The sequence below is a fragment of the Tauraco erythrolophus genome, chromosome 6, assembly GCF_009769465.1.
Source record: "Tauraco erythrolophus isolate bTauEry1 chromosome 6, bTauEry1.pri, whole genome shotgun sequence".
In the NCBI taxonomy this organism is placed as follows: domain Eukaryota; kingdom Metazoa; phylum Chordata; class Aves; order Musophagiformes; family Musophagidae; genus Tauraco; species Tauraco erythrolophus.
Genome location: NC_141470.1, coordinates 34,286,085 through 34,356,447, shown reverse-complemented (window position 1 = coordinate 34,356,447; position 70,363 = coordinate 34,286,085). Strand labels below are relative to the sequence as shown.

General features: G+C 43.9%; 3 protein-coding genes across 5 annotated transcripts in view; 2 read left to right on the top strand and 1 right to left on the bottom strand.

Moving 5' to 3' along the window:
- ERH (ERH mRNA splicing and mitosis factor) overlaps window positions 1–527 on the bottom strand; it is an 8,228-nt gene extending 7,701 nt beyond the window's left edge. Inside the window, exon 1 of the mRNA XM_086613378.1 lies at window positions 472–527. Coding sequence (XP_086469504.1) covers window positions 472–474 — 3 coding nt within the window. The 5' untranslated portion in view covers window positions 475–527. The remainder of the gene's footprint in view (window positions 1–471) is intronic.
- Window positions 528–1,249: 722 nt separating this feature from the next.
- Window positions 1,250–22,029, top strand: SLC39A9 (solute carrier family 39 member 9). 3 transcript variants are annotated; one of them, XM_009992589.2, is made up of 7 exons: window positions 1,250–1,470; window positions 6,488–6,596; window positions 12,598–12,789; window positions 15,248–15,316; window positions 16,470–16,555; window positions 19,319–19,453; window positions 21,217–22,029. In XM_009992589.2, the coding sequence occupies exons 1-7, from the start codon at window positions 1,375–1,377 to the stop codon at window positions 21,445–21,447; spliced, it is 918 nt and encodes a 305-aa protein (XP_009990891.1). In that variant the 5' UTR covers window positions 1,250–1,374; the 3' UTR covers window positions 21,448–22,029. The 3 variants fall into 3 exon arrangements, with proteins under 3 accessions (XP_009990891.1, XP_086469648.1, XP_009990892.1); XM_086613522.1 differs by lacking the exon at window positions 12,598–12,789; XM_009992590.2 differs by lacking the exon at window positions 15,248–15,316.
- Window positions 22,030–39,055: 17,026 nt separating this feature from the next.
- On the top strand, window positions 39,056–70,045 carry PLEKHD1 (pleckstrin homology and coiled-coil domain containing D1). Its single transcript, XM_086613732.1, has 13 exons — window positions 39,056–39,204; window positions 48,455–48,548; window positions 49,495–49,584; window positions 50,110–50,186; window positions 54,498–54,589; window positions 58,802–58,854; window positions 61,325–61,419; window positions 62,361–62,454; window positions 64,232–64,410; window positions 65,187–65,319; window positions 66,518–66,662; window positions 69,130–69,279; window positions 69,885–70,045. Exons 1-13 carry the CDS (start codon window positions 39,056–39,058, stop codon window positions 70,043–70,045), a joined length of 1,512 nt encoding a protein of 503 aa, XP_086469858.1.
- Window positions 70,046–70,363: the final 318 nt, after the last annotated feature.

Below are 70,363 nucleotides of genomic sequence, written 5' to 3'. Positions count from 1 at the left end.
CTTCAAGTACTGGGGAGAAGCAGGGAAAGCAGCATGGGCAGAAACAGCTTAAATTAACGCACATCAGGTGTTTAAGGTAGGCGCACTCGATGGATCCGCCAAACCAGCGCTCGCGAGGCAGAGCTGCACTTCCAGAAGCGCCCTGAAAAGGGGCTGAAGCTCCCGGGCCAGAAACCGCCCCCTTCTCTCCCTCCCCAGGAGGGACCACCCTTTGTGCCGGAGAGGCTTCGGCAGCACCAGGGCAGCACTCCGTGAGGCCGCTGCCCCGCCAGCACGTGCTGCCGCCCGCCCGGGCCCGGAGCAGCTGCCGCGGCCTTCCCCACTGCCAGCCGCACCTTCCCGCCCGCGGCGCCGACGACTACCCCCTGCCCTAGAGGGAAGGGGAAGCTCCCCGCCCCGCACACAGCCCCCACCGGGCAGGCGCAGGGTGCGAGGAGCCGCCAGGCCCAGCTCGCCGCCCGCCCCGCTCACCATCACGGCTCCCGCTCCTCAGCACCGCCGCGGAAAAGAGGCGCGCGACGATCCCCCACAACCCCCCGCGCCCGCCGGAAACGCCGCGCTAACGGCCAACCGCAGCGGCCGCGGCGCCAGGCTGCCGCTCGCGCACGCGCACGCAGGCCCGGGCGAGCGCGCGGCGCCACACGGCCGGGCGCCGAGGATGCCGGGAGCGGCCGCCGGCGCCAGGCTGGAGGGGGCGGGGCGCGGGGCCATCTTTGATGAGGGAGCCGCGCTTCCCCGCCGAGGCCCGCGCGGGGCGTTGGGCGGCAGCGGTCTCGCCGCCATCTTGAAGTCGGGAAGCGCGTGGATCAAGGCGGGGTGGGACGTGTTCCGGAAGGGGAAGCGCCGGGTCGCGGAGGTGCCACTTGGCCTCCGAGATCAGCGGTGGGGCGGGCGGGTGAGGGGAGGCGCGTACCGGCCTCGCAGGTTCCCCGCGCCTTCTCTCCACGGACGCGGCCTCCTCCGCGAGGAGCCGCCTCGGCGCCCGCCGCTTTTCTCCCCTCTCCCCCTGGGGGCAGCGGGGTGTAGGGGAAGGTCCCGCTGCCTCGGGTGAGGGCCGGGCCTGCCCCGCGGCCGGGCCGCTGCCCCCTCCAGCAGCTGCGCAGGTGTCTCCCCGGCCGTCCCCCCCAGGGGCGAGGGGCTCCCCGCTCGTCCCCCGCGGCTGTGTCGGGCGGCCCCGGCGGGATAGCGGGTGCCGCACATCGGGCCCGGAGGGGCCTCCGCTGGGGGCCGAGCCGGCCGAAGCCGCCGGGCAGGACAGACATGGCTGAAAGCCTTTCCTGGGAGCTCGGTGTCTGCACGGGTTAAGGCGCGCGGGGCGAGGTGGAAAAGTTGCTGTTGAAATTCACTTTAAGGGACCGGACAGAAAGCAGCGAAATGGATGACTTCCGCTCCATCTGCCTGCTGTCTCTGGCCATGCTGGTCGCCTGCTATGTGGCAGGAATTATCCCCTTGGCAGTTAATTTTTCCGAGGTAAGACAGCTTTGCCAAACTGCTCGTTGGTTGCTAAGGAAGAATAACAGAAGCTAGATGGAGAGGTCTGGCAGGAGGAGTTAGTGCCGTTCCCTTTCAAGTACGCAGTGCTATTGGGGGTGATGGAGCTATAGAAGATTTTTAAGGAAATTATGAATGCAATATTAACTTTCATTCAAAATTGCAGTGTAAAATTATGCTTATGCTACAATGTATATAAAAGCCATTTAAGCCTGCCAAACTTGATCCAAGCATCTCAGCTACAGATGAAGCAAAGTCTCAGCATGTAGTAGAAGGATATGATAACAACTGGACAGGGTTCTTCTTAGAAGCTTGTGTCAGAAACTACTGAACTCAGAGGTTAACTTACTGAGCATTTATGGGCTTTTAAAAACAGTTCCGAGAACGTTCTCAGAAAACTTTGTTTTGGTTCACGGTTTTGTTCACAGCTTGTGCTGCTGAAAATGAAACCTTTGCTCTTTGATTACAACACAAACTTCTAGTATGCTACTGTCCCATGGAACTCAAGGCATTCTTTTGGAAAAGTATCTTGGAGATATAAGGTGGTGTTATAGGAGAGGGAGACTTTCGTAGATTGAATGAGTTTGCAAGCAGTACAGGAGTTCAGAAGTGAATGTATTTGGGTGCTTATAAGAGATGATTATTAAGGTGATGATGATTGTTGCAGCCTCTGGAAGTCTCCTAATATCCTGTGATGCCTGAGGATTCTTTCTGTTTCTAAATGACTGTTGTATACAGGTGTGGTGTAGTGAGAGTTTAGTTGTTCTAAGGTAGTAAGAGCTCTCTTATGAGAGGTTTCCCATGTCTACTACTTTTGGAAAGCAAAGTGCTGGAAGAGAGATGTGACTCGTTCCTCCATCCAGTCACAGGGCTGGTTGCACCTGTCCTTTGGTCCCATTATTACTGGGAAGCTTTGAGAGCAGCAGACTCTGAACAGAAAGGCTGTTTGTTTTGGTAACAGTACAATTCAGCTACATGGATTGAAACAACCGCATGTTCTGAAGTCTTTACGTAAAGCATAGTTCTGTTTTGCTGGTGCTTCGTTTGATGCTTTGGTGGACCTTCCCTTGGATGTCTTCAATGCTGTTGCTTCCATTATCTCGTTTTTCAAAACTAGCTTTTGCCCTGAAGCCTACAAAGGATTTTCTTGCCAATTTGCTGAGGATGCTGCCTAGCATGCCTGTGTTGTCTCTTTTTTCATTTAATTTTACGTTTCCTCATGTATGTGCTTGACAGTTGCCTGTTGTCTCCGGCTTTATATTTAGTGTTGTTTGCAGGTAGAGTTTTTGATCTGTGTTTACACAGTTTATTTATATAGTAGAATCAGAGGGCTCCTAAACAGCTGCAGAAATACAGATCTGTTTTGGATCCAAAAGCATAGCACTCTGCATAAGCGATAATCACATATTTACTAGCCTTTTGTGTGTGCAGTATTTTACCAAAGGTACGCACATGTGCAATCAAGTTTATTGTGGTATCTTAAACTCTTAGCTTGATTCAGTTTTATACTTAAATTAGATGTTTTAAGGATCCATATGCTATGCTGGTTTAAAAGAGGAACTGAATCTTCCTGCAAATTATGTGCAAATACTAGCTAATCCTGGAAGTGTGCAATTGTAATTGTTTTGTTTAAAAATGATTGCTTAGACCTGTGCAACATGACATTGTCAAACTGAAATGACTGGGCTGTGCATTCTATCATTTGCGAAAAGTTTTGTAGATGGCCTTGGTGAGGAAAAATACCTCTTCCCACAGGCTGCTAATGGTTAGAAAACAATAATGAATGCTTTACATAATATACCCCAGATGCTGGAGAAGAATGAAATTGTTTGTTAGCATTAACACATTTCTTCAGATGAGTTTTTTTTGCTATGAAACCTATTGGTCGTGTTCTGATTTTATACTGGTTTCTGTTCTTTTGATTAGATTTGTATATTCTTGGAAGTATAAAACTCCAGCAAAGCCAAGTGTGACTAAACATTGATGGTAAAAAGGTACAAACTGAACAGAACTTCATTTCTGTATGCATGTGTACCCTTTCAGCTTAATCCTGGTTTACAGTACTCTGTTTGGCTAACTTTGGTCTGGAAATAACACTACACCAGTTCTTGAGGTTGTCTCCCAAGTTGTAGCCTAAATGCAAAAAAAAAAAAAAAAAAAAAAAAAAAAAAAAAAAGATATCGAGTTGGAGCAGTTTGTGTCTTTTGCTGGTGTGACAGAGGCAGGCAGTGTGGACTGGAGTGGGACTGCTTGCTGCTGAAAGTAGGTTGGAGTTCTTGCTAGGTCCAAATCAGAGTTTCAGTACCATGCAGAATTAAAACGAATACTGAGCTGTGGAAAAACTTGCTACTTTGAGAAGTGTAACATTTTTCTCATGTGTTTTTTTAGCACTGTTTGCTGTGTTGTTCTGTTTTTTGACAAGAGAAACACAAGTTGTTTTTTGTAACTGAAATGGTTTGATTTCTTAGATCAAACTAGATGACTTTGGCCTGTCTGAGTAGGCTGCAATTATTAGACTGCTGTATTCACTGGGTTTAAGTATTTTATACTGAAAAGGAGAAAGGAGATGGAGACTTCTCTTGAAATAGTTACTTGTTAGTGTGTGTTATTTTCATGGATCTTTAAAATTCACAGATGCCCAAATGAAAGCAATCAGTACTCTATATTTGCATATTTTGTAATAAAATGGTGTTACTGTTGACACTTTTCCCTCGTGTTTATATATGTATTTATGTAAAAGATTATAGTGCTGCAGTATAAAAATAATCTTGCTTTTCCTTGTATGATACTATATTTTTGCAAAATGACTTGATTATCAACAGTGAGTGTTAAAGATTGTCTTTTCATATAGGTTGCTACTGTATAACAATTTACCAAGTATAATTGTTACATATGCCAGTGTATGGTGCATGTTTGTGGAAACTTTACAGGTGTTTTCATCTCTTGCGTGTTACTACTTCAATTGTACTGAATACAAATGTTACGAGGATCTAAACTCCCACGGTTGCTACATGTGATAAGATAAGGACTGTTACAGAAATGATGAAAAACAACCTCTGCAAGTTGTCATCTCAGAATCTATTAGATGTTCATATAACTAGATTTTCAGTATGTGACTTTGACTTTAGCCTATCAATATTGTAGTCACAAGGGAGCAAAAAGTAATAGTAAACTGTTCTTCTTATATTAGTGAAACAGAGTTTAGTCAGTTTGAGGGAAGTGAGGGAGAAGTGATAATTTTCTAAGCTTTTTCCCCAAAATTAGAATGTAGCTAGGAAGGTGACTTCTACTTGTAGTTGCAAGTACTTTTATAAACTCTTTATGTATATGTTTTTTAATGTTGTTGTTGAAATTCTTCCTGGAATATGAACTAAACTATATTTTCTTTACTATACTATAAAAACATTAAGTCTATATATTTTTTTTAAGTTTGTAATTGCAAATTTACAGCACTTATGTAACAAATCTATTTTTAAAACTATCTTTGTAGAGGCAAAAGGGGATTACCATGGTCTATAATTACCTGGAGAGAGGAATATCATTTCTATTGCCCTAAATGCCTTTACAGTCTTTAATTCCTTTTAAAATGCCATTGGAAGGCTTAGAAATGGTTGTAAAAACAAAAAAAAAACCACCAGTCTGCATTTATGTGTCTCCTAATAAGATGAAAAAGAAAAGACAACTGACATGAAATGCATATTATCAGTTTGACTGATGCAAGTTCCTCATTTAAACTCTCATTTAAGTAAGCCTCTTTAAATTATTTTTTGTAACTCTGGTTTTGGACCTGTTTTAGGGATTCAGTCTCTTCTGCCATGTTTTGTAGCTACCTGACATTCTGCAAGTGCTATGGTACTGCAGTTCTAAAGCTTTACCTGGCACCTTATTTTGGGTGGGTTTTTTTAATACAGGAAACACATATTCAGACCTTTCAAGTACCAAATAGTATCTTTCTCTTAAATTACTTTTATATCCACAATTTTATGTTTTTAAAGAAAATCTGTTCATCAAAGCTACCCTATTAAATAGAAGGCCATTAAAGTATGGCATTTTCAAGGACAAGCTTCTGCACAAGAGTGTCTGTTTGGTTTAGAGACTGAAATATAGTTCATCTGTCATGTAACAGTCTTATAACAGATTAACTTAATTTCTCTGTCTCCCTAAACCTGTAAATGAAAGTGGAGTTCCTGCTTCTTTTATTCTCTAAAACATTCCTTTTCTCTTTCTGTAGTCCTAAAACTTTTCTTAGCCCTTTTCTGTGTTATATAAATATAGCTGACTTAGCAGTTCACTCTCTTACTAGACCACTGCATTTGTATCTGTAGATACATTAACATTATTGATTATCTTGTCTTTCTGGTTTTGCTTTGATAATTTAGTTTTCTTCTGTTTCCTTATATTATTTAGATTTTTTTTTTTTTTTTTTTTTGGAACAGGCAATTTATCTTGTGCTGTGCCATACCTAGCAGAGATTTTAGAGAACTTGCATGTTTAAGTATGATTTCTAGTAGGGAGGATATATTTGAAAACAAACTCAGAATGGAGATAAAACATAGACTTGCAAACTTGCTTCAAAATTCAGGCACTTTAAACCTTTCTTTGCCTCTGCAGGCCTCACGGTTTGAGGCCCCAGAGGGTGAATAATCATTAGTGCCAATAATAATTGGCCCCAATAATCATTAGTGCCAAATTCTTGCTATTTTCAAATATGCTGTGTTTCATTTCTTGTCTGATGTTAACAGCCAAATGAGTCATCTTTAACTTTAATTTCCTACTTCAGTTGATTGCATCAGACACTGGATATGTTCACTTTTCAGAAAGTTAATCTTTAGAAATATAGAACTATGTAACTGGAGCTCTTGAATAAAAATCAGCAGGAGGTTTTGCGGATCATTCACTCTCCTCCCTTCCCCCTGCTCGAACCTCTGTTAATGAAGGAGAGTAAAGAAAACATTTTCATTCTTAAAGGTGATCATTGTTTTGTACTTTCTTGCAGGAGAGATTGAAGTTGGTGACTGTTCTGGGTGCTGGGCTGCTGTGTGGAACTGCCTTGGCTGTCATTGTGCCAGAAGGAGTACATGCACTTTATGAAGACATTTTGGAGGGTAAGAACCAAACCTGGATGGCCTCGTTCAAGATAACTCAGATCATGGTGTTATGATGTACTGGGGCTAGTTTCTAGGGCTTTTAACTTGAGATTGACGGGAGGATTTCATAGCAGCATGACACCAAGCCAGCATAGAATCACAAAACTTCCATAGGCATGATATTGCATGTTTATGGTGATTTGACAGAGGGTTGTGATCACACTGTGGATCAGATGATGCTTCCTGAGTGATCCAGTCATTTGTGGGTTCAGGTACTGTACTGTTAATGGAACCGCAGCCTTTTATGCCAGGTCATGTGTAGCATTCCATATTTTGGGGAGAGTTAAAGTTTGACTTTAACTGGAACTTCAAAAGAGGTGTAAGGATGCCTTTGACAGAGAATGAAATTGTGGACTATTTGCTGTTGCTTTTTGTAGTTTAAATTGCTTCTCATTAAAGCAATTGCAGGAAATTTTGTAAATCTATATATACTTGCCCTCATAAGAATTTCCTCCTTTGAAGCTGAAGAATATCTTGAAATTAAGTTACTTTAATATACTTGGCTGAAAATTATGATTATATAGGGCTAATTGACAGTGTAGGAGACATTTCTTTCTTGAATGGTGGTGTCTGTTTCATGTAGATATCTTTGCGTGGTTCCAAGTTCAAGCACCCAGTTCTAGTCTGCTGTTGCCAGTCTTCAGAACCTCATAGCCTCTAATGAATAGCTCAAAGCTAACTGATTATGTGTCTTGTAGGGACATGAGTGTGGAGCACGTTTTATACCCAAAAGTCTTAGTAAACCTCAGTTTGAGGTGATGACATTATTTTAAATAGTCGGGGCTCAGTACCCCTGTTGGGAGCACATTTTAAATCTTGCTTTAGCTTGGAGTCTTGTGTTAGTACATTACCTTTGCCTGTGTGAGGTGCAGTATGCTCAGAATCAAGAATTTATCTGAAGGTAAACAGCAGCAACTTAGTGGTCACAGGAGAAAGTTCTATAAAGTTGAGGCTGTAGAGAACTTTGCAAGCATCTGATGTACTGTTGTTGCTAATCTGGGGTTGAGAGATAATTGTAATACTCTGCTTTTCTTGTACTACTATGTTTTCTTGTTTCTACACTGTTTAAAATTTCTTTTTAGTAATATACTTTGATTTATCCTGGTTTAGTTTCCACTAAGTTTACATTGTTCTACTTGAGTTTAAAGTAAACAGAAGATAATATATAAAATCATCCTTTATCAAGAAGTGAAAGAACCTCTGATTATGCTTTTGTACTGTACTGTAATTTGTACACTCTAATGTTGGATGTCTCTGAGCTGTAGTTGTGGGTTTGCTCTCCATTCAGTTTTAATTCTAAGTAGACTAATTTTTTCTTGCGATGATATGGCTTGCAGTAAATACAATTGCTGTGAATGTTTACATTTTTGTTTTTCCCCCAACTAAGTGGGTCATACTGTTCATGTACGAAATCTACAGCCTGCTGTTTAGAGCTATATGCTATATAACTTAGTTTAGTATGTGGAGAAAAAAGACATTTCCCATTACTGTGGTAGTAATGTCAGAAGTATTTGCCTAGGAAAAAATAATTTGTTCTGTGAATGGATTCAATCTCAATTCCTAACTCACAGTATCATGTCTAAAGCAGTCTGCCTGTAAAGATTTTTTTTTTTGTATTGCAGAGAAACAAAATTCATGGGTATTGCTGATTTAACTACGAAAAAAATGTTTCTAGTATTTAGGTTATTCAAGTTAAGCTTAAGATTTTTTTTTTTTCAACTTCACCTGTTTATGTCATTAAACCTAGAAAGGTGCCTAAGGGAACATTGAGATATATTCATATAACTGGTGAAAAAAAGAGAGGGAGAGAAAGATGTCTGTTTGTCCAGTTCCAAGTGTAATTTAACTTAAAGACTGGTTGCTTGTTACTAAAACAGGTGTTTATCATTGATACAAAGGAAATTTACTATTCTGTGTTTTCCCACAGGTCACAGAATAAATAGCTTCTAATTTTTTTACCTTGTAGGCCGAGAGCAATTAGCGTATCATGATTTAGATTGTTATTTGATCACAAACCTATGTATGTGTGTAGTGAAACTTGATTATTACCAGCAAATAAAATTCCTTTAGTGACTTCAGTCCTTTGTTTTAACTAGTGAAACTGTATAACCACTGTCAGAAAGATTGCTCTGAGTTTACCCACTGTTTTAGGACTTGAAATGATCTGAAGCAAAGTTAACTTTTTAATATCGATGGCAGCAATCTTGTGAGGTTTAAAATTATTTTATTGATCAATCTTGTTCAGCAAAGACATGTTTGAAATCTTTCGAGGGCTGCTACCAAGCCTATTCTGATGTGCTTTGTCTGTAGTAATGGCATTGTGCCAATGTTTTATACAGTGGGATGGACGTACAACTGTGTCTTATCCAAGAAGATGTATAAATACTCCAGCAAGAAGATGACTTGCTAGAGTAAATAAAGTTTTTGCTGTTAATGTCTAAAACTTCTGAAGAGTAGTTGCCAACCAAAAGGCCTCCCCAAAAATGACAAAAGCTTTACTTTTGTCACTTCAGCCACAGATGTTGGGAAAGCCCTAATGTATGCTGTACTCCATTTTGTTTGTTGCCATTCTTGGTTGTTTATTTTTTTTAAATAAAGTTATGTACATGAAAGTTGCACTGTCACTCACTTTAAAAAAAAAATATCTAGAGTGAACTTTAAAAATGCAAGGTTGAAATGGGAGACAGATTCTGTGTGGAATTGTAATTATTATAAGCACTTCAGACATGAATATCCTTACTTTGATTCAAGCAGAACAAATTAGCTGTTTCGAAGTCAAAAAGCTTTCCAGTGCTGAGTGCTGAGTGATGGCTCCTCCAAAAGCCTTGTTTATCCTCATACTGAGAAACTTGCTGTTAGATCAATGAAACAATCTAGTTAACATCCTAGTTTAAGCGCTGTACACTAGTCCTGCTAGTCCTCTTACCATTAAATGTGATAAAAAATAAACTAAAATCAGTAACATTGTTTCTAGGAAAGATTTTTTTAGAAGTTCTGATGGAAACTGCTTGCTTATATCAGTGTTGTTCCATATAGTATTGTCATCAAAGCATTGCCCTCCTGTGAAATAGCAAGAAATGCACAGTAAAACCAAAAAAGGGTTTGAGTGTGTTATTGTTTCAAGTCACTTTGGAAGAGGTGTTTTTCAGAAAAGAGAGAAAGTTCAGCTAAGGGACAAGGTCAAGTAGATCATTCCAAACTTCAGGAAGAATTAAAAGGCATAGATAGGAACAAGTGATTAATACGTAAGGCTCTGCTGTCTTTACAGCCTCTCATCAGTTATTTATATACTTTGATAAGATCCCTCTGAGTCTACTCTTCTTCAGGCTGAACAGTCTCAGCTCTCTCAGCCTTTTCTTACAGGAGAGATGCTCCAGTCCCATAGTCATCTTCGTGCCTCTTCAGTATGTCCAGATGTGTCTTATACTGGGAAGTCCAGAACTGCACCCGGCACTCCAGGATGTGGTCTCACTGGTGCTGAGTAGAGTGCAAGGATCACCTCCCTTGATCTGCTAGCAGCACTCTTCCTAGCACAGCCCAGGACTTGTTTAGCCTTTTTTTTTTTTTACCACAATACACACTGCTGGCTCATCGTAAACTTTATATCCACAAGGACCCCAAGGTCCTTTTCTGCAAAGCTGGTTTTCTGATTGTTGGTCCCCAGGAGGTACTGGTACCTGCAGTTATTCCTCCCTAGGTGCAGATCTTAAGAGAAAATACAATTCCCGATAAAGCATTTGAACATGACGGAGTCCTCTTCATGTTCTTAGTTTATATTATAGTGCTGACTGTTGCTTTGTGAGGGAGTGGAAATTAGTGTGCCACCTGCTTCCTTATACTGGACTGTGATGCGTATGTTCTCTAGGGCACTGGAGCTTTGCAAATGAGTTCTCTGTGGTTTATGTCTTATTCAAAAAACAAATTTCTCTTGAGTTCCCATGTAAATACAGGAAGGTTGCTTATGTGAGTAACTGTTCTCTAAGCGTAGAGGAGGGACAGGAGAGTTTATGAAAATAATTACCATTAGAGATTGTGATACCATCATGGAGTCTAGCAGAGAAATGTAGAAGAAGAAACATTTTCTTAGTAGAACATTAAAGAGATTTACAAATATTAATTGAACCTACCAAATGTGGTTGTAAGCATTGACCATGTTCTGGAACGGAGGCAACCTGTACTGAATAGTAGGTAGTTCAGGACTTTGGAGTATAGCATGCAACTCAAACACCTGACTTAGGTTGAGGTATCAAATGTGGAAAGTAGATTTATGGTGTCTGTTCTCCCATTGGAAACATTTGAGTAATACTTATTGTGTGTAAAGCACCTTACCTGCTGTGGAAGTACAACTGTTTATAATAACAAGAATGCCAAGGAGTGTTAAATGCCTCTTCTGCATCACCAAAGAGCTTTCTAGCCTGATGTTGTGTCTCTGCTAGGGCCATAGGGAAAAATAAAAAAAAAAAAAAAAGAAAAAGATTCAAGTGAGCACAGAGTCTGAAACCAAAGGTCAAATGTTTACTGTGCTCTATATGGTAGTTGCAAGCTTAATTAAAATTTCCCTATTTCTGATCTTTGCTTGTACCTTTTTAACAGTGTATTTCTGTATGCTGTTGGCAGAAGGCGGCTTAGACCTCTTTGTTTGCTTGTATCAGCTGGAAATAATACCTAGAATTTTGCTAAAAAAAAATAGTTTTATTAAATCTCTTTCACATAAACATACTAAGGCAGCTCTTGCCAATCCTTGGTGGTCAATACTGAAAAAGCTGTGTACTTCTGGAGGTTGTTTGTCCTCTGTGTCAGGTGGGATTGCAGAAGCAGTAATTTCCTGTCATCATGAGCAAGACTGGAGGATCTCTTGGATCTGTCTTGGGATCTGCTAGGCCAAAGACTACTGGAAATGTCAAATGCGTGTTCTGGAAAAACCTTCTCCTTTCTTTTTAAGCCTGTGTAAAATCAGAGTGAAACTGATGTAATTTCTGTTGAAATTGGTGGGAATTTTGTGTGTGATAAGTATTTTCTTGTGATAAAGATCATATATGCTGGGAAAATGGCAACCTGTAAAAGTTGGCAAAGTTATGTTACATCTCTGGTTTCTAAAAGTCATTGCAAGCAGAGATATTTTTCACTTACTAGCCTATGAAATATTCAAAAATATCTTTAAATTATGTACTGTGTACCAAATAGCATTTTATACCATGGAAACTTAGCTAAAAACCTGTCCAGCTGACTGCTTTCCCTTCTTAGATTTGAGAGTCATTCAGAGGTCACCTCATTTCAGGGTAGCTCAGTGAGACAAAGTAGATGTCTTGGGTGAGGGGGCATGGGGTTAAAGCTTGTATAGGGAAAGGAAACAACCTCACAACGTTCAACCCCAGGGCATGGATTTTAGGTTTCTGGGGTGGTACTGGCATTTGTAGAACAGTGTGCTGACTTAACTGTTGTTCTGCTCCGTACCAATGGAGTGTATTAATGCTAACTTGTTTACCTAGAGACTGATGCTTTGGGTTATAAAGTTCATCTTCTCAAAGATTGCATTAGATCTCTTAGAGGACGGAACCAGTTTTATCTCCTCATCTTATATTTTCTCACTTAAATGAAGATTATGACTTAACTGGTTGACAGTAACTCTGAATACTGACAAAACTGGCAACTTCAATTTAAAAAGCAATTATTCAGCAATTTTTATCAATCGATTTGTATGTAAAATGCAACATTTAAACAAAGTAGCCTAGTTTATCAAGTGTTAATGATTTCTGTGCTTGTCCATGCTGAAGATGTATGGGGAGGGTCCATCTACCCAGAAGTGTGCTTCCCTAAGTACATGGTCTAAGACTGACCTTAAATGAGGACTTTTGTGTACTATCCAAGAAAGCTTGAAGAACGCTTTCAGCAAGGGAGGAGAAAAGTGGCCATGCCTTGTGTAGTCCCGTCTCCTAATCTGTTTGCTTGTCTGCCACAGGGAAGCATCACCCAGCGAGTGAGGTGCAGCGTGTGATGGAGTCTGAGAAGGCAGCAGAAATCCCGGTTGTACATGAGTATGGCCATGACCATTCCAGGTTGCATGCCTACATTGGTGTATCCCTTGTCCTCGGCTTCGTCTTCATGCTCTTGGTGGACCAGATAGGCAGCTCTCATGTGCACTCTACAGATGGTAAGTAAAGATTCACTTTGATTAGACTTGCTAATTAGTCTGAATTAGCAAGTTGCAGGTTTTTTTGAATGCTACTGGGATTTAATTTAACCAGTCACATCCAGAGTTTCAGTAGGTGCTTCACAAATATAAAGCAAGGTCTGTGTGAAATGTTTGTGCTGGAAATCTATCCTGGAATTCAGCATAATTTGAAAGCTTGCTTCACTAACATGAAATAACTGTATGAGCACGTATGGTGTGGGGATGGAGGGTGACTTGACACTTGAGTTATTGTCTGTTTTTACGGTATCACCCATAGGAGATTTCTTTGGCTTTCCAAAAAAACTTAATGTTAGTCTTTATCTTCGTTTGTTTTTCCTCCTTAGTTGTCATACATGTAGGTAAAATTTGCAAAACCAAAAAGTTATCTGAAGTAAGATTGCAGAAACTACTAGCTGTAAGCTCTGGTCCTTTACTATAACTGCACAGCTAGACTCCCATGCTAGTCTAGAGCCTCACTTACTTCAAAATATGTCCTGCTTAGTCCAAAGATTTCTCAACTTCGACTCTCAAAATGCCTACAGTTGCTTTTGTTTCCTGCCTGTGGCTTCACGCTTCAGACTGTAGCTTGAAAATGCACCAAAGGTGTTTATCATCTGAAAAGGTATTTTGCTGCTTTTAGTTGCTCATTTTCTCCCATATAATCTGCTCTGGTGGAGTTTGGCCCTCAAAAATTAAGGAGTTGACCTTGAAGGAGAAGTAAAACACACACACACAAAGGAGAAGAGCTATGTTTTGGTTGAATCCTTGACAGTTCACAGTGCAGCTGCACAAAAGCTCGTACGGGGTTAATGTGGTGGGACAGATGGGAGGCCAGTGCAAGGGCTGCGTCACCTTTGCGCTCTTGGAGGAGTGTAGATGGAGCCACAGCTATAGCTAGCTGATCTTCAGAGCTTTTCAAAGGAAACAGTGGCAGTAAGGATGACAAGGGGACACAGGTGAGCAACTGCCAGGAGAATCCTTGGTTTGTACAGGTTATACCCCTTTCCTATGTCTGATCAGAGCAAATACTAGGAGAAAATTGACTGTGATCTGTGTTTGAGATACATACTATAAGATAGGATATTAAGTGAAGTTTTTTCTAGTCTTTACCTCTGTCATGGGAAATGTAGTAATGTTTTTGTGATGTTTTTTAAAGCTACCAAAGAAAAAAATGTTTTTCGTTTGAAGCAATGTCTCATAGTTTTGTTATCTTCCAAGTGGCTAGAATTTACTTTGTCTAAACTAGAAAAATTCTGTAGGCCAGAACGGAGGTATGAAATCAAATGTGAACTCTCTTTGAGTTTTAGTTCTGGCCAATCCAAAACACATTTAAAGGAAATGTTCTTTGTGACCTTTTTCTTCTCCTGTTTGACATGAGTATGCCATCACAGTCATCCAAATGCAATTATGCAATTAATTACTTAAATTGATCTTCTGAATCAAGGAGACTCTAATCTGACCAAAGAGAACACGTTAGTTTTTAGCCAGCTTACTTCCCTGATCTGACGCACTGCGCAACTATGTGGGTGCCTGGGTGTGAAGAGAGAGACTGGAGGGCAGGGAGACAGGCAGGAGGAAAGGAACTGGACTGGGCTTTCCATTTCGGCAGCAGTGCAGACTTATTAAAGTAGCTGTGTAAGTGTGCTTGCAGTCAGCTTACTGACCACTAGTATAACTAAATAATCACTGTTCGGAATTAAACAGTTTAATAAGAAGATGTGTCTATACTTGTTTAGGACTTAACCTGACCTGTTCATTGCAGTGATTCTTTTTTAACACTTTCACTTCCCTGTTGTGCTGTATAATGAGCTGACCCACAAATGTCCTCAGAGTAGTTGTGAAATAATTGCAGATAAAACACTGAATGTCAAGCAGAGGAGAAACACAGCCAGCGCTGTAGTGTGTAATGTTGGAGGGAAATCTTTGCCACTGATGCCATGAATTTATTGCTTACTCAGAATTTATTGCTTACTCAGAATTGCCAGAGAATCGGTGCAACAGAGATTGCCCCAGACTGTCATCTGAAGGAAAATGCTAACTATGGGCTGTATCGAGAAAAATCATCCTGACTCTTGGAGCAGCTCTGGATTCTGAGGATGCAGCACTAGCTTTTCTTTCCCTTGGTAGCATAGAACTTTAACATTTCGTTTAAGGAGTTTTAAGAAAAACAACTGCTTTTGCCTATGTCAATGATCCTGTAAATTGCAAAGAATTGTCTATGATTCTGTCACTTGTTTGTTGGCAGAACTTCAGGTGATTTGAAGGTGTTAGGTATCAGACTATTTTGCAGTAAATCTAATGCAGAAATACAAAAGCTGATAGTTTTGAATATAACTGCTTAAGCTCCTCTTAGAGACATATGCAGTGATGCTTAGCATTTTTCTTCCGGCATGATTTAAGTATTTGTTCTCTTTATCCTAATTTTCCTCATGACCAGATCCAGAAGCTGCAAGATCAGGCAACTCCAAAATCACCACAACGCTGGGACTAGTAGTCCATGCTGCAGGTAATGTGGGGCCTATTGCTAGCACTTGACAGGGACTTCTGTTGCTGTGTGACTCATCTTCAGATGCGATAGAAACACTTGGGCTTTGTTTTTGAAGGTGGCTTTTTTTTTTTAATAAAAGAGAGGCAGGCAGGGAGAACTAAGGATCTTCCCCCAAACTTACTGGGAAAACGTACACCAGTGCTCAGAATGTTCCATGGAGTTTTATTTGGATTTTAACTTCTTTATTTTTCCTATCTGAAAAGTTGTGTGATGCTCACTCTCTGCCTCTTCAATTCCTTTGCTGGCTGCTTAAGCTGCTAAATTTCAGTACAAGCTAACACATTTGATTAGTATGAAACACCTTTGGGTTTACTTGTTAGTTGTCTCGTATTTTTTAACAAAATATTGTTTTAAAAAAAAAAATCTTGTGGAAAAAAGGACATTATAGGGTGGAGTGCAAAGATTTGACTGAAATATATTTGACCTGACTTGCAAGGACTGAAAAAGTTATGCATGTGTTGCTGTCAATCCATGTTCATGTTGCAATTCTTCATTATATATGTGTAGCGTAAATATGCTTTTTAATCTTTCCTGCTGAAAGTTATTGTCTAGATAAGTCATAAGTAGTTGTTTTTTTAAAAAGATATTTCTTCACTAAACAAAGTGTCTATATATTAAGGATTAATATAGTATCCATTTCCTATTTCATTTAGACAATATATTTATGTTAAATGGTAAAAAAATAGTATTTACGATATGTTTATATTTGAAAATTCATTTAAAGTGTAATAATGAAAACTGTTTTAATGCTTAGAATGGAAAGCAGATTTTTTAATTTAGACAGGAAGCCACTTGTACTAAAGAAGACTAAAATAACTAAACTTGTTACCTGGTTCTAGTTTGTCAGAAAGCGTCAATGCTGAATATACGATCAGTATGATTTTTATGGTCTTGGGAAGTAACAGTCAGCTCCTGCTGAGGGTTGTCTGAAATCCTGAAATTGTTTTGGCTTAAGAACAAAGGGGGGTGAATCATGAATTGGTGTTGTCAGTGGCATTTTGAGTAACAGGACTTCTCAAATCAACATGTTTTGTACTGTCAACCATTGAGGGGGTGGGAAAGCTGAAACTGACGTGGAGGAATAATGCATGAATTTGCACTCCTATTTCAGCTGATGGTGTTGCATTGGGTGCAGCAGCTTCTACTTCTCAGACTAGCGTCCAGTTGATAGTGTTTGTTGCGATTATGTTGCACAAGGTAAGTCATCATCCAAAAAAAAAAAAATCTTCTTTCATGGAATGATTTAGGTTAGAAAGGACCTTAAAGATGATCTAATTTCAACGCTCCTGCCATGGTCAGGGACACCTTCTCTAGACCAGGTTGCTCAAAGCCTCATACAACCCAGCCTTGAACACCTACAGAGATGGGGCATCCACAGCTTCTCTGGACAACCTGTTCCAGTGCTTCACCACCCTCAGAGTGAAAAATTTCTTCCTTGCATCTAATCTAAATCTACCCTGTTTTGGTTTAAAGCCATTGCTCCTTGTCCTGTCGCTGTATGCCCTTGTAAAAAGTCCCTCTTCAGCTTTCTTGTAGGCCCCCTTCAGGTACTGGGAAAAAAAAAATTGTTCTTTAAAAAACTGTTAAAGTATACAGAAATTACTAAAGGTCTTAAGTTTCCTTAGTGATGTAATCTGGAAATGCCATTGAAACGAACAGGTTAGTAGCACAGCTTCAAGGACCAAAAAGCACTGGTATAATGTATGACAGAATGGCAAACGATGGATGCTAAGTCTGAATGGGGCACGAATGAGAGAATTCTGACTGCCTACTGCCTGCCTTGGTTGCAATGGTTGGGAAAAACCTCCCAAAAGTAGGGGGAGAAGAATAGCTCATGAAGAAATGTGACAGCTTCACACTGACTTTTTCTGAAGCTAGTGTGGTATTGTAGTGTGTTTGTTTTTTGTTTTTTTTTTTTTTTTGTGTTTTGCTTTTTGTTTAGCTCTTTTTTAAAAACAAACAAAAAACCCAAAGATTCTTGCAAGATTCTTACTGCTGTAAGAAATGTACTGGGAGAAGTTCTAGAGGGTGAAGCCCAGAAGTACATGCTAGTGTATTCAAGGAGGAAAAGCAGTTTTATGCTGATTACAACAGCGTTTTGGTTCTGTGATGTTCTTAAGAAAATGGGAAGGATATTTTTTATAAAGGGGTTTAGTGCTTAAAAGGTTAGTCTTTTGAAACCACCTAATATCAGAGTACTAAATTACAACTTTTGGTTACCTGTGTTATTGTAGTAGCTTCAACATCAGTCATATATCATTTCTGCAGGAAAAAAAATTTAAACGTTTTTTCTGATGGTAACGAGGAAGATGTGAAGATCTTTTTTCCTTAATGCTTGTGCAAAGATGTCTGTTAACTATGTCGCTCCTAAATGTACGTGTGCAGATGCACGTTTGACTTAACGGCAGCACATGCATATATTACAGCTACTAGTCATGCATTCATCCAAAATCTTGCTTGCATAATTACATGTTCAAAATATTATAAAATTCAGATCTAGTATGTCTTTTCTTCACTGTTCGAGTCCAGAGGAGGGCCACGAAGATGATCGGAGGGCTGGAGCACCTCTGCTATGAAGACAGGCTGAAAGAGTTGGGGCTGTTCAGCCTGGAGAAGAGAAGGCTCCGGGGTGATCTTATAGCAGCTTTCCAGTACCTAAAGGGGGCCTACAGGAAAGCTGGAGAGGGACTTTTTACAAGGGTGTGTAGTGATAGGACAAGGGGCAATGGATTTAAACTGAAAGAGGGCAGATTTAGATTAGATATAAGAAAGAAATTTTTCGCTCTGAGAGTGGTGAGGCAGTGGAACAGATTGCCCAGAGAAGTTGTGGATGCCCCATCCCTGGAAGTGTTCAAAGCCAGGTTAGATGAGGCTTTGGGCAACCTGGTGTAGTGGAGGGTTTCCCTGCCCATGGCAGGGGGATTGGAACTAGATGATCTTTAAGGTCCCTTCCAACCCTAACCATTCTATGATTCTATAAACTGTGGTTTATCAAAGGTGGCAAAGTCAATGTCACATCTTGCTGTGAAGCTTAGTTTATGGCTATTGCCAAGTGAGACTTACTTTTTATTATTCTTAGTGTTCAAATTAACTGACTTCTCAAATTGTACTATTCTAGATTTCTCCTATGAAAGATTATCAGGAAACATTTGGTATTGAAAGATAAACATATTTCTTCTCTGGTGTCCTTTTGTATTTTTCTAGTCTTCTGATGCTGATTGATGCTTTTGTCTTTCTCATTTTTTTTTTCTCATGATTTCCTTCTAGCTTAAAAAAAAGGATTCTGTGTATAAAAAAATGCTCAATATAGTTTAATTTAGGTCTTATCTCAAAAATGTCAGGGTGGACTTCTATTGTCTTTATGTGAGAAAAAATAAGTAAATTCTGTGAGTAGTAGAACAGCTATGCCTTGTGGATAAGAAACTGGATGCCAGCAGAGGCAGAAGGAAGTATTTGTTTGCCTTCCAGTGGGAACAGAAATGAAACTGAATGGTGAACTAATCAAAATATCTCTTAAGTCTTTGTTCATGTGGAGGCTGACAGTTATCTTTGGGAATTTCTTCCCCCTCCCTCCATGTCAATTGTAGAATGTTTCTGCTGCAGGTGAAGAAACTTTCCATCTAAGGATGCATTGTAGTATCAGGGTGAAAAAAGAGATTATATAAATTAATGGAGACTTAAGGATTATAGCAATTACTCAAGTCAGAATGAACATTTTAATATTTATAATAGCTACACAAATATGTGTACTCTGATAGCCAGAACATGGGTTTCTGTTAGTTACTGTTATTAAGGTAGAGCAGTCTACAGAATTCTATTGATCTACTGCAACATAGTAGAAATCGCTGGATTTCTTCCAGTTCAGTGCATTTCAATGCAGTACGTCGTATTTCAACTTTTCCTCAGATCTCAGGGGATTTTAGAAGGCATTGTATTACCAGTGAATATTGTTTTTTGCAGGCACCAGCTGCCTTTGGCCTGGTTTCCTTCCTGATGCACGCTGGGCTGGAACGAAATCGAATTAGAAAACACTTGCTGGTCTTTGCGTTGGCAGCACCTGTTATGTCCATGGTGACATACTTAGGGCTAAGCAAGGTAAGTAGGTCTGTGATTTTGTTCTGCCCAAAATGTAGCTTAATAGTGGAGTTTGGGGAAAGGAATATCATAGGAGGCTCATGAAACATAATTCCAAACTGCTTGAAAAATTTAGCAGAATGGAGATTAGAAAAAAAAAGTGGATAAAAAGGTAGCAATATGAATGTGTGAAACAAAAATAACTCATGCTTTCCATCAGAACCAGTGATAGAACTCTTCTATAGAGTTTATAGCTTTTTTGAGAAAGCTCATTTCTGTCTTTTCTCCTTTCTGCTGCTCCCTGCTGAGAAGTTAACAATTTACTCATATACCTGGTTTTATCTGATGACTATATAACTGAGTAATTTTCAGTGTTGCTGCATGCATTCTTCTTTTAATATGCCGGTAGAAAATAATCTTTGCTAGTTTCTCCCGTCATCCCAGAATTGGTCCTATATGTTCAAAATCTTTTTCACAGTGTGTCAGAAGGTGAATCCACAGCTAGAACAGCCTTTGTGCCTCTCATACTCCTGAAAGCATAGTCTTGGCTTGGCTTTATACAACAAATGGCCTGTGAAATGGGCTGCCGCGCATGAGTTTATAATCTCTATCCAAATTAAATGTTCCTGCTTCTCATAGCATTTCCTATGACACGGCAGTGTTTCTAACTGCTGTGGGCCGTGCTGGTGACACACTGGTGTTGTGTCATAAAGAATATAACGTGACCTCATGAAAATCAAGGCATGAGAGGAAAGATTAAGTAAATAATCTGGACTAATCCCTGTACTTGCCAGAAAGAATTATATTTGATATTGCAGTACAGGAGGTGGCAGAAATAGTTGGGTTTGCAAACAGAAATGAGAATGCTGTTTGAGCATTCTTTTGATGCAGACTCACTGAGAGTTGGGTTTGCATTTTGCGCTTCAGAAAGAACAGAGAATTGATAAGGCGAAAGGGCTGTCACAGTGGTGATATAGTTCCAGAGCAGAAGATGTGTCTCTGTTCTTTGGAAAAATAACCTGAGGGTGTACCAGAGAACTAACATCACGCTTGACTTGGAAATTGTTCAAGAAGCGTTTTTGAAACTGATATGAGTGGGTTTGCATTTCCTTACATTTAATGATGCGTGGCATGATCTTTATCCTAGTACGAATGCGCGGAGGTGCTCAGTTTTCATCCAGGATGTCTTTATGAAGTTTGCATAGAAATTCTGGAAAAATTTTAAGTGTTTACTTGTACATGCGAATGAAATATTGAAAGTCTGATGATTTGGGACTTAAACCTAGCAAATCTTGCTCTGACCAGCAGGGGACGAGATATTTAAAGGCTAACATCTTTAACTGTTTAGAAAAAAGGGAAAAAAAAAGTCAGTCTTGAGTGTCCTTCCTAAAATTTGTGGCTTTGCAATCTGAATTTTTTTTCAAAGCGTGTTTTGTAATTTTGACATTTTTTTATGTTGCTGTGAGATGATTAAACAAGATGCTTCTGCACAGACTTTTTTCTTCTGTAAGGATTCCTAGAAGTCTGAAGTGAACTAACTAGGATTAGAGATGTCTTTCTGCCCCCATGTTAACTTTAGAATGCGAGTTGCTACACGTAAGGTACAAGACAGAAACCGACACGTTAAACTATTTTCTTTGTGAGAGAGCAAGAATTGGTAGAAATCCTACTGTGTCTAGACATTTGCAGAATTTTTTTGTTATTGATTGAGAACTTCTGCTTATCCTCATTTTTTGCTTTCTGTTAGTTGTTGGTTTCTTGGTTGTTTTTTTTTTTTATTTCAGAGCAGCAAAGAAGCCCTTTCAGAAGTCAATGCCACCGGAGTTGCTATGCTATTTTCTGCTGGAACATTTCTATACGTTGCCACAGTTCATGTCCTCCCAGAAGTAGGAGGAATTGCTCATAGCCACAAACCTGAATCAACTGGAGGAAAAGGACTCAGTCGTCTGGAGGTGGCAGCCCTAGTATTAGGGTGCCTTATTCCTCTGGTTTTGTCCATTGGACACCATCACTAAACGCTCGAATTTCACCGTTCTCCTCCTCAATCTGAGAAGAGCAGTAAATGTCTGCTGCTCCCTTTATCATTGTCTCTTACTCATCATCCATCCCATCCACTTTATGGAGTTCAGAGGGAACATTGATTGCAAAATGAGGAATACTGGGAAAGTTTTTAGTGTAGCAAAATGTACTTTGGCAGCCGGACATAAATTCTATGTAACTTTCTTTCTGAAGACATTTGCTATTTTAATTGTTACTTCTGGCCCTATTCTCAGGGAAGATGGAATTTGGAGTTTAAGAAAGGTGAGTGGGGAAGAACATCGCGACTCATCATGAAATTGCAATCACCAAAGTATCCTGCAATTCAGCTTTCATAGCTGAGAGCAAAACCAGGATGACTGCCTTGTGAGAGGTTGAAGTCTTACTAATGAAGAAGGGGGCTCTCCCCGGTTGGTTCTATGTTACCCTGATGATGCGACTGGTCCTTTTAATGTTCATCACTAATTGTATTGCAAAAATGGACTACGCTTGGAATTCTGGACAACACTGGTATTGTCACAGAAGTGTCACTGATAGGAAAGAAATGATATAGACAAAGTACAGAAGGAAAAAAGTAGGAAATCAGCTGGTTAAGAAAGTGCAAATGAATTTTGCAGTGTGTTCCGTTATTTAAGACAAAGGGCGGAAGCAAGGAGAGAATTGTTTTGATTGTTTATGCAATTGTTAATAAATTTTAAAAAGGCAGTATTTCTTGGGTGATGGTCTTCTGCCAAGTCAGTAAAGTGTAGGCACCAAAAATGTTAGCAGGAGTTAGGTATTGGGTACTGTGATTACACTAGTGCTACTGTTGAGAGAGATATCCATAGTGTCCTTAGAGCCCGGAACAGCTCTATTTCAGAGGAGTAGAAATCTAATGGAGACAGACTGGAGAACTTCACGAGCTTGTTTTCAAAAGTGAACTGCTGAAATCAGTGGGGGTGTGTTTTGGTTTTTTTTTTAATTAAATAAAAGGGTTTTAGGGCTAACAAAACAGATGTTTAGTATCGATGTGGATAGAGAACAAAGTGTTTCTAAAGCAGTTCTAAACAAACAAAAAAAAAAAAAACAAAAACCCATACTGATGGGTTCGCAGTGGACCTGTTAGGCGTTTTGCTTTTCCTTTGGGAATTGTGCATTCGCCTCTTATTGATAAGCATTAGGTTTTGTAAATCTACTGGAGAAATTATTGCCAACTGCTGATGCCTCTCACTGCAGAAGAGTGGTGGAAGATCCCTCCCTTTCCAAGGCACAGCCTTCTTTTGTCAGGCACTAATTTCTCTTATGCAAAATATATTATACTCTAATAACTGTAGTGCATTGAAAAGTCAGGAATGCTTGATGTGCACAGACTCAACATAAAATTCTTTCTTTAGGGGAAAACTTTCTAATGCTGTACCCTTTTTAAGCTATACTCTGTCTGCACTTTTTAAAGATAACATTGCCAAATATATTTTTCTTTTGATTTATTTTCAATGGATTTTCAAGGCTTGAAATATCTTCTTAACTGAAGTGCTTCTTGTTTCCATTTGAATGAGTGTGTCTGTTTTTCATTACATTACTTATACTACACAGGCTGTTGTGCCTCTTAACTTCTTTACGTTTTTGTCGTTGTCCTGTTTGTCTGCTAGTTCAGTAACGGGTATGGCCTGGTTCTTGGACTAGTGATTGCTTTTTCTGTTGGCTTTGTAGCAATACAGGGGTGTATGCCAGGATTGAAACTAGTATTGATGCCCAGGAGTGCTTGCTGGTTTGTATGTTTTACTATATAATAGGTGAATTTTAAAAATCAGTACGAAATTATTAGAAATTATATTTTCCACAAGACAGTATTTTCAAATAGAATTAGTGTATCAGGCCTAAACAAGCAGTTTTGATATTTGACCTTCAGATGTTAATTCTGTTCTGAAAAAACACTGCAAAACTAGTGACATGGATGAGATACTCTCCTGCACATGCTTAACCTTTTTTTTTCTTTTTTTTACAACATACATTTGCAACTAGTAAGTTACCTGCTTAGAAAGTTCAGTGGTAGAGGTTACTGACACATGTGAAGGATACTGGGGATGTTTACACCAGAGCTCCCAGTGTTCTTCCAGATTGTCAACTGTCGTCCCCCCTCCCCACCCCACCCCACCCCTCCCCCGATTACCTTCTTCCTTGATAATCTCACTATTTTAACTTGCTTAATCTTTCCACATAACTGAACCAAAAGTTTTCCAAAGCTGGAGACTTTGCAAGATGATCTGCAGCAGAAGCGGGAGATAGCTTAGTGCTGCATCAGATGCTTACATTTTGTAAAACAATAGGTTTTTTTTCTTTAGGCTATCATCTGTCACTTGCACGTGCACCCCACCTCCCTAGCTAAGCTGACATCCTGACTGTGCTCCACCTCAGCCGCATTTTGTGTGTATAACAATTGCAGTGGTTTAGGGAGGTATGTGGGTAAGGTCACATTTCACATGTTTTGTTCCAGTGTTGGAGCATGTGGATAGTACCCTCTTACACGAATGAGTGTGCGTTGATGAGGATGTGACAGCCAGTCTTTTCACTGCTGACGTAATCTGGCATATTAATCATACGAGGTGCCACTGCTGAGAGGTCTTGTCTTTCTTTTCTCCTGTCCCTCAGATCATGTGTCCGATTTCTGGGGCAGCCACTGGAAATGGTATTACTCAGTTTAATGATTCCTGAACTATAGAGGCCAAGTTGTAGCAGCAGGTGAGGGATTTTAAATGAAAGCATTGGCAACTTAAAATTGGCACAGAAATTCTGATAACATGTGCTTTTCATTTTGAGACTCAGTGAAGTGATAGAAGACTTCTGTGATTTCCCCCCCACGCCCATTTGGAAGTAGCAACGGCATTTTCTTTTGCCTGCCTCTGTTATCTCTGTGTTGAACTATTATTTTCAATTCTGTAGCTGAACCCGCGGTGACTAAGGAAGCTTTTGGTTATGTGGTAAGGAAAATATAAAATTTTAAATTATCAGAACTTTCCAAATTGTTAGTTCCACATGGAGGATTATTTTCTTGAGGCAGAGTATTTTAATGAGTTAAATAAAATGGTCCATTTTATAATGTCCCCTTTTTTCCCCTGTCTCCCCATCTGTCACAGTAAACACTGCATGTAGTCAGGGCCATCTGGTATCATTTTCTACTCCTCAGGGGACCTTGGTGCAAACAGATTCCTCTTGCTCTCTCTATAATAGCCATCTCTGCCCATGTTTTCTACTGTGAGGTAGGTGGCAGCAGGTCTAGCAGGTAATGCTTTAACAAAGTGCCAGGCATGTACCCCTTTCCTTCTGTAAATCCCGCTAAGAAATCTAAAATCTTATCATCAACTGTTTTTTCTGTTAATGATTTCTTAATTGGCGATAGGAATTGGACTGAAGCTGTTTCCGTTGATCCTGGTGTGTTCAGGTACTTTCCCCACTGTTCTAGTTCTTTTATTGTTCCTTATATAAAGAAGGGAAATAATTCTTTTTCAGCGCTTGATGACAGATGCAGAAGCTGCACTGACATTAATATAAGTGAGGATGGCAGAGCTGTCACACCAAGATAAGAATTTTTGATAGTTGTGGCATCTCAGATGACTGGGTGTTAAACACAGAAACTTGCTGTAGACTTCAAAGAACCATTTCCAGGTGGATTGTGTAAAAGGCTAGTGTTGTCCAAGAGACCCGGGAAAGCTACTGTATTTATTCAGGAACTAGTTCAGAGCCTTCAAAGAGCTTTTGACAGTAGCAGATGTGTCCATGTGGTATCAGCACTATGCAGAATGAGAGAGAGATTCTGTGGAATAAATGTTGCTGTTGCTCCCTTCCCGTTCTGTGCTGGGACTTAGGAAGAAGAGGAGGGGAGTGTATTTGTATTCTTTCAGGCGTGGAAGGAGGAGAAGTGGTTGCGGTATGGTAGGAAAGTTTATGATGAATTTCGGATTCTTTATGATGAATTTCAGATTATTGTTCACCTCAAACTTCTTTTAAAAATAAAATAAATCTTTTTTTTCTTACTGTCCTTTTATTACATCTCTTAGCAGCCTTGGCTTTCCAGGGAAAACCATTGTGTGATCATTGCTGTTCACCTGACTTAATGTATGGAACTGTAATTTTAATGTCTCTCTTTCCAAAACATTTGTACACAGAATCATTCCATGAATGGCTGCCTTATAATTTTTCCACTTTAATTGTGAATGGTTAAAATAATGTTGCTGTTTTCAATTTGTTTTATTATATTAAATTTTTACTAGGTGCAGTGCTTCAGAGTTGGCTCGTCATTTACCACATGGGGTTTTGTGACACCTCTGGCAGAGGGAAATGACGGTCTTAAACGGGGTGCAAACAGTGCAGACAGTACCTTTTATTGTTGTGTGTTTGCTGCTTTTCTTCATGATGTCTGAGCACCTCCTGGAAACCTGAAGTGTGAAACTGCATGTTGGGAGTCAGTCTAGCAGGCTGATTTGGACATGGGCGGGAATAGGCTTAATAGAAGTATAAATACAGAAAAGGTTGACAGCTCTGCTTGAGGGGGGCACTTGACCACTGTCTCCCACAGAGTGTAAAGCTGGCATTGCCCCGAAGCTCTTTTTACCTCCTGGCCCTGCTCCAAGGAAATCTCTGAAGCTTACAAGGCAGAGACCTCTTTGGAGGCGCCATGAGGAGATGATCAGCTCAAGATTGCTCCAGGCCACTGTTAAAAGGCTGGAGGACACTTTGGGGCTAAAGAAAACTGAGAGCACAGGATGGAGTGAAAATAATCTTGTCAGCCCCAAACCCAAAATGCAAACACTAAATCCCTCCCTTCTTTTTGGAGACTTTGTGACAGAGTAGTAGCCTTTCCCATGTATATGTACCTCTGTATGATTTAGATAAAAGTCAACTCTAAATATGCATGCAAAGATGTGAAGAATACCCTAGTCTGCTTTTTGTTCTTGTGTTACGGGGCAAAACTGCTGTTGAAATCTTTCTTAACCCCTGTTCTGTGGTTTGTTTTGGTTTTTCCCTCCCATCTTCTTGCTGTTTTCAGGCACCGAGTCACAGCTCGGCTTTCCTTGTGACTGCCCCGTGATCTTCCTGCTTATGTGTCCGCAGCTCTTCAGTAGTGCTCTGTCTTCATGTCGTGGTTTTAGGCTGATCCAGCAACTAAAACTCACACAGTCTCTCCTTCTCCAGTAAAGTAGAGAGGAGAGAAAAAAAAACAAAGGGGCTGAGGGTTGAGACAAGAACAGAGGGAGCACCCACCAACCATGGTCCTGGGCAAAACAGGCAGAGCTTTTCTCAAAGCAAAACAGTTTATTAATGATTACTTAGAAGGACAAAGGGAAGCAAAAACCGATTACTCGAGAGGACAGAAAGAAACAAAACCAGATCTTAAAACCGACACCTTCCCCCCCCCCCTTTCCTTTTCCTCCCGGCTCTACCTCCTCCCCCCAGCAGCGCAGGGGGCAGGGACTGAGGGAGCGCAGGTCAGTTCATTCCGTGCTGTTACTGCTGCTTCTTTCTTAAAGGAGAAGGAGTCCTTACACCCTTTTCCCCTGCTCCAATGGATCCCCTACCCACGAGGAAAAATCCACAAACTTCTCCAGCGTGAGTCCAGCCCACTGGAAACAATCCTTCCCCACAGATTGTTCCGGTGTGGGCTTTACCACAGTCTCGGGTACTTAGGGAGTTGTAGCCACTCGCTCTGGCGTGGGTTGTCACGCAGACTCCAGATGCCTCTCTGCCTTGTCGTGCACCCCAACACGACCATCCTCAGGCTCAGGCATCTTCTCCCCACGGGCTGCGAGTGGGTCTCTGCTCCACCGAGGCCGTCCTGGTTGCAGGGGGGCCGCCTGCTATCTCACCATCAGCCGCAGGGGAAACTCGGCTCCGGCACACCTCCTCCCGCTCCATCCTCACTGACCTGGTGTTGATGCAGCTGTTTCTCTCAGATCTCAGTCCTCTCCAGGTGAACTCAGCCCAGTGGGCACCCCGGGAGTGAGGTGCCCCCGAGTTCCCCAGCTGGCTCCGCCGCCACCATCCTCTGTGGGCGGCGCTGGCCCGACGCAGGCAGCTGCCCGGCCGGGAGCCAGGGAGCGGGGGCAGTGCCCTCCTCCCTTCTCTGCTCGATCCTGGGCGAAGCACCTTTTCCGGTCCCTTTGTCCTGACTTAAATAGGGCAATTCGCAGAGGCGCCCTATTGGCTCAACCCCGAGGGGGATGGCAGTCTGATCTGGTGGCCAGAACTAAGCCTAACCCGGTTCCAAAACCGGGGAGGTCGCAGGGAGCAAAACCCCTCTCCTGCCACCAGAACCAGCCCCCCCTCCACATCAAACCATGACACTTCACTACTGACACAGCTTTTCTCAAAGGCAGCTTACCTTCTTCCTGCCGTGTATGATGAAATGAAAGCCTGTGTTAAGCCGTTGCTACCTAAGTTCTTCTCTCCAGTGCTAGTCGTGGTGATCACTGTAACTGAGAGCGGATTGGATTCTTGCTGTGAAGAAGAATTGTCTCCTCAGGCTCCTGAATTTCTCTGAAGGGTTTTACTTGCCTCTGACATAATTTTGAGTTGCAAAGAATAGTTGGAAATTAAACTTTAGTAGTAGTCTCTAAGAGGCGCTCAGGCAGGGGATATGAGAGCTTTGAAAATTAATTCTGTTCTGTTATATGAGCAAAAACTTGCAGGACAGTTTTTGTATTTTTTTTCTATAGGACATTTTAGGCCACGCATTTATGGTTTGCAGGTTTTATTAAAAGATTCTCAAAAAAATCCAGTGAGTTGTACATTGTGTGCTGTAGAAAGGCAAAACTTTTCATATAAAACACTGGATTTCTTTTTTTTTTTTTTAAATGCAATGTTAAAAAGAATGGCCACAGCTAGACACCTCTGACTAAAAATGTTGCTTTACCAAACTTGATTTGGACTAGATTTAACTTTTTAAAACACATGTAGGACGCAAATCATAGGGTGCTTTGGGTTGGAAGGGACCTCAAAGATCATCTAGTTCCAACCCCCCTGCCATGGACAGGGACACCTTCCCCTAGATCAAAGCCCCATCTAACCTGGCCTTGAACACCTCCAGGGATGGGGCATCCACAGCTCCTCTGGGCAACCTGTTCCAGTGTTCCACCACCCTCATAGTGAATAATTTCTTCCTTTGATCTAATCTAAACCTACCCTCTTTCACTTTAAAGCCATTGCCCTTTGTCCTATCAGTACATGCCCATGGAAATGGATAAATTGCAGGAGTAAATGCTGTGTAAAACCAGAAGGGTGGTTGTCTCTTGCCAAAGCATATGTCATATGTAAGTTATGGTTTCTGTCATGATGCCTGTATGCTCTGAGGTTTGTAGAAGAAAATTGCTACTACCACTGCAGCATCTTATGGCTACTGCCAGGATTTAGTGCAAGGATAAGAATCGAGTTGGGATCCTTGCGATAACTAAGGAATAACTAGGAAGCTGACTCACTGGCACAAGGCAGTCCCTAAGGAAATGGCTTTTCAGATCTGTGAGTTTTGCAAGTAAGTGATATGAAACTGTTGCTTGACCTTACCTGGTAAAACTATCAGCTGCAGCAATTGAGGAAATGTTAATGGTTTAAAGTGATCTTAGAGAGTGAGGCAACCAGTTAAGTGCTTGCAGGTTGGTAATTAAGGACTCACCTTCACCTCCCTGTTGGGAGGATGGTACCTGGCAGCGTGCTTTAGCACAGGGTGGGAAGGCACTAATTGAATGCAGTCTAGACCACTAATTGCAGATTGGTCAAGGCTGGAATGGACCTGTGGAGGTCATCTGGTTCAATATCCCCCCTGCTCAAGCAGGGCAACCTAGAGCCAGTTGCCTAGGACTGTGTTCAGATGGCTTTTGAATACTTAGGAAGTGGAAGACTCCACAACTTCTCTGGGCAACCTGTGCTCAGTCACCCTAAAAGTGAAAAGCTTTTTCTCTTGCGTTCAGAGGAAACCTCCTGTCTTTCAGTGTGTGCCCGTTGCCTCCAGTCCTGTCACTGGGTGCTGCTGAAAAGAGGCTACTCTATCTTCTTCGCATCCTCTCTTCAGGTATTTGTATATGTTGTTGAGATCCCTTCTGTAGCTGCGGAATTGACACAGTTTATAGCTATTCTTGCTCTCCATGCTCTCCAGCTGCCCTGTAAGCAGGATTGGTTTTTAAACATAGATTTTGAGAAAAGGGAAAGGGGAGTGATGCTGTTATACGATGAAGTATGCATTCCCAAAATCTTCATGCATCCATTTAAGACATACCCTTGATGGAGAAGACTTGTAAGCAAGTCCTTAAAAGAAGAATTTATGTTTTATTCCTGCAGTTACTATCTACAGACTTATCTAGGATTCAGTCACTTTAACAGTTAGTGTTTTAGCTGTTTCACTCAGGCAGTAAGCAATCTTCTCAGCTAATTGCTTACTTCTTATGTTTTCTGGTAGCTTGTAGGACTTGTGTGGTTAGCAAAAAGTGTGATCTCTTTATACTGGCTTAATCACAAGAGAATATGATTAATATAAAGTCAGGAGAACGGAAAAAAAATGAGTGTTGCTATTGTAGCTAGTACAGGCATATGCAAGGCAGTAAGGCTGGGAAGCCACTACTTTGCCGGATAGGCTCTTGATTTTTCAGCAAGTAAAATTTGGTTTTAATGGTGAAGCATTATGCAGTATATTAGCATTCTTTTAGCATGTTTAATAAAAATGTCATCTCCGTAACCGGAGACTTAACCACTGCAGTCTGTTGTGAATCCTTTTGGAGATGTGAGGAAGTGCTTTGGGTGCATTTATGTTACAAGAGTTACCACTAAAAACGTAAATATCGAGGAGCTGTGGTGTTGCAGGCTTCCTGATGATGGCTGTAGAGTGTTCCTTCATTTGTTAAGGAAAAAAATTTTTCATCAGCATTTTTATCAGAACCTCATTAGGGATGAGTACAGCAACAAGAAGATGAGCTGTCATCTATTGTTCCAGTTTACAAATTAAGCCATTCTTCCACTGATACGTGCAAGCCTTATCCAAGTATCCCTGCAGGCAGAATTGCACAACATTCCACCCTCCTTATCACAGCACTTCTCCCTCTTGTCTGAGATGTCTAGAGATTAACAAAGCCTTATGGTGGGGGGGAGGGGGTAAGAAAAACGCCTCATTCAGAAAACTTGTAGAGCTAATTAAAAGTAAGCTGTATTGTGATGACTGACACCAAACCTATATAGTATTTAGAAAATCTAGAAGGTGAGGTGAAATTATTAGAAAGGGGAAAAGATGCTTGTTCTGTATCTGTGTACCTATCCAGTGTCTGAGGTGGTAATTACTTTATGATATATGATTATAGTTATGTTGGAGTCTCTGGAAGTTAATGGGCTTCCGCTGTCTGAAGAAACACTTCAAATGAGTTATGTCTTGTTGCATTGGGCTGAAGAGGGCTGCTAAAAACCCTGGTTGCAAGCCTTAGCACTAATCTGAATGACTCGTGCTGTAACGCCTCTTAGTCAAGCTCTCCTTGCTTACCTCCAGAGGGTGAAGCTGTAAGTAGAATGAGTGGCCTTTTAGGACTGCAGTGGATTTCCCATGTTCTGTTTTCTCTTTTTGACAGAGAGACTGAGGGACAGCAGATCTTGAACAAAACTTTGTACTCCTGGTATCTGCTCTGCGCAGGTGCTTCATGAGAACTTGCTTTGGTGCACATGGAGGGCTAAGCCATGGGTCAGTGTGGGAGTTTTTCTGTGCTTATCCCTGCAGCCTTCAGCAGTATGAAAGAGGCCTTATCTACAAAAGCTGTGTGGCAGCACAGCTCACAGAAGGGTAAATGGAGATGGGTGAGGGAGGAGATAGCCCTCTTAGCCTGCTGTGTTTTGTGGAGAGCAATGTTCTCAGTCTTCTTTCTTGCCAGGTAGTTTATCGATACTCATCTGGCTGATGGCTCTCCTCAATGTACAGGGTCTGCAGTAGAGCTGTCATGGTCTCCAGCTGTGATAGGTGGCACCAGTAGATCTTTCTGCCTCTGTATTTAGATAACCACTTGAGAACACAGATGGGAAGAAAGCAAGAAGTATGTCTTTCTCCTTTCTTGCTTATGCATACAGGCATGAGCCCTGACCTTACAGTGACTGGCTGTGAGCAGGACCAGGAAAGAGAGAGAAACTTGGAGTGGAGGCTGCTGCAGATTAGAGCTGAGGGGTATAGCAGAATGTATTGGTGAAGGGTGTGAAAAACATCCGTGTTGTGGTCCCTGCAGTTTCCATTCCTGAATGAAGTCCAAATTGTAGTCTTTAGCTTTTCTAGGCCTTGCCTTCAATGGTCGTAATAATGGTAGGGGTGAAGGGAACATTGAATGCGTATGCAAGAGCAATTATGGTCTCTGTGTGCATGTGCTGGACGTTTTATGGACTTTAGATGAAATAAAAACATGGTTTAGCCAATCCTGTTTTCTGGATATCTGTTAATTGTTTAAAAGTTAAGCCTATAACTTCTTTCCTTCTTTTGACCAGAAGGAACAAAGTGGGTAGAAATTAGTGTACTGCAATCAGTATCTAAACTTCTGCAGTTGAGAAAGTACTCCTGCACCTAACCCTGTTTTAGAAACTTGGAGAATTCAGATCTGCTCACTTGTGTTGAAACAGCTGAGGAGCGTGCTTCTCCAAAGCACACAGATCCAGCCATCAGCCCTGGATCTCATTTGCTGTTCTACTTCTTGCTGGGCAGTTTTGTCAGTTCTTAAAAAAGTTGATGCTCCAGTTGTTTGCCTGTGTTACTATATAGAGGTATTATATTTTGCCCTCTGTTATTCTTCTGAGGAAACTCTAACAAATCCTTCTCTTTTGCAGATTTTTTTTTTTTTGGCTGGCTATTGTATCCAAACTACTACATGGGTATACATATTCCTGTGATGTTCAGTATTTAGTACCAGTGTCATAGGTGAGGAACTGTGGCTGAAAGAAATCAAGTTACATGCTCAAGGTAGGGACATTGCCAGGGCTGGAAATCGAGCCCGGGTGTACTGAACCCTGCTTTGGTGCCCTCATTACAAAGGCAACACTTTTTCTGTGCTCAAAATCCAGACTGAGTAAGCAATTGCACTTTTGAAACTCTGTGCTGGCCCCAGAATAATTGCTCTAAACCTTGCCTCTGGTCTGTTTGCCAGATCTCTGTATTTTTTTGCAGTATTTTAAAATTGCTAGGCTGGACTGGCCTTTATGTAGCCTGGCTGGAGCACCTCTGCTATGAAGACAGGCTGAGAGAGCTGGGGCTGTTCAGTCTGGAGAAGAGAAGGCTCCGAGGTGATCTTATAGCAGCTTTCCAGTACTTAAAGGGGGCCTAAAGGAAAGCTGGAGAGGGACTTTTTACAAGGGCATGTAGTGACAGGACAAGGGGCAACGGATTTAAACTGAAAGAGGGCAGATTTAGATTAGATATAAGGAAGAAATTTTTCACTCTGAGGGTGTTGAAGCACTGGGACAGGTTGCCCAGAGAAGTTGTGGATGCCCCATCCCTGGAAGTGTTCAAGGCCAGGTTGGATGAGGCTTTGGGCAACCTGGTGTAGTGGAGAGTTTCCCTGCCCATGGTAGGGGGGTTGGAACTAGATGATCTTTGAGGTTCCCTCCAACTCTAACCATTCTATGATTCTATGCTACTCACCTGGTGTGTCTATGAAGGTCATAGGTAGTGCTCAGCTTAACCTGGATGTTTTCTGTGCAGAAAGCTTCCTGCAGAGCTCACTAAGCTGTGTCGCCTGGTCAAACATGTCCTGGGTAACTCTCTGCTGTTGCTACTGTCATGTTTGTGATTGGATTGAATAATGTTATTTACAAGCAGGTAAGACGTGGGGTAAAGTGAAATGCTCTAAGAAAGGTACATAGACATGCAAGTCACATGCATGCTAAGCTGCAAGCTTACCAGCTCTAAACACTGTTCTAAAACCTTCCTGGGGAAAGGTTTGTCCTTGCCTCTGTGGGGGGGTGGGGTCGGCTGCCCCTGGTGAGGAGAAGCACTCCCATGGTTGCTGTGCCCTCCCGCAGCCTCAGAAATGGGACGGGGATTCGGCCGGGGGGGCTGGCCGAGCGGTGCGGCTGGCTAGGCAGCTGGCACCGTGCACCTGCGGCACTGCCCTGCCCCAGGGAGGGAGGGAAGGGAGCGTGTGCTGGTGGGTTCACAAGATAAGGAAAGAAAGCAAGTGAGCAGAGCTATTATCTATTTACTGCTGTTGAACAAGCTGCTGGTTGGAAGCAGCCTGTTTAACTATTCCAGTACTAAGGATTTTCTGTTTATATAGGCTGTGTGATCACTTAGTGGTATTTCAGCTTGATGGGGGGAAAAAATGGTGCGTTGCAGGAATCCTATGGGCTATCTTCTGGAGGAAGCTTCTCTGATGTACTGTAAAGCCCATAGAAAAGGTCTGTTTAGCAGAAACCTTTTTTTTTTAAAGAAAAATAAAATAATAATCTCCTTTGGATGCTGAGAGAAATGGTCATTGACCATGGTGTCAATTGACTGCTGAGGTGTCAGTCCCTGAGCGAGCCACCCAGCAAAAGCCAGCTGTGAGTGCTTACTGTCCATGAGGCTATTGGGCTGGCTGCTTGCTATCACTTGCTATCAAATCCCTTTGCTTCCGTAAACTGACAGTTTATTTTCTGTCTTCCTGTAAGTCTTCCGAGGTGATAATACATCCACAGCTAATAGTTGGATTAATATGACTCAGGGGCTATCCAGCATCGATCTGGGTGGGTTTGAAGGGCTGAGATTGGTGGAGGGCTTTGTCTGGAAGAGAGCACTGAGACCACGTGGTTCTCCCCAAGCAATGATGTCAGATGGGGTTATACATCTGCAAGGATGATGTCGTCAGAGGGGGTTATACATCTACAAAGGCTCTTCAATGCCCGTTTGCTGAATAACTCTCTTCATTGAGCTCTGCAGGACAGCTCTGACTTCCCATCTGACACTAAAAATTTAATCACGTGCAAAAGAAATATAATCTGTCAATGTCCCACACTAAAGAGATGAATTGATGGTGGCTGCTTCTGTTCTTTTTAAAGTAGCCTCTTTGCACAACTGTATGTCTGGGTAGCTGGAGCATCATTTTGATCGGTACGTGTGACGTTTTTATCTTTGCAACAATGATATATTATAAGTTAAGCTTAAGCTGGACTTTCTTTTCATTTCTCCACATTGCTCCAGGTGTCTGGTAATATTTCCCATAATCGCTAATGGTTCTCTGGGTTGAAAATGGCTACAGAGCCTATCAGAAGCTGTAAGAGAAAGGGGAATCCATACTGGAAGGCAAAATATGAATCTTTCCAACTCTGCAGCAGCTCTGATCCAAATCTCGATTTCCTGGCTCCAGCCCAAGGATTAGTTTGTTCTTTTCTGCATAAAGTACTATTGTAAGTCTGCCCAGAACATAAAGGTATAACTTTTCACTTCAATGCAAGCCTCCTCGTCAGCTGCAGTTTGCCAGCATGTGCATCCTTAAACTGAAAGGGAGCATCTTCCAGTTGGAGGGGAGCTTGTGGTGATGGAGTGTTACTTCTGTACTAGCTTGCACTGCTGTCTGCTTCAAAGGGCGTTTTTGAACAAAATTGTGTTGGCTTGATGTGTAGGAAAAACAAGGACAACGTATTAGCAAAATAATTCCTGTGTCAGTACAACCTGTCTCTCTGCAGGAGTAAAGCTCCAGTGCTTTCTCTCCAGGATGTGCAACTGTGTTTCCCCTACGAGCCATTAAGAATGAAACATCCGTCTTAAATCTTGTCATGGTTTAACCCCAGCCAGCAACTCAGCCCCACTCAGCCACTCATTCACTCCCCCCGGGTGGGACAGGAGAGAGAATCAGAAGGGTGAAAGTGAGAAAACTCGTGGGTTGAGATAAAGACAGTTTAATAGGTAACACAAAAGCTGCACGCTCAAGCAAAGTGAAAAGAGAAATTCATTCACCATTTCCCATGGGCAGGCAGGTGTTCAGCCATCTCCAGGAAAGCAGGGCTCTGTCACAAATAATAGTGACTTGGGAAGACAAATGCCATCGCTCCAAAACTTTGCCCCCTTCCTCCTTCTTCCCCCAGCTTTATTTGGTGAGCATGATGTCATATGGTGTGGAATATCCCTTTGGTCAGTTGGGGTCAGCTGTCCCAGCTGTGTCCCCTCTCAGCTCCTTGTCCACCCTCAGCCTACTCACTGGTGGGATGGGATGAGGAGCAGAAGAGGTCTTGGCTCTGTGTAAGCGCTCCTCAGCAGTAACAAAAACATCCCTGTGTTACCAACTCTGTTTTCAGCACAAATCCAAAACATAGCCCCATACTGGCCACTATAAAGAAAATGAACTGTATCCTAGTCAAAACCAGCACAAATCTTTATTATTATGGAATAAAAATGTTTCAGAGGAAGCGGGTGAGTCTAATCCATAGCCCTGGAAGGTGCGGCCACCTCAGGTTGCTGTGATATAATGGATCCAACCAAGTCATGGCTTTTCGCCTCTGCTGCTCTCCTTGCGAGACAATTCCCCAGCTCTCTTGCTGTGACAGTTACCCACTTCCTCATTTATTCATGGCCAATGTAGGCCCGTTTGTTTTACTGCAAGCATCGACCTTTACCAATACATTGAGAGGAAAGAATGCTTGAAACTAGACAGCAGTGAAATTTCCCCTTCCCTCTCATTTAAACAAGTGAAGAAGTCCTTTTCATCTCTTATCATACTATGGGTTAACTATACCTGTGATCATCCCTCAAGTCTTTTTCTGCATCTTGTCGGGGCTGGGGCATATGTTTGGCCAGAACTGTACAGAAGGGATCTCGTGCGGGTCTGGTACAAAGGTTTATTCTGCTTTCACTGGTAGTGCAGACCACAACTGCCTTTTTCTTTTGCACTGGTGTCACACAGTTGTCCTGCTAAGCTCTCGTATTCTTGAGTCTGCTTCTTCTGCTGTTATTAAATGATGAGTTCCCAGATTAAATACAGATAAATTATCTCTGTATAAATGTCTATGTGCTTTTGGGCTATTAGGTTTCACGAAGATCTTAAAGCAAAACCAAGTCTACTTGTGCTTCCCTAAGAATTTCTGTCCCCTGGAATTTGGAGAAGACACCTCTGCAGGACTCAACACTCCCTAGTCACCCTGTGGTGGACCCTTCTCTCTTGGCTGGGTTTTATGACACTGTTCTTTCGATCTTGAAGTTTCTGGCCAGTTGAAGTAAGTTTTGCATCTGACAGAAGTAACTCTGAAGCACTTTTAAGCTGGCCCTTACGCCGTTACCTTCTGTTTGTGGGAGGCAAGTTGCTTAGACCTGTTGTGTTGCTCTCCTGCTCTATCCTTCAGACAGGCCCCTGATTTATTTAGATGAGTACACACATAAAGGAAACGTTAACATAACCACTGTTATTATAAAATACTTTGTCCAGAAACCAGCAGTTACAGAACTCACCTCACTGCTATTTACTGCCCTAGTATTGCTGGCTTCTGTCCATATTTAACTGTTGCTGACTTCACAAATGCAAATTGCTTTTTCTCTCCCCTGAAGCTGCTCACTCTAAAGAATTTGCTATGACTACTCAGTCCCTTCCTTGTCCTAGAAGTTTCCAGAGGAGACAATATCTGCATTTTTGGTATCTGAAACTGGAGACCTCTTTTCTCTCTTGGTCTCTGCAAGATAAAATTAAGTAAAGAAGCAAAAGATGAAAACCTGCTTTTCCTCACTGCGGGTCACTGCTATCAGATCTTTGCATCACTGGTGCAGTATAATGGAAGGGACACTGGGTCATCTTTACATGGGAGCTCTGTAGCTTTTCATTGCGCATTTATAAATGAAGATGATGCTGTTTGGCCCAGAATCCTTTTTACCCTTTGTGCAACGTAATTCCAGGGAAACTTTCCACTTCTGAAGCCCTAGTTATGAGTAGTATTTTCTTTTTCAGTGCAGTGTGTGGAATGGTTACTACGGCATTAATACTTCTCTTCTGCAGTGCAGGGTTGTATTCAAGAGTTGGGGCTCAGATGAGATGGACGCATCTCTGCTGCTCTCTCCTGTTCCCCACTCTCTTCCTTAACATCACTTTGAGACAGAATTTGCTGCTGCTTGGAACACGTTCTGTCTGGGACCAACAGACCAGTCAAAACCAAGGTAAGAGAAAGTAACAAAGCATTGAGTTTGCTGACTCCCTTGTTTAGTGATCAATAATGACTTTTATCAGGGACCTGCATCTATAATTCCCTAGTACCAAATGCAGCCTGTGAGCTCAAGGCAGACAGTCGGCATTTTCTTTATTTAAGATGCTTTGCAAGTGCCTGTGACCATGTAAAGCTCAGTGGGCCTGTGTCTAGCACTGTGGTCTAGCCTCTGGTGCATCCCAGCTTTCTAATCTCTAGGAATGGGAAAGGACTATGCGTCTGTGGTGTGTCACTTCTGAATAACTGCATTGGGAAGGGCTGACATTCAGCAATTACAGCAATAACATCCATACACATAGGATGGCATAGGTCAAAACAGGAGCAGATGCCTCACAGCATGTATGTGTCTGTATCGGTTATATGATACTCTAAAACTCCGGATGGCTTACCAGGCACAACGCAGGCAGTTCTTCCCCGAATCCTAATCCTGGAGGGAAGGCAGGATGCAGGAAGGAACAATATGATGCTCATGTGCTTTCCTGTGGCCAGTACGAAAGATGAGATCTTTTGGGTGACTATTTGTATCAGGGCGGGAGGGTTTCAAGAGAGGTACAAAGATTTAGAAAACCAGAAAAAAGTATCTTCTTGTAGGAGTGCTGTACAGGAGATGAATGGAGACGCACCTGAGCTGTGTGACATGTTCCTATGTCTCTGTGGTGTGGCCGAGAAGGAGCTGGTGCCTACGAGGCAGGGGAGAGGCTGTGCTTGCCACATCGAGATGCAGCAAGGCGCAGAGACAGGAAGAATTTTGATGCTCTGACTTTGATCAGCAATGGCCCTTTAAGGCTGAGCAAGGCGTGCAGTGTGGACACTGCCCAGTCCAAACCCAGCAGCCACGTGAACCGAACCCGGGTGGGCAGTGCCAGGCTGGCACAGCAAAAGCCTCCCGATGGCAAACGGATTCTGACTGGACTTGCTGGCTCCTACCTGCTCTGCTCCCGTTTTCCTTGGAATAAATGAGAAGAACCTGTCTCCAGGCAGAAGATTTTGGGGGTACGTATCAGAGATGCCTGACAGTAAAACGTCTGTCTTGCCCTGATTTCTGCCTGAGGTGCTGCAATGTCGAGTGAAATAACCTTCCAGGCTGGTTCTGGTGCAGAGGTTTTTTGGCTTCTGTTATTCTGGGAGCTTTCTCTCTGGTGAGCTCTTTCTGCCTCTCTGCGTTCCTGATCTCTGGCTCTCTTCGCTCTTTTTTTCCCTTGGGCTGGGACGTGTGCTGTCTGTAACGCATCAGGAAGTACTACGCAATGAGGAAACTCTCATCATCTGTGCATCAGGGAGAGAATTATTGACTGAGTGCTGAGCAGTCAAGTTATTGATTCAAACCATAGCCCAGTCTCTCCGTCTGCTGCTCAGAGTGGCTGGTTGCGTCCTTCTGGTTCATTGCATTTAATCGGATTCCCTGAGCCGCTGTGCAGAGGGGGAGAGTTCGAACCAGATCCATCTATAATGTTTGCTTCAAAATCCAGCTCCGTATCCCCTTCTCCGTCCATGGAGCAGGCAGATTCAGATGCTTTGGACATCAGCACCAAAGTGCAGCTGCACGGCGTGCTCTGGAAGAGACCCTTCGGGAGGCAGTCAGCCAAATGGTCCAGGAGGTAAGGCACTGTCGCTGAGGGATGCTCAGGTGAAATACAAAGCTGAAGGGTGCTGGGCTAAGTTAGAGCCCGAGTGCTCAGCTCTTCAATTGCAACTAGCCAGGTAGAGACAAGGAGTGAAACTTTGGGGTTAGCTTCTCTGCTGTTCTAAGTTTGCTTTACGCACATGGCACCCCAGTGTGCTTTCTTCTTCATCTGCCCAGACCCTGTGCTACGTGGGCTTTGGGGTGGGAATAGGGACTAGCTGCCTCCTCTGAATAATCACCCTGCAATCGTTTCCTCAATATTTTTTTTTCCTGCAATATTTTTCCCTCAAACTGCTTGACTTGTTCATTTGCACCTGCTGAAGCTCTTTGAGTCCTTTGGGTGTGAGATGGCTAGACTGCACTGACTGTGCATGTGCGACTGTGTGCGTGTGTGTGTCTGGTCTGCAGGGGTTCATGGACCAGCATCAGTACTGCTGGGCTGCCTGACAGTAATGGCATGCTTGGAACAGCAAATGCAGGCTCTTCCCTGGGGGGAAGGTGGCTCTGAATTCTCTCCCATCTGGTGCCAGGGAGCTGTAAGCTACTGTGTGTTGTGTATCAGCAGCCAGCAAGTTTGGAGCTGGAAAGCGTTTGCTTTTACCAAGGATGGAAGAATGTTCTATAACACTGAAGCGATGGGTCTGTTTGAGGTTTAAAGTTGCTGTAGTTTCTTTAAGCAAACTGCTGAATCTTGTAGGAGAGTTTTCTGCTCGTTGTCAAATCATAGAATGGTTTGGGTTGGAAGGGAACTTAAAGATCATCTAGTTCCAACCCCCTGCCATGGGTAGAGAAATCCTCCACTACACCAGATTGCCCAAAACCTCATCCAACCTGGCCTTGAACATTTCCAGGGACGGGGCAGCCGCAACTTCTCTGGACAACCTGTTCCAGTGCCTCACCACCCTCTGAGTGAAAAATTTCTTCCTTATATCTAAGCTAAATCTGCCCTCTTTCAGTTTAAATCCATTTCCCCTTTTCCTATCACTACACGCCCTTGTAAAAAGTCCCTCTCCAGCTTTCCTGTAGGCCCCCTTTAGGTACTGGAAGGCTGCAATAAGATCACCCCGGAGCCTTCTCTTCTCCAGGCTGAACAGCCCCAACTCGACACGACTGTTTATGGATGGGTACTCGCACAGAAACATGGTACAGCTCTTTCTCATTGCTCGCTGGGGGTACATGATCCAATGGATTAAGCCTTCCAGCGTTCCTGGATGGCAGATTAATGTCACTGCTGATAGACGTCATTGGCGAATGATTCAGAAGACTAGCAGCCGAGAAACTTGCATTTTCACCCCATCACTGCCAGGGATATGTTTTGTGACTGGATTTGTTGTCATGATCTATTGAAGAAGGATAGTACTACTTACCAGCTTTTAGTGTCTGCAGATGAAAAAGATTAAAAAAAAGGCAAAGTGACATTGTTTTCTTCCCACTGGGGAAAGGCACAAATAAGTCATTAACAAAAGGCAGCATGGGAAGCCTGAGCTACCTCTGGAGTGGAAAGGCAGTTTTGTAGCCTTTGCAGCATAGTGCGTCTCAAGGCTTTTTGGAAGAATAAATTAACCTATACATGAGTACATTGGTACTTACCTTTTGTGGATACCTTTTTGCTGCAGTTTGCAGTGTAGACACAATGCATCAAATCCATTTCTAAACCCAGCTTTCCCAGTTTTGCTCCGTGTAGCAACCACATTGTTGTCTAGTCTAAACCTGTGAAGATGGCATGGCCTGAAAAATAGTTAAATGTTTCTTGGGAAGCAGTTTTGTGTTTGTAGCCGTCTTTGAACCGTGTGCAGGTTTCATTCTGTACTCCACCCCCCAACCCCTGCCCTGAAACAATGGCCTTTTTCGCCCAGTAGAGAATTTGTGCTGATGCTCCCTACTCAGCTCCCAAACATTGATATTTAAATGAATTATGTGTGGAAACTAATGTGACTGTGTTACGGAAAAGAAGTGGACAGAATAACAGAGGGGAAGGTAATCTGCCATGAAGGAAGCATTCTTAAAAGGCTTTCTTCTTCGTAATCAAAATTTCTTGCAGGCAAATGGCCTGTCTCTGCTCTGTCATTATTTATTTAGTGCTGTTCTATTCCTAGAAGTCACCCCATCTTCAGCAAGTGGTAAATATTTCAGTGATGGCAGGTGGGAAGAGTTGGGGGGGGGGGGGGGGGGGTGTGACTGTGAGGCAGGGATGATGTGGAGGGTTAGCTGCAAGCACGGCAGCTGAGGGTCCTCAGGGACCAGAGACAGGTTAGTAGGAGGTGAACATAGGGAATCTGTAGGATTGGGAAGGAAGGGGTTTCTCAAGTAAAAAGACTGGAATAGGACAAATGGTAAGACTTTTTTATTACGGGAGAGATTAGCTTTAAAGTAAAAAATCTTGCATGTTATTTTAAGTCAGTCATTATGGGGGGATAAGGAACAATTCATCCATAGCCCCCATGCCCAGCAAGACACAGCTGGTCAAGTGCATTATTTTATGAAAGGAAGAAGAGATGTTTCCCACTCCAGTTAAATTAAGAGGAAAAAAATTGACTTTTGCTATATACAGTTGAGGATCTGATCTCTGAGCAATGTAGGTTTTGCCCTGAAATCTTGGATTACTACTTTTTATCTATTTGGTATTTACAGGTAGTAGCTTTACTGTGAAGTAATTTTGCACTGGACAATAGTAATACTCCCTATCCGGGGGAAAGTCATTCCAAGCTATGAGAGATAAACCAGCATGTAAGGCAGGATTGATCGCATTAGGCCATCAGCCATGCAGATGGGTCTGCCTAGATGTTGAGATGCATGATGCTTACTGGTTTGATCCCATTCATTTGGCTGTAGCAACATAGCTGCTGGAGACACTGAGAAGAAACGCAAGTGTTTAAGGGAAGAATGGAGGCTGACTGGATAGTGGACCAAGGAAAAAACTCCAGGCATGGTGTCTAGTGCTTTCGTGATTGAAATCCCAGGTTTGGGGATTTCACAGTAGTAGAGGTTATGCAAGGAGGGATAGCAGAGCCTTGTTTTAGTCAGGGCTGGCATCTGATGGCACCTGTGAGGGTGACAAAACTTGACATGAGGCAGTTGTCTGGAGCACTTTCAGTCTTTTCCCTTGCCCACACAACGGTCTGTCCTGCAGCCTAAGCGTTTGTGTGCTGCCTCAGGCACTGACCGAGAGTGGGCTGGGTGCTTCTGGCACTGGAGCAATGTGGCTGTGTTTATCTGCCAGGGCTGACGTCTGAGCATGCTGTCTTTCTGAGCTTTATTCTGAAGTGCCATTAGCAGCATCCTAGCTCCTATCTCTCCAAGAGAAGTTCTATTGCTTTTGTGAATTTTCTTTCCTTCTAAAGTAATATCCTTCGAAGAGAGATGCAACCATCTTCTGAGTTTGCTGGTGCTTTTGACCAGTCAGCTTGGGTCACTGCTGGAGTGACTTTGGAAAGTCATATTCTCAGTCTTTGATTTACAGTCCTCCTCTTCCCACCAAACTGCACCCCATTCTTCCTTCCAAGTACCAACAATCAGTTTAGTCTCTTCCCTATTACAAAAGTCATACTGCTAACAGCATCAGCCTGGAATGAAATGCACAAGGTACGTACCTGCCCTGGATGTGGCATGAGTGGGGTGCTGGAGCTTTACAGGTAGGAAGTGACACATCCTTCTCTGCTGTGAATAGTCCCAGCCGCATATAGAAATGTCAGGCTCTAAGAGGACTGTCACCATTCAGGTGTGAGACTTTGGGGCTAAGGAGGACAGTTCCAGGAGAGCATCTGCTCAGTGGTCAATCAGAGGCAGAAGAGCAAGGTGGAGCATGAGGAATTGAAAAGAGTAGAGAACAAAACACAATATATGCTTATACCTCTGAGTAAATCCATCAGATATGCCAGTTTACTGCTGGAAGGAAGGAAACACGGCACAGCTAAGAGAGATTTTATTTTCTCTTGGACCAGTCCTGGCTGTGGCACTGCAAAGCCTGCACATAAGCTTTTCTTCCAGCAGCCACTGAATGTGGTCACAGGACAGCTGGAAAGGGTAATTGTTTAGGACTCTTTTCTGCTCTAAAAGAACCTAGGACGCAGGCAGCTGCAGAGCAGTGTGTGTGCATGCAGCAGAGGGGCAGCAGGAGCGGCTGGGGCAGTGGGAGCTCCGGCTGCTGGGGCAGGAGGCAGGCAGGAAAGGCTGAAGCTGTTGGGAGAGGAGAAGTTGAGGGACAGGAACTGCAGGCTCTGAGCTGACATGCTGGTAAGGGTCTTTGGCCATCGTTTTCCTGAACAGTCCCCAGGGAGAGAGAACTGGGCCTGTGCTGCTGGAGTGGTGCCCAGAAAATCACCCTTGGAAGGAAGGGCCAGTGAGACTGCTGCGGTTTTATAGTGTAAATATTTAACGTGGGCCATTGTCACTTCAAAAACTTTTACAAAGATTAGCTGATTAATCTCGCCAGCCCTCTGTGACACAAAGAAAGCACTCTATCCCCAGAGATAAGGTATCTCTACTTGTCCAGTGTAGAGCCATTGTGTCTAACCCTGGCAGATCACGTCTCTGGCTTTACGTTCGAGTCACTCGAACCGTCGGTGTTCCTCTGCTATCCCAGTTATTACACTGCAGTGTCAGTGGTTTCCTAGTGCAGGATGTAGTGACAGGAGACAGGTGACCCAGAGGAGCTGACAGTGCGTGAATGGCTCTTGTATTACTTGTGCTGCATGTGGAGTGTGCATGGTTGTACTAGGTCCTCTCCTCTCTCTCACCTTTGCTGCTTTGTATTCAAGATCTTCCCATCTTTCCAGCTCTCCCTTTTCTTCTGCTGGCACATCTGTGCCTAATTCAGATATGCGTTCAGTGTCTCCAGCGTCCCAGTCCTAACTGGGTGTCTCTCTCGACTCTCTCTTGGCCATCTTTTCCCTTTCTGCTCCTACTCACCTGGCTGCTGCTTCAGTCTTCAACTTACTCTTGGGTCTTGTAACTCTTTCTCCTCTACTTCTTCACTTCATTCCTCTTTCTATCGTGCTGCATTGATTATCCTTGTATTATTGTATGGAGACTTTTCCTGAAAGTCAAAGTGATGATCTTGGTTGTTTAGGTGTTGCCTTCCATAAATACATTATGTCCATCAGGTAACCAGATTTTCAATGTTTTTCCTTCATTGTTTGCTGTGGGGTTTTGTTGTTATTTTTTAAACTCCTGTTTTGTGTATTTTCATTCTGAATCCCCACAGATTCTCTCCACATCTGTGAGGTCAGGGATCTAAAAGTTCATTAATCTGCCAGAGACACATCAGTTCTCAGAGATCTGTGCTATACTTGGTTCTTGGTTTTGTTTTCCACTGGAGGATAATCTATAATATGGGGATTATCAGGTACACTGATCAGACAAAAAAGTATGTAACAAACTAAAGCCTGGCTTTAACTGGAGGTTAACATTTGGATTAAAAAATCACACATAGTTGAAAATCAATATCTTTACCTGTCTTACAAATGTTTCTTGAGGTTGTTCAGACTGAAAAGACTGTTGAAAGCAAGGAATACTTTCTCTATTTCATGTGATGTGTTGTTTTTCATTCCTTAGCATATTTGTGCCCACAGTATGTGGTTCACTCTGACCCACTGGACCAAGCACAGGCCATTGGCCAGGCAGGATTGTTCTTTAAAGATGTTATTTCTGTATTTATTGTGCAGATGAGGTAACATGTCCCTCTAAAAAATCAAGTCCTTGTTGAACTAAGCATTAGAGACATAAAGTGAAAATGCAGCTACTCGTTAGAAAACTTTCATATAGTTACTGACAAGAGGTGGGAGAAAAAACGAAACAGGAAAGCACAAGGCTGCTTCTCACAGAAGTGATGTGGACAGGAGGAACCAGAAATAAGCCCTGTCTGCTTCGTGGAGGTCTCTCTGATATCTGCCTTGGCCAAGGTCAGCTCTGAGCCTGCTGCAGGTGTCATGGGTGCCTTTGCCATAAATGCAAATATATCTGAAAATACCAATCTTTGTTTCACAGAAAGGTGAGACCTCGATGAATCCACTTCATCAGTTCTGTGTCCCACAGAGATGTGCCTAATGCATCTGCTAGATGGGCCAATGTCTCAAACTTGTGTGAGCAGTTCAGGCCCCCATCTTCTCTGGTATGCTCCTTCCATCCATGCTTATTGTCATGAGGAAACTGTTATATTCCCTGATCTGTGACGCTGGCAGGAGATTTAAGATGGAGATTCCCATCACAGGAAAGGCAAGTTGTGCCCCGTGGACAGTCCATCTCCCTGTCCATCTTAGGCATCTCTTACGATCATACAGAGCGAGTATGGACAGCCACCACAGGTGGGGTCACACATTGCTTTCTCAGCTGAGGGGACGTTAGATACAGCTCATCTGGGAGGTGCACAGGGACACGAGCTTGGGCTGGAAGGGACATGGTCTCCTGGGTGGAAGGTGAGTAGTAATTGTTCCTATTCAGATGACTTGCTGGACAGGCTGCACTGTGAATGAGCACCTTTTCAGTTCTCTACCAACTAAATGGGCTCAGTGCAGAAGAGTGATTTTTGCACTGTGTCGTGCTGTTCTGCTTAAAGAGATTTTTGCCAGGCTGTGGTTAGGAACAAGAGGTGACGTTAAGCAGTCAACCATGATGTTCCTGGAATATCGAACGAGAAGACAGTGTCCTGCTGAGGAAGCAAGCTTTCTTCTTCTTCCCACCTCTGATGTCAACATGAACGTGTATGGGCAAGGAGAAGAAAAATTTTGAGATACAATAATTGCTTCTGGTGTTTGTACGTTCTGAAGATTTCTGGATGTAAATCTGCACATGTTCAATGACCATCACTTTTAAACATTTTTGAGCAGGCATGCAGTAGGTCCAGAGCTCAAGCTTGCTGCAGGCTTTCAGAAGTTTAGCTTTGTTCTGTACTTTTTGGTCCCTCTGTAAGCCCATGGCTCATGTTTCCATGGCATGTGGCAATTTCATCTATGTTGCTAGAGCCACAGCAGAAAATCAAGAGATAGGAGCTTGTGGAAGTGGTAAAACTTATGCCTGAGTGTAATACTGATTATTATTATTAATATATTATATTATAATGATATATTGTTTTGTTATTTTAATGATAATGCTCCGCCCACTTCAACTACTTTCTTTAGCTTCAGGAACTAAACTGGTACCAAATTGCTGTGCTTGTCTGTACTGGAGGCAGCACTTGGCTCTATCTGACAGGCCCTCTGCTTCAGGAGAGGACTAGGGTGGGATGGGCACATGGAGATAATAGAACTGCTCTGGTGGATCAGACCTCTCGGCCTGTAGCCCATTGCTAATTGTGACTTCAGAGGAAGGTGCAGGAATCCCCACAACTGGAAAGCGCTGCGCGGAGAAGTCTCTTCCTGATCCCTCTCAGTGGAGCCTTTCTGCTCAGAAGCAGGAGGGTTTGCTGGGGATGTTCTCATTATTCACAGAAATGCCTTATCCCTTCCAGATTCCTTATGAGCTCTTGTCCTAGAGACCACATGAAAGTGATTTACCCAGCAGTGTTTTGTGCAGTGTAAAAAGGCATTCTTTATTAATTTTCAGATTATTGCCTTTCACTTTCTTTCCAAATCTCCCTTTTCTCATATCAGAAAATATGTACGGAACAGTGCAACACATTTTCTTTGTCATTTACTCTTTCAAAATCTCCCTACTAAACTCGTCCCCATTTTTTCAGCTGTTCTTCAGCATTTTTCAGTGTTGCAGAGATTTAGACTGAATGTAAACTAAGTCAGATATTTCTCCCCTGTACTACTGCCTGCAGGGTAAGTGCAACCTCAATTTTCAAAGAGAAGAGGTGCCCTCCCAGGGGCATTTTGAACATCCAAATAAGCTAAAAGTGGCACTCCTTTAATCACGATTTTGAGGACACGCTGCAGTAAATTAGAGGCTTGGTTTGCAGAAGCTGTGGTGTTTTGTGGCTACTATACAGTATTCATCAGAGCATTCCTAAGGCTAACTGAGCAGAACAAGGCACGTTTTAATGAGAAAAAATATTGCAGATGAGAAAAAAAATTCAATTTCCTTTGTATTAACAAAGGTCAATGACAGGAGACTTTCCCAGGAACTCTGCTTAAAAATATCTCTAAAGTTTATTTCTTCTCCTGAGTGCTCTTGTGGCCAGTCTTTTGCCTTGAGAGTTGCATGAGGATGCTAGTCTATGACTCTTCCTGCCATATGACTCGGTGTTGCAGTGGAAATGCTTTCCTTCTGGCTTGTGCTGAGATGGGAAGAAGAGGGTGGCAGGAAGTAGATTGCAAAAATAAGCTTTTAGTTGCTGTCTGTAGAATAGTGTGGGTTGTAAGGGATCCTAAAGATCATCTAGATATGGTTGGCTTTCTGGGCTGCAAGTGCACATTGCTAGCTCATGTTGAGCTTCTCAACCAACACCTTCAAGTCCTTTTCCTCCGTGCTGCTGTCAATTCATTCTCCACCCAGCTTGAATTTGTGCTTGAGATTGTCCCGATCCACGTGCAGGACCTTGCACTTGGCCTTGTGGAACTTCATGAGGTTTGCACAGGTCCACTTCTCCAGCTTATCAAGGCCCCTCTGGATGACATCCCTTCCCTCCAGTGTGTTGACCACACCACACGGCTCATTGTTGTCAGGAAACTTGCTGAGGGTGCTCTAAATCCCACTGTCCATTTCACCAGCAAAGATGCTAAACAGCACTGGTCTCAATACCGACACCTGAGGAACACCACTCATCGCTGGCCTTCACTTGGACATCAAGCCATTGACTGCGACTCTTTGAGTGTGACTATCCAGCCAATTCCTTATCCTCTGAGTGGTCCATCCATCAAATCCTCTTAAGCCTAGGTGAGAGAGACCCTTAAGAAAAGGAGCAGCTCTCTTCTAATAGTTTGAATCCAACACATGGGCTAGATAGAGCGTGCACAGGTCAAGATGCCAAAAGGCTTTGCCTGTGCCCCTGTCTTGGACACAGATCGCTATACCATTACCCTATGAGTGAATGGTACTATGGTTTGCCATCAACAGTGGTGTGTGCACGCTGTGGTAAACTGCAGGCATAAAGCACTTGGATTTGGCACTTAGTGTTAAGCAGCAGCTCTTGACTGTGAGTAAAAGTGAGGCATCTCACCTTAGGCTTAGATGGGAACAGTAAACTCTTCTGCTCAGAAAGCAACTTTATTTAGGTGGAGATTTTCTTGTGCTGTGAACCACGACCTCTGTTCTAGCAGGATTTATTTCCTTTCTCTGTCTTAAAGGTTCTTCATTATTAAGGAAAGTTTCCTGCTCTACTATGCTGAGAGTGAGAAGAAGAGTTTTGAAAGCAACAAGTATTTCAATATCCACCCCAAGGTGAGCAGTGTTTGCACGGGAGAGGGGCTTATTCTGTTTCTAGCTTCTCCCTCCTCCATGGGCCCAGGGAGTGAAGAGGTAAGTTGCAAACTTCTCACAGATCCAGGGAAGCCTCAAAAAAGCAAGAATCACATCAGTACCTCTTCAGGCTCCTTAATGATTCAGCAGGTACACGACTTTGTGTTTTTTTTTTTTTTTTGTCTGATAGTAGATGTTTTCCCTTGTTTTCATGATCTCCTAATCAGCTACTCTTGTGGCTATGAGAATACTGTTGGCAAATCCAGTGGTGGGGCTAACAGCTTTGGTTGCTGCTTATTCCTAAGCTGTGCTTGCTCTCGTAAGCAGTCACAGCCAGCCCATGCGAAACCATGTGCCCTCAGCCCCGAGAAGCAGCCTCTGTAGCTCTGCACCTGGAGCTCTCATGGGGTGACCCTGTGCTCTGAGTCTGCTTTTATCCTCTGTAGTCACTGGAGGCTGATGAAGCACATGTGCTTCCGAAGGAGCTGATTTCACCCAGCCTGGTTAGGGGCAGCAGGCCGCTCACCCATCCCCACACAGCACATGTTGGGTGTTGACCTACCAGTGGTGACTGTAATGGATGCACAGCCTCTCTCATGGTACCACACTGTGAATCTACAATGTCTGCCCCTGTCAGGAGACCTCCTCCTTGATAAAAGAGCTCCAGCTTCCATGTTCTAGCTAGCAGCCTTCCCTCCAAGCTGAATGCAGGAGAGACATCTTTACCTCCTTTCAGATACCACTTGGAGGTCTCCTGGTGGTGGGGAGAGTCCCTCTGCTTTTCAGGAGCTGTGTGTATTTCCCCTCCTGGGATAACCAAGGCAGGGCAGGGGCCCACAAGTGACCCAGAGTGAAACTTCTTCTCTTAGTTAGTTAATAGTTATACTTGATTTTGCTGACTTATCAGAGCACTCTGGTTTGTCCCCAGGGTGTCATACCCCTGGGAGGCTGCATCGTGGAGCCCAAAGAAGAGCCCAACATGCCTTATGCCATAAAGATCTCTCATGAAGACTTCCATGTAAGTAGACTTCTTTTCTCTTAAAAAAAACCAAATACCACTAAACATTTTATTGCTGATGAGCTGAGCTGGACTGGCAGTCTTTCCCACCCCACCAAGGTATGCCTACCCTCTCTGGTCAGACTATCCTGAGAGAGAGAGTGGCTTAGCATTCCAAGTCCTCTCAAGGCTTTGCTGCTGCTCCTGCTTTGACAACCAAGAAGGAAACTTGCTCTTTCTGATAGCAGTCCTTACAATACTAGCAGACCAGTAGACAGATATTCAGGAGCCCTAGAGCTCATGTTGCCCTGTCATTTCATTCCTACCATGACCACTTGCCACCTGCGTCTCTTTCCAATGTGTGGCAGGCCTGGGTCACCCCTGCTCCCATGTGCTGCCTCCTGCGGAGATGGAAGCCTGTGGTGGTCTCTCCTGCTGCCATAGCTGTGCTTGCTGTGTCCAGTTCATGTCCTGACTGCATAGAGGTGTGTGAGGCACCAGCCTCTCTAATCCGGGTTTTTTTTCCCCTCCCCTCCCCTCTTCTAGGGTAACATTGTTCTAGCAGCCGAATCAGAGTTTGAGCAGGCTCAGTGGCTGGAGATGCTACAGGAGTCTGGAAAAGTGTAAGCTTCTTTCTATTCCTTATTCTCTTTGATCTGCTCTGTAGATGTGTGAAGGATAAAGAGGAAGAAGCCTGACTAGAAGGACTACGGGGAGGCAGACGAGGTCCCCAAGACTAGTGAGACCTTCATCTTGTCTCCTGGGCCCGTCCTTTCCCTAAATGAGAATGCTCTAAGACTGACAGGAAGCTTCCCGCCTTGGTGTGCCGTGTGCTGTGCAGTACGGCTCTTCACTAACGGCCCCAGGCTGTCATCTGGCAAATGCTGATATACCCAGTGGCATCTGCTGTCCCCCTCTCTTGCCTTGGAGAAGTGGGACCTGGCACTGAATGGGAGCTCTCCTGGTCTGTTTCCTGTGGAAAGCAGGGTCTGCAGGCTGGACTAAGGTGTTAGCAAAGCATTTCCAGCCCACCTGCTGGGAACAGGGGGTTTGATTGCTGTGTGCATACAATATTGAGTTCATAGTCTGCTGAGAATGCTGGAGAGATTTCCAGTTTGTTGGCCACCAGCTCTGCGACCCCTCAGGACGCAGGAGCCTGAGAGTGCAATGAGCAGCTGTCCTGCAAAACCAAAGCAGGCTCTTTCTAAATCTCGGCTGATGCAGGACAAGGTAACGCTTAAACAGGAATTCAACTTTCCCAAGCCAGGTAGGAACTTCCAGAGTCTGTAGAGCAGAACCTACTGTTCAGCTCCGAGGCTTGAAGCAATAAGCACTTTGCTCTGCCCTTCCTGGCTGCGTTACGACATGTGTATGTGGTCTCTTGTGACTGTAGGGACAAAAGCTGCTCTTTCAGGTAAGTTTAACTTGTAATACCAGTGTGTGCATGACATAAGCAGTATCTCCGTTAATTCCGATGCTATGAGGCTGAAAATATTAATTTGTAATTAATGGGGAGCACAGTGTCACAATGAATCAGCCCAAGCCAAGCTCTGCACTGCTGCAGTGAGCCTGGCTTTGGTGCTGGAGCAAGCTGTCACCTCCATGGTACTGTATGAACTGTAACACAAAGCTGTCCATTCGTGGGAGCATGAGCCCCGTGGGACACAAGACCCGAGGCAGAGGTCTGTCGCTCACTCAGCACGAGCAGGCTTGGACACTGCAGAGGAGAGACCTAGGTTTAGTCCTTGAGTAATTCAGAGTTTTTTCTTCGATAGCACAGGTCTGCACTTGCCTTCACCAATGTTAAACTTAACTATTGCTGAGGGCAATAATTTGGGGGCCAAATTCATCTTCAAGTGTGTATGGGAGGGAAGGAGCGTGGCTGCACAGCTCAGGAGAGGTTCTCACAAGCAAGCCCTGTGTGGCTGCTTATTTCACAGAGACAGCGTTTTCTCTAGTCCTTGTTTCAATATTCCAGCACTAGTGTTTAAAACAGGAGCTAGATAGTGGCTGCTATCATACAGCAGACTACCTGCACCTGGCTTAAAGTCTGCCTGAGACACCCTCTTCTCTCCCCTCTCTGCTTCTGTTCTTGCATCAGAGGAGAGCCAGCCTCCTCAGTGCTGATGATAGCCTGCTTGTGAGGAGAGGCACAGATTATGTGATTTATGTTAGCAGGGTCACGTTGGGAGCTAAGTAGCAGCCCAAAAGGCACAGCATGGGCCCGTGAAATGAATAGGAAAGCTAAAAGGACACAGCTGAAATCTTCTAGGCAACCTGGAAAATAGGGGAAAGAGGAAAAAATGAACCTGGAATGGGAAGTGTCCTCTATCCTCTCTCCTTTGTTTCAACTTTGCTGCCTCTTCATGTCTGGGGCTGGGTGGTGTGTGTATGTGCCTGCACAGCTGCTTATTACCTCCACCATCACAGTCTGCTCAGTGATGCCTTTGGCTCTTTGCTCCTTTCCAAGCCTCCTGGTTTGATAGGAAAGCCACTTATTCAATTGTGGAGGGGAGCTGATGGTCTCTCCACCCTTCTACCATGTTGTGGCTTGGGCTTATCATGCTTGCCAAATCTTGAAAGCTTTTCAGAAATGCATAAGGCCCTGATTCCCAGCAGGCCAGGCTCTCCTCCCACCCAGAGAGGCTTTGGCTGCTGCTAGTGGAGGAGAGGGCCACACATACACTCTCTGTGTCTGTAGCAGCATTTCCTGCACTGGTTGAAAGCAGATTCGGTGGGCAATGGAGGAAAAAAAACCACCGGGAAACATAGTACATATGTCTTGTGGACCATGGAGTGCTAAGTGTCTCCAAAAATTGGTTGTGGATGCTCCTGAGAAAGGTAAAATGCAGGCAAAGCTAGAGAGATGTTCCCAGCACTGTGAAAGGACTGGAATAGATGATGTTTGAGCTGCGTAGCAATTGGAGATTGCTATGTTTGGGGTTGTGGGATTTTTTTTCAGAAGTATATTATAAGGGTGCTTTCTACTTGTCCCAAGAGCCTTCTTGACCCTGTGCTTTCCAACACTTTAAGCAATGTGCTTTTTTCTGGTGAAAATTCACTTGGTAAGAAGCACAAATTAAAAAAACCCACTTGCTCTCCCCTCAGCTGAAGTCATAGCCTATACCTCCCTGCTGCTGCAGTTACACACCAGCACTGGTTCCAGCAGATAAAAGGAATAACAGCTTAAATGCTACACAGTGGTACAGGTGCACCTTCTAAGTTATACAGCAGTGGGTGTAGTAACCTTTGAGTTACAGACAGGGAAACATCTTGTTAGGCTGGCAAAGGGAGGGAGCATTGAAAAAGTGAATCAAATAAACAGACATCTTAAAGGCTACAGCTGTTTTGAAACCCTCCAAGTAATCATATGATAAGTTTGTTGTTCCCCACCATCTCCTGCCCCCGAGAGCTGTTTGCTGTTGGTTTCTCTGGGATCAGATTCATCCTGTATTGGAGAACATTAGTGGTAAAACACATTCACACCCACATGTTCTCACTCAAGATGAAGATGTCTACCTGTGGGCAAAACATCACCTTTTTAATTAGCATTCTGATTTCCTCTGCACTTTAGAAGTATCCTAGATGCTCATTAGCTGAAAAGAAACCCAGCTGTCTGCAAAGAGCACAAGGTAGCGCTTGGGCTGCTGGAGCTGTGAGCTGCCGGGTCCCTGGGGTGATGTGTGTTTAATATATTTGTCTGGCTTTCAAAAGAGACCAAGTGCAAGTTGCCTTGAAATTGTTTTATAAGAGGTTGCCAACTTAACGATTTCTGAAAAGCTACAGTTTCAAATGGCTCACAGAGAGGCCTGGTACAGGAAGGCTTATAGGTATTTAATATTAATAACCTCCCTTAGGATTTAACAAAGATGGCAGAATTTCTGGGCAGCAATTGCTGTTCCTGTATGTGCATCTGTGTAAATAGATTGGGATGAATTTTATGTATGCGTTTTATGTATTTTATGTGTGTAGATCTTTTTTGTACTGGAACATGAATAGAAGTGAGCAACAAACTCTATTTCTGGTTCTGTTTTGCATTAGTGTGTCCCTGTCTTGTTATTTAATATCTGTTTTAAAGCCTGACCTGCCCATCAACTCAATCAGTGATGGGCATCTGCTCCACAGGCCTTTTTTGCAGTTTAATTTCATAATGTATTCAAGAGACTTTGAGATCCTCTGGCTGACAGTCCTACAATAATACAAGATACTCTTTGAATATGCCTGCTTCCTTTAGCTCTCCCTACATGCCAGCATCTTGTCTGGCTTTTATCTCTGGTTCTTCGTTTTTTTACAGGGAGAGGCACTTAACTCACAGTGTAGGGGCCAGACACCAAATCCTAGTGGCTTACAATTTTAGCAGAGGAGGCATTGATTGGTTCCAGGATAGATGATGGATACCAGAAAGGCTGAAGATTGAAGGCTGTGGGAAGGAGTCAATTAACGGTTAATGTTTGAAGGGGAAGAGTGGCTATAGCAGAAAAATATTGGAAAGGCTGCAGAAGACAATGTCACTGGCAGATAAGTTAGTTGAGTTAAAAGCTAAAGTCTGGTTCTAAAGTCTGTTTGGATCTATTTAATGGGTTCCAGGTACATCCTGTTGCAGTTGGAGGCTGTGCACATGTTGGGTTGGTCTGGAGAGCCCTTAAGACTGAGCTCAGTGTAGAAATCTCCAAAACACTGGAAGAACATTTGAATAGCTGTGCAGTGTTGATGTACAGCTCCTGTATTTAAAAAAAAAAGAAAAAGAAAAAATTACTCAATGTGAGGGAAATTCCTCCAATTCATTTGTGGAGAAAAATTTAGAGAATCACTGTCCCAACCGATGAGAGTCTGTGTGTTCGAATTCCTTGGTAGATTGCTGGCTGAGTCCCCTGCCTCACTCTGTGGGACTCTTAGCTCTCTTACATTGTCTGCTTTGTGTCTGCTCTCCCTAGGACCTGGAAGAATGCCCAGCTGGGAGAAGCCATGATCGAGAGCCTGGAAGCCCAAGGACTGCAGCTGGCCAAGGAGAAACAAGAGTATTTAGGTAGGAAACTCTTACTTCCAAAAGCCATAAACCCCAAAATAGCCATTTTGCTTTTCTGGAGTTGTCAGTGTGGTCAAGCCAAGAAGCTACAGGTTTTTACTGTTGACTTTTACTGGATGAAGCTTTTGAGTAGTCAGCAGTTGAAATTCAGGTTTTGAACAGGATCAAAACATGAAAATGTTAAGGTAGGATCTGGACATCTGTGTGGAGTGTGAAAGGAAGAACATGCTTTGGCCAGCATGCTGCAGTCCTGCAGCTCCTGATGGCTGAACTGTACAAATGTTTGCTGCCCCTGAGAAGTTTGGATGTGCTGATTTCAGCTGCTCACCAGGCAAACAGCCAACCATGAGTTTCCCTCCTCTGGCTATTTTTTTCAGTCTTACTCTACTTGGGCTTTGTCTGCATTAGCTCACACTGTTCATATTGGAAGTGGGAGCACTTACATGGGCTTGTCTGAGGTGTCTAATGGCAGTGGCTAACGTCATTGCTCTCTCCATGTGCAATGGAGAGAGAGCTGTTGCTCCAGATGAACACAGAATAATTTAGGTTGGAAGAGACTTCTGGAGGTTATCTAGTCCAGTTCCCTACTCAGAAACCAGCCTCTGGATGGCAGTACCTTGAGTGCTCCAATTGCCTTGGGAGGTCCAGCTGTCTCTCCCCCACATTGCCTATAGCAAGAGCCAAGGGAGAGTAGCCTTTTTAATCCAGATACCTCCTAAGTTAGAGCATTCCCTGAGGTATAAGAGCCCTTCTGACCTGGGGGCTGCTGGTCATATGTGTGAGCCCAGTGACTTGCCTGGACAGTTATCTGCTCCAAACAAGCTAGCAGCAGCTTTGAGTGCTTCAGGTTGGCAATGTCTTGAGGAGAGCTTATGGTACCTACTCTTAATTGTCAAGCCACTGGAGGAATCTTGAAGAGCCTTTTTCATTTCTGCATCCACACTGATCAGGGATGATCTCAGTATATAGTCTCACATGTACCAGTGATTATAATTCAAGTATCAAGATGTGTTGATTCTGGCCATCTAAGCGCCATTCACAGGTGTGAGCCGATGGATGGGCTTGTATGTGAGGCAGGCAAGGAGGAGTGGTTCCATGCTTGACAAAGGGATAATAGGGAGTTCTGAGAGGAGGACCTGGAGAGACAGGAGGAAAGTTAGAAAAAGGAAAGTTTGGTCAAAACGTTGTTTTGCAACAATCCAGAGCAACCTAAAGAGCCTAAGAGACTGAAGAGGGCTACAGTACGATAAAAGACAAGGTGACGGAGGAATAGAGGAATACATGTTCTGCGGCAAACAGGAGATAGTTGGAATATAAAATATATATTTCACTGAATTCTTTGGTCCATGACAAGAACATTCAGAGCTGGTCAATTGCCACAGTTGGTTACTTTCTTTTGACAGCAATTTTCTATTTATTCCTGTATAACTGCCTCTTTAGCCTTGCCTTCAATGATCTGTGTCCATCCTGCAGTTAAGCTTTAAGGTCAGGAGCTGCTCCTGGCAGCAGGTCAAGGCGCTCTGGAAGAATTCCCTGAATCCCCCCAGAGTTAGCTTCTACCTGCCCCCACCCAGCTGGGATCTAGGTTTCTCTATCAGGCAGAGACTTTGCGCAAGCCCATCAAGCCCTGAGCTTGGCCCTCCCAGGAGGGGCAAAAGAGAGAAGGTGGGAGAGCCTCTGTGTAATTACAGTGCACTGTGCTGAGCCCTGACACGGAGAAAAGGGGCAAGAGTGGGAAGGAAAGGCAGCAGTGGTGATCAGCAGAGCTTTAGTGGCACCAGGAGCCCTGCTGTGGGCAGGAGGTAGAGGTCTGCATTCCTCCTAGCAGTAGTAATCCTGCCAGCAGTGGTAATCTCTTCAGGTCCCGGGTACAAGGAAACTGGTAGCATCCTCACCCGTAACAGGGAAGACTTTATTATAAAGTGCTACAGTGAAGCTGCTCCTGCTCACACTGCAGCCGAGTGGCAGGGCTGAAGGCTGAACTCGAGGCTTAACTATGAGGAATGTTTCCTGTAAGCATAACTAAGATCTATCTAAGGCAGAGCCTCTGTTTAAGGTTAGAGTATAGCACAATCATAGAATGGTTTGAGTTGGAAGGGACCTCAAAGATCATCTAGTTCCAACCCCCCTACCATGGGCAGGGAAACCCTCCACTACACCAGGTTGCCCAAAGCCTCATCCAACCTGACCTTGAACACTTCCAGGGATGGGGCATCTACAACTTCTCTGGGCGACCTGTTCCAGTACCTCACCACCCTCTGAGTGAAAAATTTCTGCCTTAGATCTAATCTAAATCTGCCCTCTTTCAATTTAAAGCCATTTCCCTTTTTCCTGTCACTACATGCCCTTGTAAAAAGTCCCTCTCCAGCTTTCCTGTAGACCTCCTTTAAATACTGGAAAGCTGCTATAAGATCACCCCGGAGCCTTCTCTTCTCCAGGCTGAACAGCCCCAACTCTCTCAGCCTGTCTTCATAGCAGAGGTGTTCCAGCCCTCGGATCATCTTTGTGGCCCTCCTCTGGACCCACTCCAGCAGCTCCGTGTCCTTCTTGTGCTGGGGACTCCAGAGCTGAACACAGTATTCCAGGTGGGGTCTCACAAGAGCAGAGTAGAGAGGCAGAATCACCTCCCTCGACCTGCTGGCCACGCTCCTTTTGATGCAGCCCAGGATATGGTTGGCTTTCTGGGCTGCCAGCGCACATTGCCAGCTCATGTTGAGCTTCTCATCCACCAGCTCTCCCAAGTCCTTTTCCTCAGGGCTGCTCTCAATCCATTCTCTGCCCAGCCTGTACTTGTGCTTGGGATTGCCCCGACCCATGTGCAGGACCTTGCACTTGGCCTTGTTGGACTTCATGAGATTCTCACAGGCCCACCTCTCCAGCCTGTCAAGGTCCCTCTGGATGGCATGCCTTCCCTCCAGCATGTCCACAACACCACACAGCTTGGTGTCATCTGCAAACTTGCTGAGGGTGCACTCAATCCCACTGTTCATGTCTCCAACAAAGATGTTAAATAGCACTGGTCCCAGTACTGACCGCTGAGGAACACCACTCATCACTGGCCTCCACTTGGACATTGAATCATTGACCACAACTCTTTGAGTGCGACCATCCAGCCAATTCCTTACCCACCGAGTGATCCATCCATCAAAACAATGTCTTTCCAGTTTAGAGACAAGGATGTTGTGCGGGACAATATCAAATGCTTTGGATAAGTCCAGGTAGATGATGTCAGTTGCTCTTCCCCTATCCATCAATGCTGTAACCTCATCATAGACGGCCACCAAATTAGTCAGGCAGGATTTGCCCTTAGTGAAGCCATGTTGGCTGTTACCAATCACCTCCCTATTTTATATGTGCCTTAGCGTAGTCGCCAGGAGGATCTGCTCCACGATCTTGCTGGGCACAGAGGTGAGACTGACTGGCCTGTAGTTCCCTGAGTCTTCTATTTTTCCCTTTTTAAAAATGGGGGCTATGTTTCTCCTTTTCCAGTCAGTGGGAACTTCACCAGACTGCCACGACTTCTGAAATATGATGGATAGTGGCTTAGCAATGTAGGTACCTCGGGTCACAGTGTAAGGATCAGAGCAGTTTCTGGTGGGCATGTGTCCTTCTCAGTAGACAAGAGCAACTGATGTTGAGGAGAACTATTCTTAGCAGCGAAAAGTTTTGTGGCTAAGTTAGAGGATTGATTTCTGGGCTTGACTGGGACATCCCAAGGTGACAATAGGTAGCTGGCAGTGATGCCCAGGAAGCTGAAGGAGAGGGCGATTTGCTAGGCTGATAGAGATGGGTCACTGAGCTGCAGGAGGACACCTGACCGCTGCTGCGTGATGTGTGACCCTGGGCACCCGCTTAACCTTTCTGTGCCTTTGCTTCCACCCGTGTGAAGCAGAGATAAGAATATTTTCCTGACTCAGCTAGAGGATTGTGAAGGTTAGTTTGTTAATGCTCTTTAAGAGCATTGAGAGGAAACCTTAGAAGGAATACACAGCAATATGATTGTTTAGTTTATTAAGTTATTTGGCAGGAGGGAAATTACAGGACATCCCATTAGTGTCATCTCAGCTTTTGGAGCCTCGCAGATAGATACACACAGAGCTATAGGGAATGCTGCATTTTCAAGCTTCAAACAGTCAGTGTTTCATGCTCATAAATATCCTCAGGGTATAAATTGCTTTTCTCTGCATTTGGCCTGTGTGTGTGTGTTCGCAGATAAGCTAATGGAAGAAACAGAAGAGCTGTGTCTGCAGAGGGAGCAAAAAGAGGTGAGTGTTTGTCACAAGCCATTTTCCTTCAACTTCCATGTGGCAGGACTGGGAGGTTGGGAGTGGTTGGTTTGAAGGCATGTCAGGGTTCAGGGAGGGAGTCTGTGGAGCCAAAAGAGTCTCCAGCCAACCTCTGGGCCCTGGGGTTGAAGAGAGGCGTAAGAGCTGTGCCATGGGATGGGTCCTAGACGTGTATCCCTGCTCCCCTTCCCAGGCACTTTCCATGCAGTGTGCTTGTGATTTTTGTCTCCAGGAGGACCAGGGAGAAAGATCAGATTAAAATCATATTCACCGGGTTGCATTATACACTTATTTGGCAGATTGAAAAAGACTGTGGCAATCAACTTGTCAGTCTCCACAGTTAGAAGGCAAATAAGCAGATCTGACATTGTTCTAGTGTAAAGATAGTGTTGTGAGAAACAAGGAGCAGCAAAAAGCAATGCGGTTTGCTCGTTGAACACAACAGAGATGGGGAGAATAATAAACATTGCACTAGGGAAAACTCAAAAGAGGACTCCTATAGATGTGACTATTATACCTTAATTTATCAAGTTTATAATTGTTTTCCAAACTATTCCTGCCTTATATTTGCTTAATATAATAAAAGTAACTCATTCTCATATTTATGCCAAAATGATATCATTTTTTACAGCACCATCATAAAATTATTGCAAGATAGCTTTGCAAATATGTTGTCCTATTACACAGGAGGAAAGCTTGAATGGATGTAGACCGCCACATTACAATCTTGCAAACTGCTACACGCTCTCTTTTCCAGTTAATCCAAAATGATTGTCACCCCTCTCTAGCAGAAGACAATGCTGACCTAGGCTTCTCAGGCCTATGTTTTTCCTGTGCACATTTCTGCAGAGCTAAAGTCCAAAGGTGGCTTAGACACTCCTTTAGGACTAAGCTACTTCTGCCTTTGCAGGGAGACATCCCTTTCTGGTGAGGTAGTCTGCTGCACAACCCGCGGCCATAGGGAGGGAAATGCCCTTGTCTAAAGACCCTGGAATAAATCTCTGCTCTTGCAAAGCCATGCGCGGTATCTCCGTTGCCCACAAAGAGCAGATGGGACCAGGTTAGTTTGAAGGAGTTTGGTACTGATGAAGGAATGAATCTATAGCTCACTGAGCTGTGGCAGTCTGACCTGCGTCCAGTTCTGGAGCCCCCAACACAAGAAGGACATGGACCAGTTGGAGAGGGTCCAGAGGAGGGCCACGAAGATGTTAAGAGGGCTGGAGCACCTTTCCTATGAGGACAGGCTGAAAGAGTTGGGGCTGTTCGGCCTGGAGAAGAGGAGGCTCCGGGGTGACCTTATAGCGGTCTTCCAGTACCTCAAGGGGACCTACAAGAAAGATGGGGAGAGGCTGTTCAGGAGGGCCAGTTGTGATAGGACAAGGGGTAATGGTTTTAAAATAGAGGGAGGTAGATTCAGATTGGATATTAGGAAAAAATTTTTTACCATGAGAGTGGTAGAACACTGGAACAGGTTGCCCAGAGAGGTGGTGGATGCTCCATCCCTGGAGACATTCTAGGCCAGGTTGGACGAGGCCCTGAGCAACCTGATCTAGTTGGAGATATCCCTGTTCCTTGCAGGGGGGTTGGACTAGATGACCTTTGAAGGTCCCTTCCAGCCGTAACCATTCTATGATTCTATGCTATGAGCCTGAAGGCTTCAGAGCAATATGTTGGGAAAGCAGCTTGAACCATGTATCTGCACCATGGAGCAGGAGTCTTATTATGAATTTATCTGGTGTCAGTGCAGTTTTGTGACCTGCCTGGGACTGCAGCAGGAGTTCTGCCTAGCAGCTAAGGCTGCAAGGGGACCTGACCAGGAGCGGGGAACCTCCATCTGAAGTAGGTCTTGGTTCAACTGCTTCCTCTAGACTAGAGGAAGAGACTGTTTCACTGCTTGAGAATAGCTTGTGGTATTCAGCACTCTTTATTAGCGGTAGATAATAAAAAGTGATAGTGACAGGCTGATTAAACCATGCAAAGCTGTAACTGTGCAGTTTGTGTTGTCTTGTCCCAGTGGGAATGGGAAGCAAGGCTGAGCTAGCAGAAATATCATGCTTTCAGGTGCACCAAAGCTGAGGTTGTCGCATTCCTGTCCAGGCTTTCTGTACCTGCACATGTGGGTGCCTGGAAATGGTACATGCATATTGAGTCCAGCTTTCCCAGGGAGCTTTGAACCTTCTGTATATGTGCGGCAGAGCTGATCTGTGCAGGGAACATGTCTGGGATTTCCAGGTGCCTGGTGACCTGGCTGACACTTCTGGATGTCTCAAAGTCCTGAAACAACCCTTTTCAACAATGTCTTCTAATTGTCCCTGGACAAAAGCGTGGTGGAATTGGACACCCCATGGCTCTACATAACTCAGGTTAAAACTCCCAGGCATTGTTAACAGGGAAGCCTTTCCAAACTGTGTGTCAGCAGAGTACATCCCTGTCTTCTCTTTTGGTCCAGGAACTTGAGCGTCTGAACCAGGTCCTGGAAGCAGAGAAGCACCAGTTCGAAGAGGTGGTACGGGAGCTGCGGCTGGAGCAGGAACAGATCAGACAGTAAGACAGAAAACTGCCCAGGGCAGGTAGAGGACACAAACTTCCACACTGGGCAGAAGCGCTGCTGTGGCGGGGAAGCAAAACAGTTCATAAAATCCATCTATTTTGTGCATGTAGGAAGGAGATAAATGCAATATTAACCAAAACAGGAACAGTTAAGATCTGTTTACCTGTGTTTGCTATGACTTATGTGACTGACAAAATACAGTTTAGTTTCACTTTGCATTCAGGACTCCAGCAACTTCATTTTCAAAGGGCTCAGATGTGAACAAATCCCAGACTAGTTGGGGTAGCATGGCAATGGACTGGTGCTAGAGGATTTCAGAGAGGCAATTAGTTTGATAGACTGACCAGCCATGTGGGCTTCAGACATCTGAATCTGGTTTTCCACCACCAGCTGAATGACGATGGATGGATGATGAAGTTGCCTCACAGAACAGTTTTGTCATTTTAAGAGTTGCACTATGCAAAACATGAATAGCAAATGTATTTAGAAAGGGAAGGATCCAAGTGCTTTGCCCTGAGTGTTGAAAGGGCATGTTTTGCCATTGCCCTCTTTCTTTCCTTTTCTCTCCCAAATAACATCTCAGAAAAGCCAGTGTGATTTTGCAAACCATTTTTGTTTTCATAGACCTATGTCTGCTAAGATATGACTGCACTGTCTGAGCTTTTTCAGTTGCAAACGTGGTCCTGCCCTTGCTAGAGAAGCACACTAACGATTGGGTTTGGTTTGACGACCAGGAGGCACAGTAAAGTTCCTGGACACCCATAGCGTGTTCAATGCGTGGTGCTTCCAGGCAAGCTCCTGACTCTCCAGGGCTGCCAGTACCAACCACCGGTCGCAGGTCCCGCACTGAGAGATCCACAGCCTGCGCAGTCTGAGTGCAGTCTGCAGGGCTAGTGTTCCCCTGCAATAGCTATCACTCTCTTTGCTTCTTTAGGGAGCTAGAGCTCACAGCCCGCTCCCTTAAAGGAGTGGAGGAAGAAAAGAAAGAGTTGCGAAGCCTGACACAGTCCTTACAGAAAACCCTAGAGGTGAGTGACCACTTCTCCCCTCTGAGTGATAGCATTTTGGGAATGATCTGTGAGAACCGAGCAGGGCTGAAAGCAATGCTGTCTCATGGAATGAATCTAACATCCACTAGTGCTGGAGTTAAATCCTGTGCAGATGAACAGGTTCATTTGGTGGCTGATATGAAGGCCAAAATCCCCTGCAGAAAAGGACTAGAAGTGAAATAGAACTCAGCAGAACCAAACTTTTCTCAGCAGTACCAGGTGATGCGATGTAGGACAATAACCATATGTTGCAGTTTGGGAAGCTCAGGTTGAGCACACGGGAGGGACTTTTCACCAGACAGGTAGGCAGGCAGTGAGAGAGGCTGAGGAGCCTCCATCTTGAAAGATTTTCACAACTCAACTGTAGAAAGCCACAGCTGACCACATCTTGCTGTTTTGACAGACCAGCTCTGAACAAGAGACTGGACTAGAGCCTACCTGAGGGTTCCTTCCAGCCAACATGACTATAAGTCTAAGATAGCTTTCTGATTATTTTTTTTTTTTTATTAACTGCATCTCCCTAAGTCCTGGTGGAAATTAGAGGAGCAGAGAGGCATTCTTTGTTCACAAAAGGGAGCATGGTTCCCAGGGAATCACATACCACACAGGAATTTAGGAAATAGTATGTTGATGTATTAACCCTTTCCTTACTTGGTATCACTGGTGGATTGTTGGAAAGTGGCTCTTCTCAATGTGTATTGTTCGTGAAATTTTCACACAGCTGGCCTTCTGATGCCTCAAAGTCATCCTTAATGTTGGATGAGTTGGAGTTGTTTAGCCTGGAGAAGAGGAGGCTGAGGGGAGACCTGATTACGGCCTATAAATACTTGAGAAAAGATGGTGGGGAGGTAGGGGAAGGGCTCTTTACATTAGTGATGGGTGATAGAACAAGAGGAAATGGGCATAAGCTTAGTCAGGGGAGATTCAGGTTGGATGTTAGGAAGTATTTCTTCTCTGAAAGGGTTGTCAGCCACTGGAATAAGCTGCCCAGGGAGGTGGTTGAGTCCCCATCCCTGGATGTGTTTAAGAATAGGGTGGATGATCTACTTGAGGATATGGTTTAATGGGGATTAGGGATGGTTGGACTCGATGATCTCTAAGGTCTTTTCCAACCTAGAAATCTATGAATCTATGAATGTTGATGTCAAATCCTGCAAGTTTGTCCAAAAATCTATTGCTGATGTTCCTTTGAGCTCTTCTCCTTGCCCGCAGTTATGGGTATGGAAAAAGAACTGGAAAGCTAGGGAAGGACCATTCATGCCCTAGTTGCACACTGGACCGAACACTTCACAGGAAAACAGCATGATACGTCCTATTGCCCTGCAGTTAGAAGTACCACAGAGAGGATGCCTCTAGTTCACAGTGAGGAGCAAGGTGAGGATGGAAAGCAGGCAAGCTGCCTGCATTGGTGATGGACTAGGGAAGCACAAGGTTCCAGTCCCTGAGCTGGGTCCATACTAGCATATCACGTCAAAGGAGCCTGCAGGTTCTCACCCCCTTGCATAGTGAAGGCTATGGTGGAGGCTTGCTCCTCATGAGGCAGGTATGAAATGAAAACCAGATTTTGTTATTCCTGTTTTCAACATGAATAAGGCATGTAGTTTGGAACTAGATGATCTTTAAGGTCCCTTCCAACCCAAACCATTCTATGATTCTATGTGGATATAAGGGTGGAGGGACTCAAAATGGAGGAGCCAGGCAGGAACAGGAGCAGAAACGTTAGACTTGGCTGATACAATCTCTGTCCTTCTTCAAGGAGCTCTCCCTGGAAAAGCAGCAAATGCTGGAGATGCTGGAAGAAAACGAGAGCCAGCTGTCACCTCCAACCAGCCCCAGCAAGGAGCAAAGCCCCAGCTGGGGACTGCACTGCAGCCTGCAACAGATTGAAGAGAAGATGCAGCAACTTCTGGAGGAGAAACTCCTGGCAGAGAAGAGGTGAAGTGAGGGTAGGGGCCCTTACAGTGGTGCCAGAGACAGGGCTGTGGGACAAGATGCGATCCAGTGTGAAGAGGGTTGTGGGGAAAAGTAGTTTTCCCCTCGCAGGTGAGAGGCAATCAGAAAGAGTATGGCTAAGTATTTCCAGGCTTAAAACTAGGATCACTTCAAAACTGTTCCCTTGTTTATACTGAGACCCGCAGCGAGGCAAGATCCTTTATAATTTCCATTCTTGGGTGCGGTAAAGGGAAGAGAACACTTCTGCCCTGCTCAGGCTTAGTGGTGCCAAATGATGTGACTATCTGCTGACTTGCTTTTTGATTGCCAACACAAGACAAGCCTGGAAGCTTGTCTGGTTCCCAGGCAGCAGGAGTTTATATTTTTATATATATTATATTTATTTATTATATATATATAAATATTTATATATTTGGGTTATAAATGTTTCGGAGGGGACAGAGTGAGAGCCTGCTGCTTTCAAATCAGGACTTAGGTACGTGAATCCATTTGGTGTTCATGGACTTTCATAAGAAGTGTTTGGTGCTCCTGGATCTCTTCTGGGGGTTAAGAATGTTCCATTCAAGAACTGTCCAGTTGGTTTTCTCCAGCAATGCCTGTGTTATTAAAGCGAAAGACAGACAGCGCTCCTGTTAGTACCTTTTTACTCAGGGCAGCCAGGTAGTTAAGCACGCCCCGTCATGATACTGAGCCCCTTCCTTCCTGTGAGTTGTGCTGGGGTGGGAATAGTCATCTTCTTTTGTTGTGCTGTGCACCAGGATGAAGGAGAATGAGGAGCGGTCCCGAGCACTGGAGGAGGAGAGGGAGTTTTACTCTTCCCAGTCACGGGCGCTGCAGAACTCTCTCTTGGAGCTGACTGCGGAGAAGCAGCAGACAGAGAGAGACCTCAAGGTATCCCCTGCATATGTTGCATATTGCTGTCCCTGGGCCCAGAGTTCTCTCATTTTCCCTTTCAGTTAATCTCCTATCACGTGGGATACTTGGTTTTATTTTGTTTTCATTTTGTAGTCACAAATCTTAATTTGCTAACATGTGAAGTTTCCATGTTGTATCTATGTAGTACTGCTATACATTGTCTCATTCTGACGCCCGATTAACCCATTCAGTAAAAGGCTTTTCTTTTGCTACTGTGAAAGCATCATCTAAAGATGAAAGGAGGGAAAAAAAGTAAGAGGAAAGTAGACACAATCAAGAACAAAGATTTTTTTCAAAGATGTTAATATGGACATTGCAGAACAGAGCAGAAATCTTCCCTTCTCACTTGTGCTCAGAGAATCAATCTTAAGATTTGTAAATCTTCAGCAACCTCTGCATGAATTTAGGTTCAAAAGCAGAGGAAAGCAGATGAGGTACCAGCCTTCCTTCATTATCTCAGTAATTGAAGAAACCTTGATCTATGCAAAGGTAATTGGACAAAGTATGCTATTTTATTTTAATCTAAATAATATAAAGGTTATGCTTATTATTGACTGTTTGACACTCAACCTCCTTCTACAAATATTTTGTCCAAAAATACCCCAATTCTTCTTTTTCCTGCACGTTCAAGATTTTCTTATCCTGTAACTTTCCACTTGGCCAAAGTAAAGCTAAGTTGATCTAAGCTGTATTAGTTAATTTCATTGCTAAGCTACTATGATATTATCCTTTATTTCTAACTTTTATTGTGTTTTGTTTCTGAAACTAAGTACTGTAGACCCCATTGTGGGAATTGACTGCCTTTATCTCAAGTCCTTTTCAGCTGGAATGATGTCCTCCTGTTCCTGCTCAGCTGCAAGTACTTGCATAAGCACAAATTCACATGTTGAAACACCATCTCTGATTCCACATGGTTCATACAATGAGAGGAAAGCTGTGAAAATAAAAGTCAGAGTAAAGGAGAATTACTAAAATAACCTGGACTTCAAATTCAGATTGTGTCTGAAGACATGAGGAACAACTTCTATGTTGTCTTACAATATTTCCGTTGGTTTTCCTTATTGTTATCTTTTCATTTTCGTCTGCTTGGTGGGTCCCTCACAGATGATGTGAGTTAGCAGGATGGTCATTGAGATGCAAGCTGTTTTTCAGCAATGCTTATTCTCTTCCTCAGGCTGAGGTGAAGGTGCGCATGGATCTGGAGAAGAGACTGAGAGAAGCTGAGAAAGCATTGCAGAGCTTGGAGCAAGGCTTAAATTCTCTGGATTTCAACAAGGAGAAAGAGGAGAAGATGAAAGCAGATGTTAGTAACTTGAGAAGTAAGTCAGTCATCCATCCTCTCTACTGATGAGCAAGCTTGGAGAGGAAATATTTCTACCTGTCTTCCCAGACACAAAAAGAAGTTCCTAAATTAGCAAAACCGCACATAATGTGCTCTCCCAACTCCTTGTACCTCAACCACACCTCCCTTTTGAGGAGCCAGAATGTGCTATGCAGGCACTTGGTGTTTTGCCTTCAAAGGAGGTCAAAATTATCCCAGCCTTCTTTGTTGGATGGAAGACAAATCTAGAGGTAGAGATAAGCAAATGCTTTCCAGAATGTCAGAAAGGGAAGCTGTAGCAGAGCCGTAAAGACTGACTAGGTCTGAGTTATAAAGGGTCCTCTGATTCCCCTCAAGATAATTTTTTTCTCAGCCTTGGTTACGAGAACATCAGCAGTATAAGAAGGACCGTGGTTGCTGTAGCAACATGCTGGTAGGTGACCCAGCAGGTGAAGTTTGGATCCTTACTTGGAGCTGAATCACTGCAGCAGCCCAGCACTGCTGTGCTGAGATGACAGCAGTCCACAGGTCGAGTGTAAGACTGAGGTTGCTCACAGCTTATCCCTGTTTCTTTGCCTTTTTATTTTTCCTTTGTTTTCACCAATGACATGAGAGAAAATAATGAGAAACAAAGCCAAATCTTAAAAACACCTTCCCCCACCCCCTACTTCCAGGCTCTACCTCCTCCCCACTGCAACACAAGGGGATAGGGAATGGGGGTTGTGGTCAGTTCGTCACATGTTGTTTCTGCCAGTCCTTCCTCTTCAGGGGGAGGGTTTATCACACTTTTCCCCTGTTCCAACATGGGGTGCCTTTTCAGGGAAGACAGTTTTCCACAAACTTCTCCAACATCAGTCTTTCCCACAAAATCCAGTCCTTACCCATCAGATAGAGTCATGGCTTCTTCGGGCTCAGCCACCTGCTCTGGCATGGGGTCCTCCATGGGCTGCAGGTAGATCTCTGCATTAATCTCTATGGGCTGCAGGGGGGCTGCCTGCCGTCTCACCATGGGCTGCAGGGAAATCTCCGCTCCAGCACACCTCTTCCCACTCCATTTTCACTGACCTTGGTGTCTGCATAGCTGTTTCTCTCAGGTCTCAGTCCCCTCTCCACTGCAGCCATGCTAGGCTCGACCAGCCTGACAAATCCTGATGGTCCCAGCTGGACAAACTCCACCTAGCAGGTGCTTTGGGGCACTTAGGAGCTCTCCAAGCTGTGCCACCATGGCCATCTCCAGTCAAGTGGCCAAGCCCTCACTTCCTCCATCCCTCCACTGCAGGTCCTGCATGGTGCAGATTCCTTTATCCCTTCTTAAATGTGTCATTGACAGAGGTGCTGACTGGCTCTGCCCTGGCCAAAGATGGGTCCAACTTGGAGCTGGGGAAGTTTCTCGGAGATCCTTACAGGGCTACCCCTGTAGCCCCTCCCCTACTACCAAAATCCCACCATAGAAACCCAATGCAGTAAGATGGGGCATTAGCCTAGCATCTGGCTTGAGTGAGCTAAAGTGGATGTGTTGAGCTCAGCATTCAATTAGAGCTGAGCTACCTGCACAGGGCGTAAGTGAGCAACCTCTGGCACTGAATGTCTCCTGACACTCATTTCCAGTCTTTGATTTTGCGGGATGTTTTCTTCAAAAGTGTAAAAATGTAGTGATGAGCAAAATATTAGAGAAGGTGAGGGACCAGTAATGTTTTCTTTAACATCAGTCTTAGCACAAATTGCCTCAGTCCTTCCAAGTGATTCCTGCAGCTCTGCCTTTCCCTTTCATGTAAGAGTTGAGGCGCATTAACATGTGAGCCCTCTGAACAGCGAGAGACCAGCGATAGGCAGGAGAACAGCAAGACTAGAATGGCAGAAGATACACCGGTTAGACCATAAGAAAGGAAATGGGCCAGGAAAAGCCGCTTGTGTGGCAGATTGGAACAGAATTACCTTGTCAGAGTTTGGACATGAGGCTTTCCATGGAGCCTATTATGTATGTATGTGCTAGTATTTGCTATGCTATTAAGAAATCCCTGGCTGTGTATGGCCTGGGTGCATGTGCCCATGCCAGTGTTGCCAACACCTCCCTTTCCGCAGTTCGACTTGACTGATTTTAGAAGTCCTGTGATGAGCAAGGTTTTTGGCCCCTCTGTTGCAAGAGAGTTGAGAAGTTTTATCAGAATATCAGAGGGTTTTGGCAGTTGAATCATGAGCAGTTATGGGAATGATTGATGGGGAATGGATGGTTCAATTCTTTCTATAATTTCAGTATGCATCTGTTGGGGACTGAGGTTTTTGCCACTTTGACCTTGTTCATTCTGACGATATTCTGAAGCATCATGGATTGTTGTTCATGAAGATCTAGGGAGGTGTCAAACGGCATTGCCTGGCTCAGCCCATCAGTGAGTGCAGTCCTTTGTGACTGGTTCACTGCTTGAAGTGTCTCCTGTCACTTGCTCACAACGGTGTCTTCTCCTCAGAGTTCTTTGAAGAGTGCATCCGCAACGCCGAGCTGGAGGCCAAGATGCCTGTGATCATGAAGAACTCTGTGTACATCCACAAGGCTGCCACCCGCCGCATAAAGAGCTGCCGTTTCCACCGCCGGAGAGCCAGTGCTTCGTGGAATGACTGTAGGTATCAGGCAGCTTCTTACTCTATCTCCTGCAGGAGCAGATGTGCGCAGATGGGGCTGGCAGAGCAGTAAGATCTGCAAATGTGGTTCATGCTTCATATTCCCTAGTAGTAGAATGGAGCTACAGAGAAACTTGGAGCTTCCTTACCCAGAGAACAGACACTGAGTCTGCTTGCTGGTTGCCTGTCTCTTCATGTATGTTGAAAGGTAACTGCTGTGATGGTCCTGGGCCCCTAAAAAAAAACATACTCAAAACTGACTTCATCTGAATGCTTAATCATAGACTGAGTTACATTGGAAGGGACACCTGGACATTGTCCAATCCAATACAGTGCTCAGAGCGGCTACCTGCAAGGTTAGATCAGGTTCTACGTAGAACCCCAAATCAGAGGCAGCTGTAAAGAAGAAAAGTGTGTTTCCATGCTGTCAGCATTTTCCTCCTCTGAAAACAGCAAGGTGAAGCTGTTGGAGTCCAATAGTTAGCTTACCCCTTGCGAGACTCTCAGTTATATTGGTCGCATGGCTCATGTGCTCTAGTGAAGCTGTCTTCAGTCTGTGTCCCTGACGGAGAGTGCTGACCTTTCTGTGCTGCTCTTCTTTCAGTGAAGCAGTCCCAGTCCTTCATCTTCTCGCACACAGAAGCTGAAAACATTGAGGAGCTGAAAGAAGCAGCCAAAAAACTGAGCCAGGACCAGCACTTCAGGGAAACTCTCTATCAAATCATGAGGTCGCAAAAGGATTCTGCTTCGGGGGACAAAAAGTGACTGTTGTGAGGAGGGGACTTCTGGTCTCAACTTGCCATTCAGCTCCGCAAAAGTTACAGCATTGGGCACTAGGGTCAGAAGGGAAATTTGCCGTTTAGTGGAGAAAGTGGGGGAAATTTGTGTGTAGGCAGTTCACTCAGTTAGTGGCTTTGCTTTAGTTTGAATGCTCCCTGGCAAACCTTCTCTGCTGATCACTCCAGCTCTGTTTGCTTCAGCTGCTTATGTTAAGCCACGTTTGCCAAGATACCATGGTCGGTGTTAAAGTGAACCAGACCGTAGCTTAGGAAGTGCCTCTTCTTTCCTTTCCTGACTAGTCTG

Bases quoted from the DNA above. Each gene is read 5' to 3' on its own strand.
- SLC39A9 (XM_009992589.2), top strand. From the start codon at position 1,375: ATGGATGACTTCCGCTCCATCTGCCTGCTGTCTCTGGCCATGCTGGTC. The intron at 6,597-12,597 runs GTAAGAACCAAA...TGTCTGCCACAG, and splicing joins TTATGAAGACATTTTGGAGG to GGAAGCATCACCCAGCGAGT. The intron at 19,454-21,216 runs GTAAGTAGGTCT...TTTTTATTTCAG, and splicing joins CATACTTAGGGCTAAGCAAG to AGCAGCAAAGAAGCCCTTTC.
- PLEKHD1 (XM_086613732.1), top strand. From the start codon at position 39,056: ATGTTTGCTTCAAAATCCAGCTCCGTATCCCCTTCTCCGTCCATGGAG. The intron at 62,455-64,231 runs GTGAGTGACCAC...TCCTTCTTCAAG, and splicing joins CCTTACAGAAAACCCTAGAG to GAGCTCTCCCTGGAAAAGCA. The intron at 66,663-69,129 runs GTAAGTCAGTCA...TCTTCTCCTCAG, and splicing joins AGATGTTAGTAACTTGAGAA to AGTTCTTTGAAGAGTGCATC.